The sequence below is a fragment of the Gavia stellata genome, chromosome 6 (assembly GCF_030936135.1).
Source record: "Gavia stellata isolate bGavSte3 chromosome 6, bGavSte3.hap2, whole genome shotgun sequence".
In the NCBI taxonomy this organism is placed as follows: Eukaryota; Metazoa; Chordata; class Aves; order Gaviiformes; family Gaviidae; genus Gavia; species Gavia stellata.
In genome coordinates this window covers 42619232-42691320 of record NC_082599.1, presented here as the reverse complement: position 1 = coordinate 42691320, position 72089 = coordinate 42619232, and the positions used below count along the sequence as shown (strand labels likewise).

The 72089-nt window shown below is 39.9% G+C and overlaps 1 protein-coding gene across 2 annotated transcripts; it reads left to right on the top strand.

Moving 5' to 3' along the window:
- Nucleotides 1-33085: 33085 nt before the first annotated feature.
- Nucleotides 33086-67136, top strand: THRB (thyroid hormone receptor beta). 2 transcript variants are annotated; one of them, XM_059818639.1, is made up of 7 exons: nucleotides 33086-33533; nucleotides 51170-51270; nucleotides 55025-55172; nucleotides 57049-57254; nucleotides 60483-60629; nucleotides 65169-65427; nucleotides 66895-67136. In XM_059818639.1, the coding sequence occupies exons 1-7, from the start codon at nucleotides 33086-33088 to the stop codon at nucleotides 67134-67136; spliced, it is 1551 nt and encodes a 516-aa protein (XP_059674622.1). The 2 variants fall into 2 exon arrangements, with proteins under 2 accessions (XP_059674622.1, XP_059674623.1); XM_059818640.1 differs by lacking the exon at nucleotides 33086-33533 and adding an exon at nucleotides 40440-40767.
- The last annotated feature ends 4953 nt before the right edge of the window (nucleotides 67137-72089 follow it).

Genomic DNA, 72089 nt, shown 5'->3' with positions numbered 1-72089 from the left:
TGTAGAACAGATTCAAAATATCAGAGGTAAAACAAAAAGCTAAACTTTGTCTTCAGGATGTAGTTTCATTAACTTGATTGGGCATTACTCAGAGCGGATCCATTTTTAGCATATTGCATTTGCATACTGACCTTTTCTACACTGTGAATGAAAATTGGTGCTGTGATGTGTTGATTTATCCCATAAAATAACATTTAAGACTTAAATATATTCTTAGGTGAACAATAATGACACCTAATCCATTACAATAATAAAGATGCCCATTACAATAATAAAAATAAATCTAGATTGCTTCCAGATAGCTGAAAAAGATGATCTTGCAAAGCTAAGTCTTCTTTTCAGAAATGCTGACTGACATTCTCCTTGTCTTTGGTAGCTGTCACTGAAGTGCAGAACTGTTGAAAGTTTAACTATCTTATGCAGGATAGATCTAGACATCAGGTCTGAAATGGGGGAATGCATACATTTGTGTGTGTGCACGTGCTGACAACATTGATTTGGAAAAATGTCAGCTAAAAACTTAAGACAGAGTAGCTACTCCAGGTGAGCTACGTAAATGGATGCTTTGATTCTTTCAGCGTGATGTCTGCATAGTTTAATTTAAACTGAAAGCAGATTTACTCCAGAGGAAATAATCTGGAATAGTTAATGCATAGATTGCCCTAAGTAATGACTTAAAAATATGGTCGTAACTACGTTGTCCTGCTGAGGTCCCAGGTGGAGTACCTGCTCCAGTTTTGTATTGTACGAGAGCTAATGAGCAACAGGAGGGAGTCTAGGCAAGAATGTCAAGTAATGTCAAAGGCTCGGGAAGGTTGAGTTCTAAGTAAAGAGTTAGCGAAGCACAGCTGCTTAGTTTTGCAAAAAGATGATTGGGAAGACCATGATAATAGTTCTCATGAAATGCATGAGAACTATTATCATGGTCTACTATTAAATGCATAGCTGCCAAGAAGAGGGACAGCCAGCATTGCTTGTGGGTATAGCAGGACACTGGGAGTTGAAATTGCAGTAGGAGAACTCTGTAGTGGGAAAAAAGCTCTTTAAAGGAAGAGGTGAGCAACAGAAGAGATTGCTTAGGGTAGGCGTGCTGTTTGAAGCTACCGTAAATGGCCCTGGATTTACAAGAGACATACATCAACTAACAAAGCTCCTTTAGTCCCATGTGGTGAGGTGTACACTTTGTCTCATGCAAGACATGCTACAGTAGTCCTGATAGGTAACTTTTAGTATACCAGAATTTATATAAAACCCTATAAGATGAAAACCCTTTCAAACTTTTCTGTCCTTCACTACTTCACCCTGCACTTATTGCAAATCCTGCTCATGAACTGCAGCAGTACGCACCCTGCTAGCATGCCCATATGGACAGACGAGTAAATCCACCGCTGGATTGGAGCTGATACTTGCATTGGGAAAATGAACTTCAGACTTGTTGAAATGCTAAAAACCCATTGAAAGCAGCAATTAAGTTCTTAATGCAAGGCTTAAGGATGTTTCAGTGCTATACACAAATTGGGAAAATGCATGCAGATTGTACTATTTCAGAGCGGTTATTCAGTGTTTACCTTTCTGCTATGCTTCTTGGAAAGAGGAAGCAAGCTTTCTGTCCTTCACACTCCAGCGTTCATTCTGAATGCCGTTTGCTGTACAGCCTACCATGGCACCTTATTTAATTAGGACTTGCTGCTTTTCTTCTTCTGAAGAGAATTGTGATAGTGGCAGACTTCATGTCTTTATTACCAGCGAGATGGGAAAGGCTCCTGTAACTTTTATAACTGAACAGCTGAGACAGTCTGGTTGCCCGTGGTTCCTAATGAGCAGCGCATGACACAGTGCAGAGTATTGGCAAGATTAATGAACCCAGATTTCCTTACCAGCAGACTGACTCGTAATAGCAATATAGAGGAGGAGTGAGAGCGTTAGCACATACTCAGTAATGTAGCATTATACTGAAATGAAAATCCTTTGCAATCAGCTACAGAAATATGCAAAAACCTAAGGTTTGTATTTGCAAATCAGAATTCATGCAAGTGGTTGTGGCCTGACCGTTGCTAAAAGACTGAAGCCCTAAAGGAGGAATCTGCTGTTGACCTTATTTTGGGAAAGTATTCCCATGTGGGAAAACAGATCAGAATACACTCCCCTCCAGAAATGTTCCCAGTTCTCTTGGCAACATGCAAGGATATTTTTTCTTAGTTAAAGTCCCTAACGGTACTTTTGTGACATCTTTAACAGCCTCCCTCATTTTTTAACAAGAAATTATTATCATGTAAAACCCCTGAATTAAATAATAGTAATTCCGATGTCTTCTGATCAATGGATTCCTGCTACGTTTTCCTCCGTGTTGGTGAAATTGTTTTCTACATGCTATTGTTTGGAAAGCTAATGACACTTAGTTTCTGACTAAGAATTTGCAAATACCAGATTTTCATTTGAAGTTTCTGATTTGGCAATACAAACAGCTCTAAAGAAGTGTAATCTTTTAATGGTGAGGACACAGAGAGACTCATTTGATTTGAATCACATATTATAACCATTCAAGTCATACTTTGGCAAGTAAAGTGCTTAAAAACACCCACTGATTTCTTTATATTTCCTGACTCTTAAGGAAGACCAGAAAGATGAAACTTTAGGAGTCTATATGAAAGGGGAATGAAAGAAAACTAACAAACTGAATATGGGCTTTATCCTACTTCCCTTCAAGGAGCTGAGCACCTGCACACTGGAGAGACCAGTGACTTTGTCTGGAGATCCAAATGCGAAGCGCAGTACAAGAGTCTTTTGTAGGTAAATGCATGAAGGTTTTGCTTTCTGACGCCTATTTCTCAGAGTCTGAAGGTTATTTCAGGCTTAGTTCTCTTAGTTATCTCAGGGTTCCTTGTGGCACTTATACATGAACCTGCTCTAGCTGCCCATAGTGAGAGGTGCCTTGGAGAGGAGTGGAAGCAAAGTCCACCCCTAAGCTAGTGGATTTGGGCTGACAGCACTCACTTCTGGAGCCAGGCAAGACAGATCCGTCCCTGTCTCCTGACAGCAGAAGGAAATGCCCTATGCACAATAGATCAGGTTTGCAGCACTGAGGCTTTCCTATTCCTGCCTCTCATCTTCTCTGATTTGATCTCTGGCTCTGCACCTCCTTGCTAGGTAGGTAGCATCGGCCACGGTGGGGGCCTCTCAGTATCACTGCTGAAGCTGTTTTTCTTTTTAGATAAAATATTTAAACATTCCCTGAAACCACAGAAAGAAAAATGTCAGTCTCTTCTGGGAGAGATCTGTGCAGTGTGGAACTGAAATCAGCCTGGAGTTGTTTTACATGGATTTAAAAAACAGAACGAAACAAAACAAAATGTCCATCAGCTGTGACAGAATACCGGGAGAAACAAATATTCCCCAGTATCAAGTGAGGGTTTATTTGGTGAATACATAAAAACGTGAATTTCTTCAGGAGGTGAATTACATGGTAATACAAATTTTGTAAGACAGAAGAATATCTCAGAAATCAGCTATCCAGTTCCAGAGCAGCTGAGACTTATAAGCGATGTGTACTCATAGCCTGGTGGAATTTCAGCTGAAGCCCTTGGGCTCAGTGAGTGCATTTGAGTTGTGAGACGGTGTACTAGTGAGGGCTGCGGAATTGCAAATGAGCACCACGCTCCATCTTCTCCTGGGTGGTGTAGGCAGCTTTCTGCTCTGGGCTGCTGCGTACCTTGCCTGCTGCCTTGAGCTATCTCTGCTTTTCTGTGAAAGAATACAAGCAGTGGGTAGAAGTTCTCTTGAGTTAAACGGGAAGGGGATCAGGCTATGATTCAGGATCAGACTGCTTGTTGGTTTTTTGCTTTTGCAAAGTCAAAGTATTTCAGGTAGGAATCTCATCTTTATCCAATCCATCTGAAACAGGGAACAGATGATCATTGTAAAGAGGAGCTTCACTTGTGATCATTCTTGTGTACAGCTACCAAATGTTCTATCTGGGTCCCAAATAATTTCTGAGTTTTAGGTAAAAAACCTGGAGAAGTGTGATTACTGCTGCTAAGAATTATGGAAGGGCATTCGCCCGTATATATTCATCTTGGGGTTTTTTAAATGAAATCAGTGCAAGTTCTTTCCGTCTGATTTCATTAATTTAAAAATCTGTTGGGAATTCAATATTTTCTGATAAGAAACAAAAATAATTTTACCGGCAGGTCACAAGTTTTCCCCACAGTGCAGTAACAAAACAAATTTAAAAAATATGCAGGTTACTTTATGTTATTTAGCTTGTAAATGTGATTTTTGACACTGCATGTATGTTGAGCTACTTCCAAACTATTGGCTACTTCAGTAATGCACAAATCCCAACAAATAGAGCTTTTTCTTCAGCAGCTTGAAATCTTATTCAAATTAAACAATGCACTATGTATAAAATATCCCTCTTCATGAAAAAGCGTTAAAAAAGAATGTATGGTGCTGTTAAATATTCTAGTGGGCTGCTAAACTAAACAAGAAAAATGCTGGCAACAGCTAACATCCCAAATCCCAGATTCTTCCTAGGAGTGCCTGGATTCTCCAGTGTTACGCTGGTTTGTGCAGCTATTTGCATTTGTAGCATTTAACGGTGCTTTGCTCAGCTGTAAATTTGCTATGAACACAGGAGTGCTATTCAGTGGAGGTTCAGTCACTGTCTCTGAGAAAATGGAACAGTTTTTCATTAAAAAAATCTTGTAGGGAGTAAGAGGCAATATATTTAGTGAAGTTTCTGGGTTTATATCCACTGTAGATGTCTTGGTGTGGAGCCAGTCAGATTTCTTTCTGCAAGCTGGTCTCTGGATTTTATTAAGTCTTCTCCTTAATGAACAAGCCCCTTTTTCTTCTTCTTGTCTGTCTCCAGTTGAGAGATGTAGGACTCCCCCTTTTTATTTTTGAGGATATTGACTGTCGTAGACAAATTCTTTTTCCTCTCCGGTATCTCGCTTCATATTTGAAGCAAACTTCAGAAGCCTAGCCGGCACCCGAAGGCAGCGCATCTGTCTGCTGTAAAACTAAGCCTTAGTTATTTCACCCATCAGCATCAGTAGTCTACACTCTGAGTGGGGATATCTGGATTTGTATTTCACTGAGGATAATACGCTACATACTCTTTTTAAGGATAGTTTGTGTGGTATCTAAAGACGGTAATACTTAGGAGGAAAACTCTGTCTGTGTGAAACTAACTGAAAAAAGATCTAAGAGTTATTTTAGAAAAGTGCTCGTGGAAAAAACAATTTGAAAGGAAGAGACTTCTGTTTTCACCTAGTCCCTATTGTCACAAAAAGAACACTTTCAATGTAAGAATGCAATAATTTTTGTGTAGCCTTTTTCTGGAGAAATATGTGCAATTCAGTTTCATTACCCACTCTGACGCTCATTGAATTTGAAGGCATTAACTCCTTCTTTGGGACTAGGTAAGCAGTGAAGTGACTTTGGATGATTTTGGCAGCATACATATGTTTGTAGAGATATATAAAAATAATCATCCCCTCCTAGCCAGTGAAATTATCCTGGCAAATCCCCTACTACATATGAAGCTATGCCAGTGAAAAAGTGCCACTGCCTCTGTCGGTTTAGCTGAAACCATTTGGGGAGATGATGCCGTGTTGGTGGGAGAGGGTTTCCTTCTGCTGGTGTGCACGTGAGGAGGAGGAGGTCGGGAAGAGGCTGACGCTGTCAGGCCTGGCATGGGCACCACCACGGTAACGCCGGATACTGGATCCATCTGCCTCAGATGCTCCCCTGCACCTATCCCACCCAGTCCTCCTGACCGTGCCAGCAGGTCGGCACACACGGTGTGCTCAGAACAACAGGCTTGGTTGGTTGGTCTGATTTGGGACAACAGGCTGCAGTGGTCAAGGGCATGGCGGCCTGACAGATACCCTCAAGCAGCCCCGGTTAATGTAATTTGCATCTCCTATTATGACACTTCTTTTTGCTGCCCTTGAACCTTTTTTCGACACCCCATCCTCCTCCCAAATAAACAGCCCACCCTTCGTTGCTTTTTCCTGCCTTGGTCCCATTTTTTCCACATCCATTCCAACTTTTTATTTCATACACCATCACCTAGGTAGTCCTGGCCATAGGTGACATGATAGGTCCCGGGGGCCCTGCAGGGTTGTACTCCCCAGCAGGTCCTCTGCCCTGCCCTGCCCTCGCCTGTGGCACTCCGCTCTTTCTCACCCAGCTCGCCTTCACTCGCCTAGGAAAGCTTTTGTGAGCAGCCTTGGCACCGCCGCTCTGCCTGCCTGCTGTCCCTGCTCCCAGGGGTAGGGATTCCCATCCAGACCCCACAGGTGGGTTGGGATCGACATCTCGGATCCTGCAGGAAGTTTTCAGCATCAGAAAGAAAGCAGAGCTTGGGCACTGCCGCGGGAGCGGGAGAGTGGTGGCCAGCGCACCGCCGGCATGGCAAGATCTCAACGGGGAGCTGGGCTCTGGCGCTCGGCAGGCAGACCGTTTTGACCCTAAAGGTAACGTCCCTCAGGGATGTATTCCTGTGGGCAGATATTTTGGGCCCAATTTTGAAAAAGCCATCTCATTGCCAGTGTTACTGCTTCCAAAGGGTAAATGTCCAACAAAGGATCAAGCTCTTTGAACCTGGTGAAGGAAGTACAGTAAATAAGAGGGTGAAACGAAGGAATAAACTCAGACAGGCAGAGGAAAAGCCTTTCCTTTGTAAAATACGAAGGCCTGGCCCCTCGCCCAGACAGACTGCATAAAGTAAGGTAAAAGTTGTATAAATGTTGCAGGAATGACGGTCCCAGTAGGCTTAATTGAGCCTGCTCAATAAAAATGAACGCACATGAAGAAGTAAGTACAGAATTTGGCATGAAAAGCTCTTCTTTGTGTCCTAATCCGTACTAGATGAACGTGGTGCAAAATAGCTGACGTCAATAGAAAGACTCCCTCTGCTTCAGTGGGCCTTAGAGCAGACCCTTATCTTTTCTCTTACTATCTTAACGCTGGCAGAATGACTAATGCAGACAGACATCCCAATGCTGACAATGACATCTTAAATCTGTCCTGGAGGATCGAACAGAGTATTTATTTCTACAGCTGCACAGGGTTTTCATGAATTGTAGCCCATAACTGTACAAAAAAGTGTAAGGATGAATAAAACCAAAATGAAGAAATGCATGTAAAATGTAGTAAAAGGATATATGATTTAAAAAAGAGAACTGGAAGAGAGACATGTATTTTGGCTATAGCTGTTGACCACAATAACTCAGAAATAAAGCCCAGCGTGGTTGTGAATTCCAGCAAATTGATAGATTGTGGTGATGTCAGTTTGTTCAGGAGAGAAGAGATGTCTGTGTTACTAAAGCACTTCCAATGATCCAGTGCTGTCAACTTCAAGCACTCAGGAACTGTGAGTCAGGTCATTACTGGCAACTCTGCTTTTTCATTCTGAATTTTTAAGACTTTTTTTTTTGTTTCATTTTATTGTCTCTATGTGAGCAATGACAGCACTTTAAAGTCCACTGTACCCCAGACTATAAAGCTGTAGTTTTCGTGCCTGTTCAGAAAATCCTAGTAGTATACCAGTCTCACTTTTGAGAGATCTACAAAGACGGTTTTAAGAAAACTAGCAGCTGCTCTTAAAACATACCTCATCCTATTTCACAAATCTTTTTTTCTGTAATTTGGTTAGGATACCTCAAAGAAAATTCTAATTTTAAGTCATTATAAATACCTTCTTATGTAAGATTCTTCAACAACTTCACAGATACTAAAAAATAAGCCCTCTTTAGAAGCTAGTACATTTTGTGCTTCCCTTAAAATCAAACTGCATTATCATTCAGACCAAAGTCTCTTAGTAAGTGGATGGCAGAACATGAAAATAAATCTGGGAATCCTGTTCTGATAAAGTTTTCCCATAAAAAGCACAGTTGGTTGCAAATACCTGCCATGGACAATATGAGGTGTTCTCCCATTCTGTCAATATCTTTGGGGTTTTTCTAATTAATCTGTTTATCTGCTTTTCATAGTAAAGATACTCTGTTTTGATTCCCACAAAAGAACAACTCAGAAACCTCCAAGCTGTATTTTTTTTCCACATAAATTTCACTATGAGCTTTTGCAATCTCCGCGTATTGTATCTTGGCACAAAATACTACCTCTGCTTATGGTTTGCATCATTAAATATCAGATTGGCTGCTCACTATGTTTATAGGATACAACAAGAAATAGCCTGTTAAATCTGGCTGGTTGGTAAAACGGGTGTTTGTTGAATCATTGCTACTGTGTTCCCACATCATACAGAGAACAAAATCCCATAAAACTAATAAGTTGTAAAACAGAATTAAAGTCAATGGCAAAGAATATGCCCACATGTAGTAAATAAATTGAGAGTAACTTTTCTGAAGTTTAGAAAAGTGATCCCCAAAACACTGAGAGTAGACCAGAAATACAATCTATAAAACTGTTTTGAAGTAAAAAATGCATGCCAAGCATACATAATATTAATAATAGCAATTCTAATGGCTTATCTGTACATCTTACTGGCATGCTGTCGGAACTGAGATGAGTATTATCATCTCCACCTTATGGATGAGGAAGCTGGTTTACCGTAAGAATAAATTTACAACACGGAACATGAGGTAGTGCTGACTCCAATTCCCATTGCAACTCCCAGCTTTAATTATTTTTCTGTGAACGTCGTTTGTTTCTCTTCATTATACAGAACTCGTTCTTTCAGCACAAGGTAATTTGAGTAACATTGAATGTAGATTAGATCCATATATTAATACTTACGAAACTTACTAATTCTAAAATTGCTCTGATAGATTAGCTCCTTCCCATCACTGGATGGGAAGATGGCTACATCCTTAATTTAGATTGGTGTGTCACTTTTGACACTTTTACTATCTTACTGCTCAAGACACGATGGAAAGCAACAGGAAAACGATGTCTTGGGTGCTTTTTTAGCATTGTCTCCAGTGTGGATCTCTGTCTCTGTGCTCCTACGTGCAGGCCACCCGCAAAGCTCTTCCAGTAGTTTAGTTTTCTCTATTAGTCTAAGCTTCCAGAATGCCTGCTCAGAGCCTCATCATCTCAAGACGGGTTGTATTAAGATGGGACATATAGTATTAAAGCATATCCAGAATACAGCTGTTAGGAATATCTTTCTGAGTCTTAATTCAGTTCCATTCCTGCATCTTTGCCCCCTTTCCCCTTTTCTAAGCAAATGCAAGCTTTCTGATTGCGTTTGTCCTCTCTGTACAACAGATGTATCCGTTTGTTGAGCTTTTGATTGCCTCTTTTCGACAGGCCACACTGGCCCTGAAGGCTATCCTTAGGCTCCTCATTAAAAATTTAAGTCACCACTTTGTCTCCTGTTCTCCTTCTGCAGTCCCTCGTCTTCTTCCTCCGCACCTGTAAGCCTTGTCTCGCAGTCCAAGTGCCAGCGAGCGAATGCAGAGATGGGGTGCTCTGCTGAAGTATGGGGCAAAGATGAACAAAGATGGGTGGTGGCAAGGTGAGCTCCCCCGGCACACTTCCCGTGGAGGCACGGAGTTACTGAGATCAGCAAGGAAGGTGTCAGGATGAATGCAGCGGTAGAAATCTGGCAGCAACAAAATGCCACACCAGAATCTTCTAGCCATGCACCGTGTCTTGGTAGCCCGTACCCAAAGGTACAATGCATAGATGACATAGCAAGCTGAAAAGGTTAATTACAGCTTCCTCACTGAACAGAAAGACTGTCTTTTGGAAGGGTTACGTAGGTCTTTTTAAGGTGTGCTCCATAAACCCCTCTAATTTTATACACTTACTGTTTTCTGGTAGGAGCAGGGAAGGAAATATTTAACATCTAGGCTAATCTTGGATTTTAGTATTGTTAATGAACTCTCAGAACAAAGTCTATGTGGGAAGTTCAGCTTGCTAAATCTGTCAGCTTTCGTATGTGTGGTCTTTATTTATTGTTTATTTGACCCATAGTTACGTGCAGGTAACTTAGCAAAGATGTGGACTTGGGTTCTTGCTGGAAATTTATTCTCATGTCTCATCAGTACTAGATTCTTGACTTTATTTAGTACTTATTTATACTTATTTAGTATTTATTTAGTAAAGGGAAGACTAACCTTACCAATTTATATTGCTATTCTCTAGAACATATAGCAAGCGCTTTTTAGTGCCTTTCTTCAGCGTGTAAGGGTCTAAATACAAAAAAAGTTACAATGAACTGTGTTGTCTTTAGGGTTTTTTTTTTTCCCCCAGTACAAGATTTATAATCTTTAAAGGTGTTGCAGAAACCTTCAGAAATTATTTTAACAATTAAAAGGTAATTTCAATGCACAGAGTCATAAGTACCCTAGTTTATTACAAAAGGCATAAACCTGAACTGTGTTCCTCCACGGTGCCATTTTATGAGACAGGGTGAACCTCATCTCCCTCCCCTTCCCTCCTTGCAGCTGTGGGCTCCGGCTGCTTGCTTTGTGCCAGCTGTGGTGCTCGCCAGCCACCTTGCAGGGCTGATTCAGCTCACTAACCCAGCGCAAAACTAGCCCAGCAAAAAAGTGGGTGTTTTTTGCAGGGTCAGTGAAGCGAGTCGGGTCACGCAAGGGGAAGAAGGGGGCTGTGCTACAGAGAGCAAAATCTTTTATGCCTATCCTCAAGTTTTTACGGTGTTTCATATGAAGATATTAAAGTATGTTGACTGTTAGCCCCACACTTAAAACTCTCTGTGTCCCATGTGTTAGATTTTCTCTATTATCTTTGTTTGAAGTTCAGCTGTTAATACAAAGCTGTGCTGCGTTTCACAGAGTTTTACAATACAGCAAAGTAGGCATTGTGGTCATAGGCATTTTCTAGAACTATTAGCATAATTATTCCTTTATTAAGAATTATTTCAAGAAACAAAATAATGCCCAATGTGATCAACATACAAGGAATAAAAAGTACCCTCCCATATTTGCAGTAAAGTTTTATCCATTAGAAATATGCCATTAGACATCAAAATGACATCACCTAAGGAAAGCAGCTTAACTCTTCTTTATCTTCAGCAGCTTCAGCAGTTTTGCAGAGAGCCACCTGTAACTCAGAGTGGTTCAACAGCTCCCCACTCATGACCCCGTACAACCATACCAGGAACTAAATAAACCCTACTTACTAGCAATTAAAGTGATTTAATTTAAAACACAATGACAGATGCATAATGGGTTAATTACAAAATAAGTAATTAGCAAATAGGATGGAAAAGGTTAAAAGGTTGTGGACTTTTGTTGTTTGCTTGGGAGAGATAGCGAAATCATCAGCGATTAAACTTTTTCTTTTAATTTCTGGGCCTGATTCTATAATTGTTAGCTGTAAATGAGGCAGCAAACAAGAAGAGAGGTTTAAAAAAAAAAAGAAGAAATCACTGCTTTATTGGACATACTGAAAGGCCATTGTTAACACTGAGGCTATGTGATTTGTTTCCAGTCTGCACCCAAAAGAAGGTTTGCATCTAGAATGTTTCTACTGAACATTAGGATATATGCTTTCTCTGAGAAGTAGTCGTCCTCCTCGCTCTCCACACTGGGGCCCCAATGAGGTCAGGAAAAAGGGTACAAGGAGTGGTAGAGTTTAGAGCACACCTTTTAGGAAACTGCCTGCCTTAAAGAATAAATGAGTGAATTATTTAGTTGGGAATATGCCATAATGTTTTTATTCTCAAAAAAAAAAGAGGATAAAAAGGAATAGGACATTGAACAGGGTAACTTCTGAGCTGTGAAAATCCTCAGCTGAGATCCAGTTAACTTCAGGCAGTGCTGGCCATATAGACAGAGGGTGCAAGCAATTTTCTGTTAAAATAAGCAAAATAAGAGCTTCTGCTTCATTTTCACAAATATTATTCCTTCTCTCCATGACTCCTGTCTGCCCAAAACCATAAGCAAATGGGCATTTAGATAGTTTTAATGCAGTCATCTTTTATGACCACCAGCTTATTGCGAGGTAACTTGAAACTCTTCATTTATTTATAATAATTATAAATATGTATCTATAAAACATGTGTTTTGTATTTTGAAATTTCAGAAGGGATGTTTGCAGAAAGCTTTCTCCAACTTGAGCCTAATTGTTACTGAAGTCATAGAATTTTTTCTTTTGAAAAATAAGCTTTTGGGTAGACCTCAGAAATAGCAATATGGCCTTCTCCATTTCAAAATATCAATTAAAACCAGGCAGGAATTCTCCTTTTTAAATATAGCTGCCCTATAACCTAATTACATGTCCACCAGTAACCATTAGCAAAATTAACCAAATTTCCCATAACAGTCACATTCTTCCATCATCCCTTGCTGTCTTTTGAGCATGGTTATCATGTGCTCACTTTCCCGTCACTTTGCCAAGCCATAGTTAACTCTCAACTGATATGTATCAGTCCAGGCCCTTAATCATTTAACTTTACTTGTCTGGCCCTCCTTTTCTGTTATTCATACTTTTTGTGTCTCTTCATTGTGCTTCCAGGGATGTTATCTGCCTTACTGGTTGACATAAGGCCTGAACCTACACATCCAGAAATGTGCTGTCCCCTTTTGGTGCGTATCACACTGTCAACATCTGTCTGATGCCCATTTCCCTTGAGCTGCTTCTGCAGTGGCAGGCAAACATCCCAGGACCACCAGAAAGGTAGAAAGGATCTGCGCAGATTTTTGGGTAGTCTTTATCCCCCTATCGTAGGTTTTGCTGGCTAGGGATATAGATTTCAGAAAACAACTAACTTCTTGTTCAGGTCCGTTACCTTAATTTTGTTGAAAATATGCTTCTTCAATGTTTTCCCCCAATTATAATTGAATGTAAGCCATACATTTCAGGTCTGGAATCTGTGTTGAACATTTCAGAATTCAGCGGTTTTGCAATTCCGCTATCAGTTTTTAGAACAAATAGATTCAGGTCTGGAAACTCATCAAGTCACACAATATGCAAAACCCATGAGGCTAAATCCATAGCTGTAACAGCATCTCTTGTTTTCTTTTCCAAGGGTTTCTGCAAAGTTGTATACATTTGCACACTGTAACTCAAGGCCTGCAATATAGACAATGATTTTTCAGTATTTAGAATTTATCTTTTAAACTAAGTGGTGAATCTCTGCAGCTCTGGTTAAGAAAAGCAGAAAGCCTAAAGCTGCATTAATTCCGTTGTTCATATCTGAACCCCTGAAAATAGCTTCAACAAATGCCAGTACCAATCTTTAGGGTAATACTTATCCCTATTCAGAGTGACATTTGTAGTTTAGAACATACTAATTTCTGCTTCGCTGATTTTTTAGGCACAGTGCATATAAGATGCATTGACAAAATTCATTTTTGTTAACAAGATTCATCCAGGTACTCTCCTCCTGACATTTAGAAAACATTCTTTTTCTTCATCTATTTCATCATGGGGGTGGAAAATCACCAGTTTCAATACAAGTCTTTGAAATTTAGTATCTTTGGGATTATTTCATGTTAGTCAGTTGCAGAGATTTACTGGGTAATTCAAGACAGCCTTCATCTAATACACGCTTCGCAGTGAGTAATAAGAGAAATTAGCGTCGAAGATAAACCGTCCCTTGTTGAAATTTCAGGGAGAGCTAATGTTTCCTGAGTTGACAGAACAAAACAGACAAACAAGAAAAGTTTTACGTCAAAGCTGTTGTCTGAAACTCCCACAGGCTGGAGAACGAACACATAAGCCATGAAGTGTCTCAAAGGCTCTTCAAAAAACACAGGAATAATCACTTAAATATAAGGTCTTTTATATTATCCCTTTTGCTTTTCTATCATCCTTGGCCCTCCAAGATCCTTGCTCAACTGGATATTTATGCAAGTAGGTGGGGGTCTTTCTGAATTATGGCCTAAATCTCCAACGATATAAACATCTCCTAATGCACAGTTAACAGATGAGCTACTCTTCGGTAAATCTGGCTAGCTTGCACTGTAACGCTTCATGTTAAGAAAGTCCCCCCCCAGGGAATAAAATGCTGGTTATCAAAATAGCGGCTGAACAGGGCTGCTTCCAGTTCTGTGCTCCTCTCATGCCCTCCTGTGTACACATGTAGTAGGCCAAAGCCAAGTGCTAGAGAGCTCGTATTTCTGCAAGGGGATGAAGTAAAGCCAAGAGAAGGCTACGGTCCACTATGCTGACAGAGTTTTAAGCCGAATATAAGCAGATTTCTTAGAGCCTTTACATCTTATGGACAGTCAACAGCTCCATACCGTGATAACAGGTGATTTGAGATACTCTGTAAGTGAGATAACATCATTTATTTCTGTAAGTACGAAGCGAGAGAAGCATTATGTGTTCAGTTTTCTGCTTGATGCCCAGGTGGTTTAGAGGTAATGTTTCAGTCTTCCCCTGCGTACTTTTGATGATACCTATGAAACTGCCTTTCTAGCATGTTCAGGCTACTGGGAAACAAACAGAAATACTAAAACTCCTTTCTTTTTGGTTATGATGAAATCAACTACTGTATTCTCCATTAGCTTATAAAAGGATACATTTACCCAAATACAGTAACACATTAAGTTCTGATGAAATCATAAAACCAACTTTCATCGTGCTTTTATCTTGCAATATTACATTTTGTGGTGCTGTGTCTATTTTCTGTAGATACCACATTCAACACAACAGCTTTATCTTTCAGCCTGTCCTGCAAACTGTATGCCAGAACCAAAGTCTTCCCAGTGTGGGTCTACAGGAGGAATTACTTTGTCCATCTAAATTAACATTGTTCATCCTGCAGTTCTGCTTATTGAAACACAAGTGCTTTCAAACACCTGTAGAGCAGTGAGGTTACTGTCATAATTTATCAGGCTTATTGTCTGCATATAGTAGTTTTCATGCTGTAAAATAGCTGCTGATGCCTGCACAGAGCTGAGCACATATCATATTATGGTCTGATCCTGACTGATGCAGAGCATCCATGATCTTGACTTGTTGGTGCTTGGCAATTTTTAGAGTATTTAAGAAGCAAGTTAAAATAGGAAATTGTGAGCCTAAAAGGTAAACCCGGTACCCTGTTCTGAAGAGAACATGTTGAGAGTCTCATCAGTGTGAGGAGGAAAGAACAGGATTACACAGAACTACTGGACATCCATATTAGAAAGCTCAGCAGCTCCTTGCCTTTTGATCAAGTGTTTCAGGATAGACTGCAAATCTTTATACAGATAGTGCACTGTGGTTTTGATTTTATTGTACGTTTTTATGTCCTCGTGAGTTGAACTAGACTAGCAATAAAAAGTCCAGTTCTGAGCTTGTGCCTATAAGACAGTTCTGATGGGGGCTTTTCATTAAACCTATCTAGAAAACTAGATAGATTGTCATTTCTCAAATGATGCACAGTTCAGTATGTTTTATAAGGGAGAGAATACTGCTTGCTCACTATATAGGTATCATGCACCATAAGCCACAGCCAAGTACATTTTTCACTGAATATGTATTAGTACAAAATCCTCTGTATAACTCTGCTCTAAAATACTAATTTTACTTTGCTAAATTTACAGTTTACAAATTTAAAAGTTCAGTTAGGCATCAATACAGCCTATAGGCTACTTTGTCACTTTTCCTGATGTGGAGTTGCTTCTTTGGAGTTTTCACTGAAGATAAAAATGAGAGCAGCTTTTGCGGAGGGAGTTCCCAAAACAAAATATTTAGATGACACACCCTGTAATTCATCACCCCCAAGCCAAGATAGCCCCCAAGAAAAACAAAATTGCCATAACTTGTACCAGGGCAGAGCGTGAGGGTCCAGTGTCCCAGGGTGCTCAGTCTGACTGTGCTGGAGCTTTTCCCTGCACCCCATCACAAAACCTGTGTGCTCTGCTATCCCACTCTGCACCCTCGCTTGCTCCCCACTGCATCCCAGGACCGGGGCAGGCTCCCACCCACCCCCAGGTCTGCCACTAGCCCACTAGCCCTCCCCTCCTCCCGGAGCAACGCTCCTCTCCCTGGAGGTAGCCCAGCTCCCGGCGAGCCAGAAACGGCGAGGGTTGTATAAGGGTGCCGGGGATGAGCCAGAGATATTGGGTGTTGCAGGTGGGGTTACAGGAGGGACTTGTGCGGATGAGCCAGGTCACCCTGTGGCCCTCCCTTCGGTTTTTAAAAGGGGATGTCAAGGGACAGTCTGGTGAAGGGCAAGGAGCCGGGTGGCTTGTCAGTGCTTCTGAAAGGTGCAAAATCCCTTTTCCCACCCATTCCTGTCTTGAGAAGAGGCAGGAGGCAGCAGTGCTGGTGTCCCCCCCGTGCTGCCTGGGACAGCCGCTTGCCGAGTGGGAAGGGAAGCCTGAGGCTCACCTGGAAGTGTGCAGTTCATGATGCAGACAGGGACCGGGATTCAAACCACAAAATTACCATGCCCCTGGCCTGGGGGAGAGTGACAGCCACCATCTAAACCTGGAGCAACAGAGTAAGGTCAAAAACACCCTCATCCCCTGAGCAGCGCAACCCATTGGTTAATCTGATGCATTTGTGTGAAGGAGGAGGCACTTGGTGAGAGTGGGAGAACGCTTAACCATATTGATTAATGTTAATTGGTTAATTGCCTTTCATTATGGGAAAAGAAAGTAAGTGCAGTAATTGGCAATACGGCTTGACAGTGTTTCTGGATTGGAGACCAAAGCCTGAGAATTAATTCTAAACATCACCTTTTCAGGCCAGAGGAGATGAAGATCCCAAAGGTGTCTTTTTTTATTTGGGGCGAGATAGGAATATTCTTTTCCTGGTGCAGGGCTGTAGATCTGAAACACAACACTACAGAATTGAATGAGCATTCTGCTGCTTTTATTTGAGGTATCCAGTATGAACATGAGGACTACCTTGTTTTTTAAAAAAGAAAGAAGTAGGGTTGAACTCGAGTGGTAGAGAAAGAGCACACTGCCCAGTCTGCCACCTTGGCTTTCCGGCGGGGACATCATGCGGGATGTGAGATAGCAACCTCTGAAGTTCATGCTGGTGCTCAGGGCTGGTGGCTCAGAGCCATGAGACCTTGGGTAGCTCTTTGTGGGCAAAGGAGTGCTCGACACACAAAAGATAATCTAATGAAGCCTGCTCCCTGTGATGTTAGCAAAGCTTAACCATAAAAATTGTGTCACTTTTGGCAAGAAAGAAACTTAATCTGCGGTGTCCGTGAAGACTCCCAGGCACTATTGGCCTGATGTGGTGGAGCCTCGCCTGTGACTCATCCGCATCCTTCCCATCTGTGCCGTTCACGTACTTTTATGTTGTAGCCTCTAAAAAAGAACCGATTTCCTCCAACATCTTCCATACCTGTGCCTTCAAGAAGAACTTGCTGTAACTAATGTAGACACCACTTACTCTTCTTGCTCACATAAAGTAGCAACTGTGCTGGGCCTTCAGAAGACAGTCAAGGTTTTGGGTGCCAGAATGGATAAACAGTCCTCCACTTTCACAATGTTTCCATCCATGTGCCACATTCCTTAGAAGGAAGAATAGGAAATTACTTCTGGCATATAAAGTGCAGGATAAAAGCATCCTTTTGAAAACATTTCTGATACATTTGGAAAGATTATTAAAATCACCGTCAGGTATAAAGTAGGTATTACAAACGGGCTCAATTACTCCGTTTCTTTTGGTAGTTGCTAAATCAACCTAGTGGAGATGGTAGATGGGCGAGATGCTGTACATTCACACAGCAACACCAAGACCTGCTCCGATAAGCTTATTTTCTAGGCAGATAGGAAGTGAAAAAGAGGATGCACACTCTCCATTTTAAACTGTGGGACACGGAAAGACTGTGCCAAAGCCAGATACATTAGTATAATGCTTTAAACAAAAGACTGTCTTTTCCTACAGGCATTTCATAATTAGGTTTTTTTTACACAAGTGACAGCTGCCTTCATACCAAATCCTGGTCTCATCAGGGAAAATGGCAAAGCTCCCAGGATAGCTAGAATTTTTCTCACTATACAGAATTCATTGAAGAACTTTGTTATTTCCCCTTTTTTTTTTCCTCCTTTTTAATAGATTGCCGCAAAACCAGTAATTTTAGGATTAGTAACTAATTATTTACAGGAGGGGCAGAATTTTTATTTAAAACACTCAATTGTTTACTTCAAGAGCACTTGAGTGTCACTGCGTCACCAAACCACAATCAAATTCTGGGAAACGGCTTATTGTTGAGGTTCATGGGGTCCCATGACATCGTGGGATGGGTCAGAGTCTGATTTTAATTGGAGGCCTGATCTAAATTTGTATCCTCTTTAACCTTGTGATTGACAGACTGTGAAGGATTTTGAAGTTCCACAAGATGTCAGTAGCAAAAGAACGATCTTGCATCATCGCCTCTGGTTGTGGTGTTTGTACTTGGCAGCTATCAAGCGGAGTATTTGCTTTTCCCTTAAGAGTTTAAGGAGATACTGTCTTTTCTGAGAAGAGCCCTGACAGAGTCTCAGGTGGTTTTCTTGGAAGAAAAGACAAGGAGATAAAAACACATTGTATCACATATGCTGGAGGATGTTTTACCAGCTTCAGCTATAAAACCTCCAGTAGCTTTTACTTTGCACTTGCTTTACAAATACAGTAAACATTATGGGGTGGTTTTTTTCCCTTTTTTCTTGGCTGTTTTTTTTTATTTGGGGGAGGGGGAGGGTGGAGGGTTTGTTTTGTTTTGTTTTGTCTTGTTTTGAATCATGAAGCAATTCTCAATCTTGGAGTAGCAATTCATTTAGTTTAAAGATTTACCAGATATGCCCGGTTAATGTAATGAGGCGTGAAGTGATGAAAAAGATAGGGAGTACATTACGGAGACGATAGTAGAGCTGTTAATTCAGAAGGTCGAGATTTGCATGGAGAAACCCCGCCAGTGCTGCAGTGCAGCGCGGGGAGTCCGCCGCGCCGCGTGGGGCCGAGCCGCCCCCCGCCCTTTGGGCTCTCCCGCTCCCCTCCGCGCTGCTCCCGTGCGACCGCCAGAGGGCGCCGCCGCACTGTACGGCGCGGCACGGCACTGCACTGCGCCGCTCCGCACCGCACCGCACCGCACCGCACCGCACCGCGCGGCGCGGCCGGCCCGGGGGCGGAGGCTGGGGGGTGTTTGTGAAAACAAGCGCGCAGCGGGGGAGCAGCGCGCCCGCCGGCCCTTTTGAGAGGACGCGCCGGCCACGGCTTTTCCCTGCGCCTCACGGGGGACGGCCGTCCTTTCCTGAGCGCGGGGGAAGGCGCTGGCTCCCGCCTTGGACGCGAAGGGCGCCTGGGGCGAGGGTCCGGGCCGGGGCGGAGCGGAGCCCAACCTGCGAAGCGCGGCCGGGGCGTCCCGCCGCCATCTTGTGGCGCCTTTGAAGGGCAGCTGCAAAGCTTGAAGTGTTGGAGCTCCGGAGAGGGTTTTCAGCCCTCGCCGGTGCCGCGCTCGGCGGGGGTGGGGTGTTGATGAGCTTAGGTGAAACTGCGAGGCTGCGTCCCAGATACATTAATTACACGGTACATGCGATTGCTGCAGTTCACCTGCATTCTCCTTCTGGTGTTGTAGTCTGTGCCCAAATAGAGCAGATGCGCCCGATGTCCTTTCGGCCTGCTGTTGGTGGAGGGTATTTATTTCAAGGACAAGGAAGGGAAATGCTCCCCGTGTGAAGAGACAGTGGCTGAGAGGAAATAGAGGCAGGGCTGTGGCACTGGATGGATGGAGGGAAATAAAAACCAAAAGTTCATTAACAAAGTAACCAAAGGACAGTTTCTTAACATACAATGTTGATCAGGACAATCTAAGAGAGATTCTACTTCCCCTGTAAAATGTCACTTGCATGCTAACAAGAAAAGATCGAGGTTTCCTGATGATCAAGAGAGTGTGACTGATCCCAAGCTAGTTTTCCGCTGGTATTAGTGGGGTCAGTTGTAGACCCAGGATTTCTTATTTAAAAATTCTAATGAGATCTTGTCTCTATTCTGGAGTAATGCCTTTAGGATTGTCTCTGCTCGGATTGGATTGTCGGAGCTTACGCTAGGGAGTGAGCCAGGATCATCCAACTGGGCCCCGTGCTTTGGGCTGGGATGGCTGAACAAGGGCATGCTGCCTGGCATACCTCTGTTTCAAAAGCGTTATGGCTAATATAAATACAAATAACTGCTGAAGGATGATGCCGTAACTGGTATCAGTGGCTTTCTCTCCTGACACAAAATCAGCTTGCAGGGCTTCGGTCTTTGCTACCAAACAGAAAAGGAGAATAGTTAATGTGTCAGTGTGTATGTGTGGACATAGGAATGGGGGAAGCAATCTAAATATTAAAACTATGACTTTAGGATGCCAAATACAGTTCCACACAGCTGCTGTTATCTCCTTAATAAAATAGAAGATGCCATTGTTCGAAAGTTAGGTAATAAGCAGATATAAATTAGCTTTCTACCAAACGAGTAAAATTACTATTTACATCTCAAAACTATGTTAAAGTTGATCGACTTCTGAGTTTCAAATGATTGAAGAAGAATCAGTGCAACTGTAGACAGAGAATTTCTATTCTTACTGAACCTGAGAGTAATGAGAATATATCATTAGAAACTGTGAAGTAAAAAACAATTGGCTCCTAAAGTTACATGTTATACCTAAAGAACTTCTGCAAAAAATTAAAGGAAAGTGTTCCATGAAGTAGGCAGAAGCATTTTTTTTTCTGCATCAGTAGCTGCCAGCTTTTTGACCTTGCTTCCAAATCCCTGTTACCCACAGCTCCTCCAGTCCCCCGGGTGTTGGACCTGACTTGCAGTTATTGCCTCATGCACTTCAGAAAGTTGCATTGAATTTAATGTGTTAAGCCATCAAACATGGACCATGGTATTCAAGATCTGAAATGTTCCATCCTTTTTAAATGTTAATGGTATTCTGCAGATTTGTCTTTGTGGATCTATTACATGGGGTTTTTTTCCTTTTTTTGGCAGGTGACATTAGTGACGGAAGAAGACCGAGAATGAATACATATCCATAACTCCCAGCAGTATGTCAGGTAATCAGATTTCATAGGAGCATCTACGCAATATTTCTTGCTTTGCTGGAATGATTATTATTAAATGTTTACTGCAAAATACTGCTTTAACAAGTTCTGACTGCATTGGCGCTGGGAATGGAAATCTTTCCTCTACCCAGAGCATAGAGATGTGGGGTACATAGTAATCTTCCCCAACAATTTTCTGCCGAAACTCTCATCCTCCTTGGTTTTCCTCAGAAACAATGTTGTGTTTTGTTCTAAACACACATTCCAACTTCAACATTTCTGCTGAAACTGCCAGGACAGTGACAGTTTCTGCTGAGTATGTTAGCCTAAGTTACTTTTTAATATGGATCTATCGCTTGAGGTTCAAAATGAGACCGTCAAATTCATTTTACATAGATTACCAAGTACTCTTCAGATAATAATTGACTAGGTCTGCAGGTGGGCTGAAGATCCAGAGTGGAAATGACCATTAACCATTTTAAGTCCGCTTAGCCATCTTATCCCTGCCAGTTGCAAAGCATTTGAAAGCTATACATAAATTAGCTGTGTCAAAAAAACAAATATTCTAATCCCAGAACAGGGTGTCTAAAAAGATGTACTTATTACATGGAGATCATATAGAAAGCCAGAGAATTTCAGACTTCCAGAATTTGTTTTAGTATTCACCAAATTGCATAAGAAAAGAAAATGTTCTGATACTGTTTGTCGATGCATATTTCAAGAGCCAAATACCATAAATGGGACCTTTTAAAACCCTGTTTGTAAAATGCAGCATGTGCTACATAGGGAAAATCATAAAAACAAGACTGAATTCCTGGTGTTATGCTCAAGGGACAGTTTATTTTTACTGACTGGGCAGATCAAATATCCTTTCCTTTCCCCTAGAAGGCTCCCATCCGTTTGTATTGGCCAGCAAAGGGTAACAGCTGCATTCGCCAACAAAGCTGGTCTTTTAAGTTTTAGTTCCTAGATATGAGGTAGAGAGTAAAATTCATGGGGACAAACAGAGTATTATTTAAATGCATGCTTTCATAGTAAAATGTATTATTTGATAATATGCAAAGCTGTGTAATTTGACTTCTGTTTCTATGGTTTCTTTGCTCTCCATTGAAGCGGCGGTTAAGCACAGATGAATATAAGATGGACGCAGAGGGCATTGAGGCTTTTCATGGAATAAAGTGGAATACCTGGCCCTTGCTTGGTGTGTCAGGCTCTGGATTAGCATCACCACCACATGAGGATTGGGAAGGAGTTAGTATCCTTAGGCTACTTTGGCAGGGCCCACTAGGGTGTTTTTGCATTCTTCTGCAGGCATTCTAGGCATGATAATTTCATGTAGCAAATACCTCGTTTGGAAGAATTTAAAGCATTGACATGTAACTCAGTCTCTCCAGCTCTCTGTTGTGCTTTCTTCTGTCTCATATTAAACTGTGTTTTTTGACCTTTTCCTACAGGGCTTGATTTTGCTGTGGTTTTGGAGGGAGCAATTAGTAGCTTGTGCTATGTGATGCAAGAAGTGGGGAAGGAAATGCAGTGTACCCACTTTATCCTCACCGTATCTGTTCAGGGTGTAGCTTCCAATGGAGGGGGGTTTTATGGAGAATTCCCACTAGCACTCTAAGCAGACCTGTCTCCCAGGACTTCCCCCTGGCAGGGCAGCTCTCCTAAGCTCAGTGAAACAAAAAGCCTAGTTGGAAGGACCTACATTTTTTGCATTTCTTTTGAAAGAAGTGGGCAGAAAAAATATGTGCAAAGAAAATAATCACCAAGTGAAAAAAAAAAAGGTTCATTGAAGAAGATGGCTGTTGGTGCAGCTGTAGATGTCCAGCACTTTTCATTATGAGCAGTTTATATTTTCTGTTTCTCATTATAGGAATGAAATTCCCTACATGAGTGTGAATGTGAAAAGAAGCATGGATGAAATAAAAATCTTTCAAACTCTATAAAAACTGCATAAATACAACCATCCAGAGCCAGACAGGACTCCTTTCCTAATGAATGAAAATGAAAGCTTAGATTCTGTTACTGAGTCACTGGAATATGAGAGCAGAATCTAATCCAAAACCAAACCAGTTGCCTAAAATAATAGGCTGTATTACTCTGATTTTTTGATAGATAATTTCTCTGCCCATATGTTACATTTTTACTGCAGTAAGAATTTTCCTTTTGTATGCACAGCCCAAAAGCCTCCAGTTTCTAGTGCAATCTAGAGAAGTTTTTCTTACAGAAGACTGTAAAATTTGGCCTTTGGTAGTAACACTAGGCTTTACTTCATTGTGCAGTTGCCATAGGAAAAATATTTTTAATATTTTGACATCTCAGCTTTAAAAACACATACTGGTGTGATTATTTTAGGGTACACGTCTGTAATTTTATGTGCTTATAGCTTTTAATAAAGAGAGAATTCAAGTTTTCCAAAATTATTTTGGGAACTTCAAAATTTTGGGTAACGTGGAAGGATTTCAGAAGTGTAGAAGCCCTTACTTAAAAGTGAATAAAATGAAAAATAAAAAGCAAAATTAATGCACCAGGTACAATCCTTGCATGCAAAAAGATAAACTGAAAGGCAGATATTGAGTTAATGAAACTACTCTTCCATTTTCTTAGAATGCAGTCAAAATAGAGTTCACACAGCAGTACAGATGGAGTTAATGAACACCTAATATTGGGTACTTGATGACATTAGAAGCTGACAAGTGAAAGGCTGGACCTACAGGTTTTGTAAACACTGTGCTTGTCAGTATACTTTTGCAACTATGCCAATTCTAAGTGTCAAAACTTGCCTAACCAGTTTTATGTACACATAACTCAGATGATGATCAAACATTGAGATAAAGGGATGCTTCTGGAGAGGGAGAGCTGGACATAGTATGTCTTGCAGTTGAGTACTACATCTGAGACAGACACATTCTGTTCTCATAAACTGAAGCTTGGTACATCCCTAAAATAACTACTTTTCAGATGCACGATCACACACATAAATCTAACAAAGCAAATCTGAAAGTTCAGCTTTCCAGTTTTTTTTGATTTTAAAGAACAACACGAAAAATGCTTTTAGGGAATGTAAGTAAAATATGTTTGGGGATTTTTTTAAATAGAAATAAGTGGAAAATGACTGATTGGCTGCTCCTCCCATAGTTCAGCAGCAGCTTTACCGTTGCAACCAGCAATTACTGTCCACAGAGTAATACCAGGAAAAAAAAATATAAGTATTTTAAAAATTAGTACTACCTTAGCAATAACTACAAGTCTTTCTGCCATACATTTGCACAATAGAATAGAAAAATTAACAAGTTGGAAAGTAATATTTTTCTCATTGAGAAGATAGTACTTTCAAATAAATAAGCATGTAACATAGTTCATAAAAAAATTCTTGCTGTTTAAATACTCTAGTGAAGTTTCTGACTTTAGCATCACTGTTCACTAGCAGTAATCTATCACTGAAGGCTTCCTTCTGTGCATTTTCTCCCAAAACGTAGGACAAACCCTGAGACAGATCTTCGTCTTACCTCATTTTCTGGAGTGAGAACTGAAGAAGGAATTCAAGAATGGGTTCTAAAAACCAGAAAACTGTATTTGTAGAATACAGTAAATCTCATTAATTTCACCTTCATGGCAGATGAAGATAGAATATAAAGAGTGTAATAGTGGTGTCAGTGAAGTCTGCAGCAGCTCTTTCGCTGACTTCAGTAAGGCCAGGATTTTGCTCTGCTTTTGCTTGGAGTTTCATAATCAACTCAGACATTGTGCTTCTAGTCTCAAATATTCACACGCTTCTATTTGGTAATGACTGTAAAGTTAGATCAAGATAGGAATTATAATAAAATTAAGTGCTTACATTAGGGAATATAATTTAAATGTCATAAATGCATATTCTCAGTAAGCAGAATTTAATATGCAGCATTTCTTGTAACAGGTCACTCACTTGGAGAAGAAAATTAATCAGCTTTTGTGCAACAAATCCTTTTGAAAACCAGTGTTTCCAAGGGTGTTGCATGTAGTTTCCAAGAACTGGGAAAAGTAATAGGATAGGAAAGGTACTGCCTTTTCTTCACGAGTCTTTTCACTGTAATGCTCATTAACCTGTAAACTTGCCATTAATTCAGATGGAGAATAGTTTATTGTGTAACATCAGCTGAGAAATTATTTCTCCTGAATTTCTATAATGATTTTCCTAGGATAATTTAATTTGACATAACATCACTGTCTGACACTTCTTGTCTGCCTGACCATGATAAAATCCAACTAACTCAAGTGTATTATTTCTTTTAAGTAACGGACTTTTTAGAAGGACAGTAAATACTTTAATACAAGGTTTTGTTGCGCCAGGATTCAGCAGCTTTGTAATGAGCTTTTGGGGATTTTCAAAAGGTTAACAAGATTTATGTTGTGGGATGTTTTTGCATGAAGCTATGAATCACTCCATGATGGCTCTTATTACTTAGAAGCATATTTTTGAATATGCAGTTAAAAATATCACACTTGGTAAGTTCTAGGTTACAGACATTCAGGTTTAATTTTAACTTTTCTGCTTTAAACTTTAATGTTTTTAAAAGTGCTTTCAAAAAGTGCTATATAAATACAAAAGTTTCAAAAGGCAAGTAGTCTGTATAACATTTTGTAATGTTTCAATTTTTTATGCGATTCTTTAATAATGTGTTGGGGTTTTCTTTCCCATCATGGGGGGAAAAAAAAGGCTCTCTAGAGTGTTTTTTCTTCAGGAGAAACATGAAGATCTTATGTCTATGTGTTTCTAAAGGTGTTTAAGTTTGGTCTTTACAACTCATGGATACTTGCTATATTTTCCACATAAGATACACACATTTTTCAAAAAATTTGGATCTTGTTAGATTTCACAAAGAACAGAGAAAACAAAAACATATTTTTTTAGCATTGCAACATCTGCTAGCCATTTTCTTAAGTATGTTTCATTATGTTAGTGCTGAGATTTTTTTCCTTTTATATTTTTTTTCAATAATCCATCAGTATACTTAGTCCCTTTCTATAGTAATTTTATTTAAACCAGAGGTGCTTGTTTTTGTTTACTCATCTTTCTGAAATTTATTTCTGATGGGAGCAGTCTGTTGTGTTTGAAATGCTGAGTATCATTCTTAGACTGTGTAACACTGTGTTTCACTACTGCCATCAGTTAGAAGGAGTGCATAGTATTGTCAATATAAAACATACTTGTTAATTTCGTAGGCAAAAACCTTTTAAAATAGTTAATTAAAAAACCAGAATGTCCTTGTGTTTTTTCTAAGTCTTCTCCACTATCCTAGAAAATAAAACACTTCCCTTTGATGTGCTTGCCACAGGAGTTGCAGCCTGCCGTTTTATGGTCTTCGTAAGTCTGACCACAGGCTGCTGTTCAGTTCTTCTGATGACTGTATGTCACAGCAATGAACTTACACTACTTGTCCTTGATACACAGTTCCATACATAGCGAGGACTGTAATTTTTTTGTGTGAAATGTAAAGCTGATGATGAACTATAGGAAAGCTACTATCCTATCAGGCATTTTACAGTTATTTCCATATAAACAAAATACTTTTTACATTCCCTGAATGCATTTCTGTTTATATTCTTTAAAAGCATCAGATTTGCTACAGCGATTATCATAAAAGAAGACACATGTTTAAGGAAATGTTTAAAGGTTGCAAAACATGAAGGCCAGACTTTCAGATCTGCTTTGTTATGTATGTGATCACATGTCTGAAAACTATTTAGACCTGTGCCGAGCTTCAGTTTATTTCAAGTTTTAGGGAATTCTCACCTCACATCCCAGTTTGTCTGTCTTTCTGATGAAGCCTTTGACTACATAATTTGGGCAAACTTTATTTATTTGTTGGTTTTTGTCTTTCACAAATTATATATTTGTCAAGACTGCTAGTTTTAGTACCACTTTTTTTACCTGCCCATTGCTCAAACCTCAGTCCTTGAACAGGAGGTGTTATTTCAAGATACAGGGTCTCTCTGTAAGAAATTCTAGAACTGAAATAGCTTGAACTGTTTCATCACCTTGAAAAAACAAAGAGCTTCAATTATGTGCACATATCCCCAGGATTTGCTGTTAGTAAACACTGGCCAAATATGCTGTCTATTCCTCAGTGGGGAGGGGTGGAAGGTCCAATGTGTGATTGAGGAAAGACCATGTGGACTGATTTGAAAGCTCATGGCGAAAGCAGTACTCAGAGTCAAGATTTTACAAAATGGTTCTAATGATTTGAAGTGATTTGTGGAAGTGATTTGAGTGATTTCCCAAATGGCTTTGCTGTAACTTACACATTTTTAAAGATCTATTTTATAGTATTTTGATCTATAATGTGGAAATGGTGTTTTGGCTTCTCACTTTTATTTTAGTAGGTGCCCAGGCATTAAAAGAATTACCTAATATAGCATGAAGAGAGTAAAAATCCATTAACGTTCCCATATTCACACAAGCAGTGATCTTCAAAATGAGTCCTGGAGGGGTGGATCACTGTCTGTTTGGCATCTTGGTTTAAAACAAACAGAGGGAGGTGATTCTGCATGTTAAGGTGAGGCAGACACTGGAACTCCTTGCCAAAGGGTGTTGTGAATGCAAGAAGTGTACAAAAGAGGAGACTGGGCTGCACTTGGAAGAGAGATCCCTTGGGTATTACTACAGTTTAGATAGGCTACAGGGGCTCAGGCAATCCCTTGGGCTGACAGTGCTTGGGCATTGGGAGACTACTGGTGGGAACTCTCATATATACTTGCTTTGTTCTTACTCTTCCCCGGGTATCCGCGTATGGCTCCTGTTGGAGGACAGTAACCTGTGGTTTGAACAGAGCTGCCGTGCTCAGGTATACTCCCTCCTATGTGTTGTACAGAACTATGAGAGGGTCCAATGCATTTAGCATCTATGTGACTATATTGGTTAACGTCACCTTTCTAGTTCCATTGTGTGTCCTGGTATCTTACTGCTTTTTCCCATATAGCTTTGGTCATTCCTTTCTTTCAGTATTTTTATTGTATCTCTAGGTGTCACAAGATTCCATATTCGGGTACACAACTCCAATTCATTTTTTTAAGGAGAGGGTTTCAGATAGCTCTTTACATAACCTAAAGCCTAAACTATTTGCTTCTCTGTGCTCAGAACCTGCCTCTGGTTAAACTACATATGAGCTGTCATGTTCTTCTGGATATTCTTTTCCTCTGATTAATTTTTCTTACGTTTAGAAATTTGAGCATAATGTCAAGCCCAGATTCTTGATAAGTATATGTCTAGTATTACTTTAATAATTAATAGAAACTCACTGTGTTTTTAAAAAGCAATTACACTGGTTCACACTGAGGAGCTCATTAAGATATCTGTCAGCAAGAACAAGGATGAAGATATTACACTGTATATTGCAAGTTTCTTAATGTTACCTTTTCTTACACGTTAAAAGCTCTTTACAAAGCTTATTGTAACATCTGCACAATCTTCTTTCCTGATGATGTGATCTCTGTCCAAAAGATTGTTTAAAATATTGAAATTTAATTTATATTGAAAGCCATGTTCTAAAATGTAATATTTAAATATTTTATAATATTGCCACTGTTAAAGTGGGTAACAGTGCAACAGTCCTGGATTAAATAATCCTGGCACTGTTTGCTTGCATAAGGATACGCATACACACATTTCTGAAATACTGGAAACCACCTCGTGGTTTCAGTAGACATCACTAGTTCCACCTGCTAATTACAGTTCCTTTCTCTCATTGTACACTTTTTTCTTATAGTCACTGTCATTTTTACATTTTAAAATTTAGGAAAGAAATCACATGTTCTCAAAGGTTTTAGTTAGCACATTATATGAAGTCAGGGTTTGCATATTTATAAAGAAGAATGTGGCTAGTCTGTATTAGCTGTGCTCCATCATTCTGCTTATTCAAGGATCACATGAACCTAGTTTAAAAGTTGGGAAACTCCATTGTGAAGTGTTTCCATGTTTGATAAGGAAGAATAAGAAGAAAATGCTATGGTGTTTTTTGGGAGAAAAGGGAAGGAAGGGAAAGGAGAAAGGAGAGGAGAAGAGAAGAGGAGAAGCGAAATAAAGAAAATAAAATGCTGTGAACTGACTGCAATGTTAATGAGAAGAAATGAAATCTTAGCCTTGTCTGGCACAGATAGTTTGATCATTCCAAGCACAAACACACATGAAAACTTTACCTGCTTTTACTTGTAGTTACTTTGCGTGCTTTAAAATGCTTGTACAAAATGTGAATTGGGTTTTAATTTTGCTGGGGAGATGTCCTTTAATTGTAGCTTGCCTTCTTTTGTTTCTTAAGTCATTAGGTAAAAATCATGTAGTGTTATTGGACTGGGTCCATACAAAGCTAGGCTGCTTGATCAGCCTGCTATGCACCCCTCAGTCCTAATCCTGATTACATTTGCCTTAGTTGATCTCTCTGAAGCTAACCCACTGCAATGTCCTTAGATGCTTGCATACTTCAATGTTTAAAAAAAACAGTAAAGCGCTGTTGCTCTTGCTGCTCTGTTTTCAGTAAACTTCAAATATGAGAAGAGGCAAAATTTTTTCTAAGAATCGCTTTTGTCAATCTTTTGTTTTGCAATCAAGTAAGTTAATGACAATTCAGAGACTGCTAATATATTCACCTACTGCTACTATTTTGATCAGCTACAAGTTGAAATTCTTACTGGCTGTGAGCAGGTTTGGAATGTAAAATAACTTTTTGTTTTAAGAGGAAGTGTCTTTCTAACTGTAAAAATAGCAATCCTCTGACATCCCATAACTGTTGATTTACCTTTTGCCTCGAAACTAAGTGATAGCATGTTGCTGAGGGTGAAAAAGAAATGTTTGTACTCCCAAAAAAATTATGAGCAATGTAGACTCTGAGGAGCAGGGACTGATTGCCTGTGTGGTCACACAGTGGCTTTCATCACCAATGAATCTAGCTGTCAGCTGAAGCTACTGCGGCATAAAACAGTAATAGTAATAATGGTAATACAAATGCCAGCCTTGGGTGTAACAGGGCAGATCCTGAGCTAGCAAAAATGGGTGTAGCTCTCACAGCAGGGGGGATTTAATGCGGTGCCTCAAGGGTCGTTGTGGTGAGCACAAGGTACAGGCAGTCTTTTCAGTGTGCTTTTTGGTCCTATACTGTGCACCCTGAGTTTTTTCAGGGTCAAAGTTCAGGATAGGTACACAGCTCATTCCAGCAAGGAATGCTGTCCTCCTGGCTGGCTGGCTACCACCTCCCATCTTTCTGGAAGAAACAAGCTATGACTCCCTTCTCTTGAGATGTACTAAAGAAGGGAAAGGCTTTTTGTATCTCTTCCTTCACCACTGTTGGCAGATACTAGTAGAGAAGCAGGAAAAAAATCATATAACAGATGAAAACATATTAATTGTTCCGTTGTTTTTATAGTCCTTTATATACTGACATTCAGATAACACTGCGTATCTGAGAACAGGCCAACTTTTACCGTCACCCATTAGGAGCCTTTGTTCTGGCCTGTAATAAACAATTTCTGAGGGATTCTCCTCCTCTGTCCTTTCAGTTTAGCTCAATGGGCCCTTCATCTGCTAAAACTTTTCTGCTTCTGTAAAACAAGCTTACCTTTAAAGACACTCTGACGGGAACTTGAGAAAGTCTTTTGAACGGTTGACTGCTCCAATGCCAGTTATTGCTACGATGTGCTGCTTTTATATCTCTGAAATTGCTTGATGATTCCTTTACTTATGTTGGCAAGAAGAGCTCTAGGCCCTTCTTTTTAGTCCCTCTTTACGCTGGAATAGAGCCTGTGGTTTTAGTCATGATTCATCCCAGTAGGCTGTACTGCTTTCTGCCTTGATTATAGCCATTTTAACAGTAGCTAGAGGGAGAGAGAGATGCTTCTCTTAGAATTAGGGAGCTCAGGCAAAATTACATTATCATCCTTTAGCAAGGGTTTTGGTTTGACAAAACCAAGAGCAGATGTAGGAGATTTAAACTGCATTTTCTGTTGCAATAAAAAAAAGAAAAAAGCTTTTGAGAAATTCAGGCAAGATATGTTAAAACAAAAGGAGTAGAATGAATAATGTTCTCCTGTAGTGAAACTGTGTGTTTTTAAATTAAAATCAAAGGTAAAGCAAACATGCATAATATAGGCTAAAAGACAGCAAAGATGGCCTTTAATATCAAAGATAAATTTCACAAAAAAGATACAGAACTTTTTGCCTAACAAGATTGAACAGCCTGGATTATGAATCACTGATCTCATTTCCAGGACTAATAGCAAGAACTGAGTAACTGACGATATAACTTACTTTTTTAAACAAGGTCAAGAATTGTGTGGGGTCAGTGGTCTGCTCAAGAAATCAACAAAGCATAGAAGTATCTATTTATGAGTGAATTATAGAAATGTCTGTATATTTTATATATATATGGCACATGCCTGACTCTCGCATTTATGTAAAGATGCAATCTTAGCCATGCAGGAAGATAACTAGAACATGAAGAAGACAAGGAAGAGGAGAGTAGCCTTGTATTGAAGGGTACGTTACCTGAGGTTACACAAAGCCTGGTGGAACGGTGGGATATAGACCTCAGTTCCTCTCCACGCCAAGAGTGAAGTGGCCAAGTTTGGTTCAGACCTTACAAAAAAGCTCGGTGCAGGTCCCAGAGGGACTTACCAGAACAATCCAGTCTCTCCCTCTGAGCTTAAATTTATTATGAAGTATAGAAGATATAAAAGTGTTCAGATTAGGAAAAAAAGTTTTATATTCTGTTCTTTTAATTTTTTAAAATTGCCTAGTATTTTCTGGGTTACTTTCACTATTCTATTTTAAATCTGGTTATCCTCCTACAAGTTATCTTCTCTTGCCATATTACCTGCATTTAGAGTTAGTACTAAGAAAATCAAGTCTGAACTAAGAGCAGATCTATAGAGCCAGAAGTGGATAAGTGCAAATTCTGTAGGTAACTTACCTGCCCTGTGCATTGAGGTCTGTGATGCCAGATAGTTTCGCATACAAATTCATGTTATTGGTGTCCAGCTGAGATACAGTGAATAGAAGGAATGGACATTTCACTTCAAATATCAGGTGAGCTTGCACTCCCAGAAGAAAAAAAAGGTATGCATTTACATTAAAAATAAAATAAGAAATTGAGGAAATCTGTACGTACTGTTGGTGTTTAACACAGGATAACAGTATTTAATACTAACCATAATTAAGTCTTCTGAGTATGTCCTATATTAGCCACGTTCCACTTAAGAGAAGTCTTAAGACAAAACTTTCAGAAATAGCAATAGTATGGTAGATCTGGTAACTGAAATCCAAAGTTACTTTTAATAATTTTTATCAGGAAATTACTGACTTAGCATGCACTTATTTACTAATATGTATATGAATTGCTTTACTGAGTGAAATGTATGTAAAAATAACTCTTAGGTCCATTAATATAGCAGACTCTTACTATGATTAAAACCACAGTGGGTATCAGTCATCAGATGTCTGGAATTTGCTATTTTCTATATGCAAGTTAGAAAGCTATTTTGTATTTTAATTTTGATACATATAAAATAAAATAATTTCTTTAAATGTGGAATATCATCTCTGATGCATCATTTCTATAGCATTGAGTTTTGCTACCCAAAAATAGAAAATGGGCTATATTTAGTTTTCCAGATTTATCAACTAGTGGTATCTCAGTTTGTTCTATATCAAAGAATAAATAGATTTGCTTAATCATTATGACTAATTAGATCAAATCATGCAGCTTTAGTATTGTTTATTATCTGCACTGGACCCAAATGTCCATACTCCTGTGATAAAATTACTGTGTCTGATACTCCACTGTGACCACAACTAGAGAAAGGCAGTAGGTAGCAAAAGCGGAACTGCTAAGCATGCCCACGTAAGAGTGTCACACTTAGGTAACAGAGTGTCCCTCAGGTCAGCCTACGATAAGAGCAAAGTCAAACAAGGCTGAATCCTTGATGTTTTGTGTTTTAAGTATCTGAAAATTGTTCACGACCAGCCTCGACCTACAAGACCTCAAATGATCATATGAGCAAGGCAATAAATTGGTGGTAACTTGCCCTGAGGCCCATGTTGTAGTTGTGGTGTTGTGAAAGTTACATCTAGTGTTAGCCTGTCCACACAGCTCTGCCTGCTTGTTCAGGGTTCACAGACAGGAAAATTTTATATTTACTTGTACTGAAGGGGAACTATGGTGGCTGAATGGGCATGGCTGAAAGGCTCTGCATCATATCAGTGCGGTCAAGTGGAGATGCACGGGAATACCACGGCATCAGGAGAGCTGGGGAACCACTTGCTTTCCAAAACTCCACACCTGAGCAAGATTTTGGCAATGCCAACAGTTTGTAGCCCTGCAGCATTTGCCAAACATCCAGGACATGGCCTCCTGTCATGGGACAGACTGATTCACCTTCCTGACAGAAATCAGAAATGGAATATAGTGGGCATAGCAGAAAACTGTTTGCATAGGAAAAGACACTCCAAAAACTATGATATCCAGAGGAATGGACAGCAGCTTTCGCAATGTCGACATGCTTCAACTTGGACTAGCACAATTTTACAGCCAGGCCATACAAAAGCAAACTTTCAAGTCATGTCAAGTGCCCAGGAATACCAAAAAGAAGAAAAAAAGTGTAAAGGTAACTGGTATTATTATGCAGAGCACAGCAAATGCTGTATTTAAAAAAAAAAAAAAAAAGCCAGGTTGTTATATCTTTGTTTATGTTCAGGGGTTTTGCCTTTAGTAAAAGCATTTTTATGTGGGGGCTGTTTTCTTGTTACCAGTTTTTTTAATTTTAATTATTTTTTTCAGCGGGGATAATTGTGATTTTTAGCATTCCTTCTTATTCAATTTAATAGCTTTGTGAAGAGCCCTGATGACAATGTGATGAGTACTTACTGGCGTTTTCTGTGTGATACTTAATATAAAATAGTATCTGTTACTTTAGCCTTTCAAAAATGTATTTGTCTCTCTATGGTGTTGATAAGCTGATAAAAAATATTTTCTGAACCTGGCCTTTTTAAATATAGCATATCCTTGATATATTAAAAATGCAAAGGCAAACAAAAGCATTCTTTAACTGCTTTCAGGGTGTTCATCTCTCACCTGTGACTATGTTGTTTGCCTTTTCTTCTTTCTTATTATTAACCATCCCCAAAGCCTCAGTAAGTGCACATACAGAACTCAAATAATTGGAACTTCTTGTTATGAATATTCTTTGCCTCAGTAGTCAGGAGAATTAACCATTTTCTTTCCGGTAGCTTTTTTGTTCACATCAGCGCAGCATTGAAGGAATTCCTTTTAAGAATCACAATTGCTTAGGTATTAGCACAAATTGAGTGCTTAAGTTATTTTTATTCCTTTTTAAACTGGGATAAATAGTTCTTCATTGTTCTTTACCTAAAAAATAATTACTGCATGTTGGGAGGGAGGGACTTCAAATTGTTTTCTTTTATCTAAGTCTTGCGTCACTCCAGGAAGAAAGATTACAGTGTTAGGCAGGATATCACCTCATGAAAAAGTTAAACTGGTCTAAGTACCTGATTTCTTTAGATTTAGTTGCTCTTTACCTCAGAATGCCTCTTTGCTAACAGATGTCAGGTGTTGATCGCTTTAACGTCTTACTAAGGGCTGTCAGAAGGCTGCCAAACCCAGACAGTCCCACCCGAGAGTCTATTAATTATGTTGTATCAAGCTACATTAGGTAGCTTTGTGCTCGGTTTTATTTTTGAACAAATGGAACTTTTTACCTTGAAGTTTTTGTGTGGAGTTGGGGTAGGGAATGATTCAGAAAACGTACATGTTTTAAGCATTGGCGGTTACTTTCTCAAGAGATAAGCTGTGTAATTAACTGATGTCTGGTAACAGGGTCTTCCAATTATGAGATATGGGGAGACTTAACAAATTGGGTTGTCTGGGTCACAGGTCTATAATTACTCTTAGCAATATTTGCTCAGAGACTATCTTAAAAGTTGTCAAACACTATTCAAGAATTTTGTTAGCCAGTTTGTTGGCAAACCTCCCAAGGAGCAAATGCTTTCGTCAGGCCATGTGCAACCTGCATGTGTCACGAATAGTGCAAGGAACTAGTGCAAGAAAAAGCAAGCACGAACCCTGGAAGAGTCTTGATCATGAAAGACCAAGCTCCATTCTCTTTTAACCAAATTTATTCAAGGTGTCAAATATTTTCAGGGAGAACTGGCTTTGTAGTGAATCTGAACGTTTAAATATAAACTATGACATTCTCTGTTATCCAAACAGACTAATGAGTCTGAAGTGTTTCAATAAAAGGCACATCACACTGGCATTTTGTGAGTCACATAGAAATTTAGTGGCATGTCATAACCGAGGTACAGCAGGTTTTGTGAGAGAAGCAGTTTCAGAGAAAGAACTAAATTAATACATGTTGAGAAAAGAAGTGTCCCTTTGTGTAAGTAAGATTTTCTTCAGGTTTAAACCAGGGGCAGCTAGTTTGAAGCTTGCTGCATCTGTTGCAAACCCAAAGAAATTATTTTATGCCAGAAAGCTTTAGCTCTTTTTTCCTCAGCTGTATCACTTGCTATAATAAATATAGTGTAGACAAAATGACCATTTTTTATGTCTTTGATTCCACTGAGACATACTCCAGGAACTGTCAAATGCTATTGTAACTTTACAGCACTAGAATTCCATAATTCTACATACTTTATGGTTTAGTCACAAGTAGAGTTTTCAAAATAAGATAAATACTATATATAGAGTTAATTTTCTGTTAAGTGCTAGGTATTATTTTGGATTCTGATGTTTGAGGTTTTCTTAGTTTCATCTGTAACACTAAGACCCATGAGGGTCAGAACTGATGTGGTAAGCTGATACCTACATTCCTCAGACAAGAAGTTTGCATAGTCATTATTTTTGAGTGACCATTTTGAGTCTCTGATCGTAGTACGTAAAGTGAATTAATAAAGTAGTGCAAATATATACATTAAAAAGAGGTGGTAACTCATCACGTGGGCACAGAGATAGCTGTATTTGACAAATGATGTGTGTTGCAAAAGCGACGTTAGTACTTCTGCTTAAAAGCCATTACAGTTTTCAGTATATTTTCTTTATGACACGAAAAGATAAAGGGACTGTTTGGGATGTGTCCCATGTTTTGTGGTGTGAGTCCTGAAAGTGCAGATCTGCCTTCTTGCAGAGGAGTGATCTAATACTTGTTTCCCCATAAACTTCATCAGAGCTGGCTGAGAGAATGCAGGCAACAAGAAAATCTATAAATAGGAAGTACAACGGTTATTTTGTAACATGTAAAATTATGTCTTATAAAACTAGGCACTGATAATACAAGTGTACATAACTGTTAAGGGTTTAGAAAGGTATGTTTAATCCTTGCAACTGCATGTTCAAATGTGCAAAACTTTTTGACCAAATACTGGATTTTTATTCATCTGTCTGCATAAAGTGTGAACACAACCACCACAAGATCCTTCCATTTGGTCCTTCAGAAGCGACAGTCTGCCCTGACTGATGATACTCTGATGATACTCTGCAATGCCTGCCACGTACTGACACTTGCCAAATCTTTTAGAAGCGGTGCGTAGGGCCTGAACTGCAGCATTGAGATAGCCAGGACTCAAGGCCAGGGGTGCACAGTTTGGAAACAGTAAGGAGAATGTGACTCTTGCAGGTAATATGCCACCTGCACATTCACACAGATAGCAGAGGTACAGAAAAGAGTGGATTGCGCTGAATGACACTTCTGTTTTGTGTGTCGGGGATCTCGGTTGGTTGGGTGTACTGTCGGGAGGATCGTCCACAGGAATACTGTCTTGCCTTAACATTTCTGTGGGTTCATTTTGGTGGTTTTTGTAACTGAGTTAAGTCACAAGAGAAATGCAGCATAGCGGGGCATTTGATTGTTCATAATTAAAAGTTTTAGTCAGAATTTTTAGAACAGGAGTCCATGAAGAGCTGCATGGTCTAGTGTGAGGCAGTCTCTCCTGCAGACACCTCCTTTCAGGCATTCTCAGCCCGACTTCTGCCCACCCAGTGTAACATCACTGACTGCACTACACTTACTTCTGATTTACACCAGGGTGAGTATTTCAAAACCTTTGGGGCATTCAAGACTCATGTTCAGCAAGTAATTTCTGCCTTTTTTAGTAAAAGGAACTGACACCTCAGACTGTGAAGGGTTGAAACTTTGGATCCTCTTCTGCCACAGCATCAAAGTTTCTGTTTTATCACTGGGCTGTTTGCTCACACCAGAGGTTTTATTCTGCTAGTGATTCCATGTGATCACATAATCAGACATTTGTGAACTAATAAAATTCCAAGTGCGATACTACATTGCTGAAGGCAATGAAAGCTCAACATAACATGATAACATAACAATACAAGACAAAGAAAAGTTGTTAATACTATTTTCTACTCCACCTTCAGACTTTTGATAAAGCCCTCGTCTGACTGTCCTTTATCAGATGATTTAATTCAGAGAGGTACATGAAAGGGAACTGCAGGATCGGATCCTAAGAGATTAAAATGAAAATATTTTAGGAATATTTCAGTTTTAACAGGGATGCTAAATCTTTGCGGTGTTTTTTGAACTGATTTGTTTCCAAGGGAACAACAATCTGCAGTGCTATAAACCTCTTTAACGTTAGCACATTACAGGTAAGGAACACCCATTCCCTGGCAGTGTTTATCATTCTTTTTTTTTTTTGTCAGAAAAAACTGCCATCCAGTTTTCTTTTTCTCATTCTTCACAGTTTCATGTAATTTAATTTCATATAATTTAATTTCCTTGCAGTATTACAGTAATTCTGACAAAAGTAGTACATATGACACATTTCTAAGCATTATTGACATAGCAATAGAAAATAAAAAATGTTTGAGGGATTTATTTTGGAACAGAAAGGAAGTCACAGGCAGTGCCACATCGAGATACCGTATCCTCCGGTGCCATCCTGGCTGGGACGGCTCTGTCTGCAGATGGTCTCAGTTCTGTTAAGTTTTTCAGTAACAAACCTAAATCAAATCGGAGGGGAAAGACCGAGAGAAGGGAAAATTTGTAGGAATTTTGACTCATCCGGCAAAACAAATCCACATGGGGAAAAATTCCCACTAAGAATTTAAAGCCTAGTTCTCCAATGCTTTTCTGCGTGGTGTAAAAATATCTAGGCATTCTGCTCTGCTAACCTGTAAAATACAGCCTCACCTTGGTGCAAGCTCTCACATAAACTCCTGTTAGCTGTACAGGAAATTGTTTCGTGGTAAATGAACAACCCACGTTTTGTACTTGTGGAATGTTTTCTTTCTGGGGAGTGTGGAGAAGTAAGCTTGGCAGGTTGTATGTATTCCATTTGTATGTACTACACTATTACCAACTGATCACATAAATGGGTATGGTTTGGGGGTTTCTGTGTAAACAACTATTGCAGAGTTTCTTAGGGAACATGGGCATGTTTTTATGAAGTGCCGAACATCCATTTTTGAAAAATTGGATCTTGCCTAAGACATGCTTTTCATCACAGACAAAATAATTGTTTTTAACATCTAGATCATGGGCCTGAGCTAAAATGAAAATTAATTTTTATTGTGTGCTTTTTCACATTGTATTTCACAATGCTATTTGTTGAGCTAGATCTTTGGTAAAACAACATGGAGAATGAGGGTTCATTTGTGTTTCACTTCTGGGATTTCAGTAACTATTAATGTTCTTAATGAAGTAAGATACTATTTTAAATTATCAGAGTTTTAGCAGAATAAGTTCATTTTGGAAGCAACTTCATTGACTTTAGTAGAATTGATCTTGATAGGGTTCACTTTGACTTACCAAATGTATTATTATTTTCTGAGCAAGTTAATAAGAAATGTGTGTTAAAAATGCTTCTTTTATAGTTAGTGGAGAAAAAATAAAAAATCCGAGCATGAATTTGGACTTCTCTGATCCTTAGAAGCACTTACCCTGAATTCTGTTAGCCTGCACATTAGATACTAATTGGCAATGCTTCTTATTTAGATAGGTTAGTTACAGTTGTATGTTGGAAGGGAGAACATTTCTCCGTCGGCTCTTTGCATTAGACTGAAACATTAAACAATATCAGATAAGGAGGAATATGTACATGTCATGCCCAGTTCTTACCTATTTCACTGAACTTTTGAGGACCATTTAGGTGTATGTTCATCAAGTTTGTTAGATGTATATTTAAGATTGTAGATGAAAAAAGGCCAACCTTCTTGGTAATTTTGGCAATCCTGTAGATTGTTTAAAATGAGTGAAGTAGGAAAACCAAGACCTCATTATCAAATCAGTAATAATTCTGCTTCCTAATACTAAGAACAGACATTAAAGAGGGATACCTGTTACTGACTTCACAAGTTTTACCATATTTTAGCTGTGCTGTAAAGAAAAAACATTTTTTGCCTAGTAAAAAATGAAATAGCAGCTAATATAAGTAAAAAATAAAATAATTTCTTTTAGATCAAAAAGAATGGCTAATGAAACAAGGTGTAATAACCTTACTGAGGTTTGAGGTGCATTAAGCAATTACAAGATCATATAGTTTTTGTTGTAGTGGCATTGACATGATCGTAGCTCATAGGTGAGCCAAAACGAGCAAAAAACCCTCCTTACTCTACTCAGTCTGTTGTCAAAAAAGATACACTTCTAAAAGTACTTTGTTACTGAAACATAAAAGATAACAAAGCAGAATAGCAAAGCAATTAGCTTATTGATAGTATTTAATCAGTGTTCTTTTTGCTGATTATATTATTTTGAAGTTTCGCACCTGTTGAACTCAACAGAAATTACCTCCCCAAATCACCGAAGTTTAGAAAAGCTGCTTTCCCATAAATGCATTACCAGGCAGAGGGGAGGATTGTGTATGTGTGGAAGGCTGGGGAGATTCATGCATGTAATTCTGTAAAACAAAATCAATAAAGCTGATGACAGATTAAGTTGCTAAATTTTGTAAAACTAGACTACAGTTTGGGTCATCAGCACAGCACTATTGGATTTTCTGTGGTTTAATGCTGAAAAACAGGATTATTGATTTTAGGATTTTCAGCATATCCCCTCTGGGAGTTCTTAAGCAGTCTTTATAATGCTTCACACTTAAGTTGACAAGTACAGTGACATAACTGTGTCCTCGCCTTAGTAATCATTTTCTAATCATATTGGAAAAGGCTGGAAATGGTTTATAAAATGATTACTCCAGACAAATGGGGGAACAGGAGGGTTGTCGGGACATTGCTTCTTTGTCTGGTGGTCATTGCTACCTGCCTGCCATCTTCCCTTGGAATTAACTTACAGTCACAGATTAAGACCTTTGACTGTCATAAATCTGCTTCCCAATATGTTTGACTGGCAGGGGAGTTCACAAGCCGTCCCAATATAAATAGGATTTTAGCACGTCAGGTGCCGCTCCAAAGTAAAACGGGCTGTTTTGCCGTCGACTTTGTTGGTGTATATTCATTGCTCCTCTCCTGTTCCATGTGTATGCATGCCTGCGTGTCTATGCATGTGTGTGTGTACGTAAAGTAGAAGCTGAGATAGGGTAACAAAATGAACTACTGTATGCAAGAAATATATGAAGTGCACCCAGCTGCTGGTAGCAATTGCTACATGCAGTCCACTGATTATTGCACATATATCGAAGATAATCAGGGTTACAGCAGTTGTGATGCTCAGGTCCTGCACAGTAACAACATATATATGGAACAGGCCTGGGCGGTGAATCAGCCTTATACCTGTAGTTACCCTGGAAACGTGTTTAAAAGCGAGTACTCTGACATGGACATGGCCCTGAATCAGTACAACCAACCTGAATATTTCACCGAAGAAAAACCTACTTTTTCTCAAGTGCAGTCACCATCGTACTCTCAGAAGAAAGGTAGGGGCAATTTATTTAAATAACAAAAAAAAATAACCTCTGTTTTTGTTTTTGTTTTGCTTTAAACTTACAGTTGCATCAGTTGGCTCAGATACATCTTTGAATGTGAAGGCTGCCTGTTCAAAATTGAAAGCAGCAGTAACATAGGTTGCTAGGTGATTGTAAGGTTTTCTGTGAGCGATGAGGATTTCCAAGCACTTTTTCTTAATCTGTAAAAGACATTTGCAAATACATTGCTTGTTTTCTGCGTTCTGGGGCTATTAAGTTCATTTGTTATTCACCAGTGAGCTAGATAAGAAAGTTTCTCATCCGAAATGTCATCATTATAGATTCTGCATCTTAAAGCTGTGTTTCTGGTTATATACAAACGATTTGTGTGAGTCCTCGGTATAAGTAAATGTGAACTCTGTTTACTCAGCAAGTCGGGCAAAATATTTTGAAAATAGAACTGTAAATATGTATGGGATAATTACATTCAATAGAGTTACTGTATTATAAGTGAAAACCATGTAGTTTCTGATTATGCAAAGCAAAAAAGACTGAAAATTCAAGAATATGTATCTATGCAAGAAGGACTATCCTGCATCCAAAAAGTTGATCTAATCAATATGTTTGTGAGAGATAATCAGAGTGTAATATCTGCTCCCTCAGGGTTAAATCATTGCCTGTTTTTAGAATTTATTCTTTTGCTTTCAAGTAAGCAAAGCAGATATCACTTCTCAAAAAGAGCCCGAAATACCAACAAACACTGGGAAATGTTTTCGGTGTTATTTGTTCTGAACTCAGACAAGCAAACTCATGCATACAGAGTATACGTTCTCTGTGTTTCTTTAAAGTCACATTATTAAATAATAAAAATACACAGTTTGTTGTACCAACATAATGTCCTTTTTCTATTAAAACCAGATTTCCTATGTGCAGTTATCCAAAACCGAAATGAATCTGATATAACTAGGTAGATAAACACCATTTACTACTTTTAAAGTGGCTTTGTAGTAAAAAGTAGACTGTTTAATATTATTAACTACATGGAAAACTGAAATATATTCCTTTGTGCAGGCAATATTCATTAGCACTTGGTGCAATAAATCTATATATTTTGTATGTCTTAATGTTATACTTTGAACAGCGTTGTATTTCATAATAAAGGAAATATTTTTTTAAATCCCGTTCTAGGAAGCTGTAAGAACATGATCAAATTCTAGATTAAATGTAGTGGTGGATAATGCATGTTTTTGTATTGTGCAACATTTTAAATGTTTTTTAAGGCTATTTATCTGCTATTGGGTTTTAACTAATTAATTCATAACTCTTCGTAGACTTTTCCCATGTCTTATTTTTGGTTAAAGAAAAATAGTACTCAGGATTAACTTAGAGAAAATAGAGACTTGCTATTGCAAAGTCAGTGAAGGAATACATTTTTCATAATGTTAAAGGTTACAAATAGTAATTGATATGTCTAGATCAGAGCTTAAAGTAAGTTATTTCAGCACTCAGACATCTGACATCTGCTCTGTATAAAGTTTTTCTACTTATTTGGTTGAAAGAATACAGAGTTGTTTTTAAAAACTGCTTGTCTGCCCTTGTTTTCTACTACCTCAGTTTCACTAAGAAATGGCAGCAAATTTTGGTGGAAGCCAGCTCTCAGGCAGGCTTTTAATTGATCATTCACAGAGGCTGAGCAACATGCTTTGGGATTCTTCAGAGCCTTATTACTGTGATAATCAATAAAAAGTTGCCTCCCTTCTGTCAAACCTTTGCAAATGCTGAGTTTATTAAGCAGAAGAGATCTAAACTGTGTGGGACATGTGCATCTTCTCTTTTTTTTTTTCATTTCCATCTTTTAACCAAGCTATCATAAAACTAACGAATCTTTTAATCCTGTCCTAAGAACAGAAGGCTCTACACAGAGCATGTGTGTCTGTATTGATCCAGAATTGATTTGGGGGGGGGACGAGGGAGTTTGTTAGAGAAGCCTTGATAATAGCCCATTAAAACAAAATTAAGTCCCTAAGCAGGTGTTCATGAGGAGTCTTGATTGTTGCAGTTGGTATTTCTGTTAGTCCTCTGAAATTTGTAGTAATCTCAATAATATGCTGTTCAAATCAGATTGTACTTTACAGTAGCACATGGAGTCTTTTCCTATCAAAACTTTTGCTAGTTATTGAATGGTTAAAGTCTTCTACCTCTGGGAAGAAAAAAAATCAACATTTTATATGCTGAAAAAATTATCATTTATGATCTTTATGTCACTTTAAAAGAATTCAGAAAATAACTTTAAAAAATAAGAACCGAAGACCCCCAACAATGTGTCACTAAAGGAAAAAATAAGCATTTTAGAAAGTATAGCCAGTTATTCTAAAATATAAGAAAGCACTTAAGCTGCTCCAGTTATTACAGTACATTAAAAACCTATTATTTCCTGATTATCTGTCACAAATTCTGATGAAAGACTTGAATTTTAAAGGAAAAAATGGTACTCCGGAAAATCAAGAGGTGGAGGTGTGGTTTTAGCTTTGCATCTGCTTGTTGCTCCGTTACCTCTTGTGCTGTAGTGTACGTTGTTAAAAGGCAGCAGCACAATATTTCTGCAAGAGTTTACAGTTTTATTAAGGAAGCCCCTTTGGACCTGATCCTACCATAGGAGGCAGGCAACCGGATACACTTTTGTTTTCTACATGAGGCTGTGAAATCTGATGAGCAGAACAGGGCTCATCATCGTGAGAACGAGATGCTATTCCCAGTTCTGTCCCAGAGAGCTTAAACTGGAATATTTTTCGCTTTTATGGTGCCGCCGGCCGTGGTGAGCTTTCAGCACTGCACGCTGGACGGGTGATGCTCCGGGGAGCCCGTGCCACCCTAGCCTTGCGCAGAGGCAGACCAGACGATAGGCAGAAGCGTCCGTGGAACTCCTCACACCACCCGTACAGTCAGGAGGAGTACCCAGTGACAGGGTAGAGGTAGTGCAGTCAGGAAGGTGCAAAAGAAATATGTACAGAGGTCCGGAAACCTCAGTATCCCGATGTTTGGTGTGTGCGCAGTGTTTTGGCCATTTGGACGATGTGGGAAATAGGTCTGCAAAGTTAAAACCGGGATGATAGTTGGCTTTCACTTCCCTTTGCACAGTCGTTTCCCAGACAAAGTTAACGAAAGATGCCTGCAGATGTCTATGAAGTTAGTCTTTAACTTCAGGCTCTGTGGGGGCAGACCAGAAGTAACCAGAGGCTGCCCTCCAAACCAAGGGTTTGCAGGCAAGAATTCTTGATTCGGGCTGTAGCAGCGCCGGCTCCTTAGCCCTGCGTCTCGCCTTGCTTCCCGGGTACAAGGCGAGGTTAATACCGCCTTTTTAAGGGCTCTTGGTATCGTGGGAGAATGGGGCTTTGAAAGTTATTGTTGTTGCTATTATTATAATTGTAATTGTCATTATTATCTCCCTTTATATTTTCTCAGGCAATTTACCTTCAGCTGAGAATACGTACTGTGTGACTGCTAGAGTGTGTGACTGAATTAGTCCAAACTGAGTTCTCAGCGGTGTGAAAACATTAGGGCACTTTCTGAATAGCTAAGAAAATGCAACATGGAGGTTATGTCAAAATGTCTTCTCATCAGTGCAGGGAGTATGTGTGCATATAATCAATTTGCAAAAACACTGAGCATTTGTCATCTTGGCCTTTGCAACAGAGCAGCTCCCAGTATGTTAACAATTATTTTGGGCTTAAAAATGATTAATTTTGCTCTTGATTACCCATCTAAGGAGATAGCACTGATCAGAAAAATTGCATCTTATTCAGCCAATCATTATGCATTTGGAATTATATGTTTCTTTTTTAATAAAAATGTCAGTGGAAAAAGTGCTTTCAGCTCCTTTACTGTAACCTTTCTACAACCAAATGAAGGATGGGAAAGTGAACTAAGTCATACTTTGCTTTTGCATCAGTACTAAAACTGATGTTCAGTGAGGCTTAGATTTAGTTACTTAGTTATTTAGATAAGTTACTTGCAGTACCAAGCTATGGTTTCTAAAAACATTTAAACAATTGTGGGGAAAAAAATTTGCATGGTCTGACTCTTACAGTAGTGCATTTCGTACCTGTAGTTGGTAATGGATGCAAGTACAGAACCAATCACAGCAGTTGAAGTGATAACACAGTTTGGGCTAAAATGTTTTCAGCACATCTGTGCAAAATGCACTACTGTTGATAAGGTTTCTGACTCAGCCGAAAGAACAAGGTTAATACATAGCAAAGTCATGGAGGGAAAATAGACTATAAAAAATGTTCCAAATTCTATCTTTGCAGAATCTCTTGCCAAATTTTAGTAATTCCGTAAATCAAAGAATGTTAACAAAGATCAAAATTGCAGACAAGCAAGCCAGTTAGCTAACAAGAAATGTGTGAATCTGTTTTACAACATTCTTGGTGCTTCCAAGCTTGATGGAGAAATAAGCAATTTTTCTCAGTGGGAGCAATTTAAAGAAGGTGGGAAACAAGGATCAGTGTATCAGCCCAGCCTTTCAGGTCAATATTGATAACAGCACAAACAAGAATGCAGTATGCTTTTTCTCACTCAGCTCTATGCTTTCTCCGATAAACACTCTATTTAAGCTTTTTATACACAAGTGTATCAAGGATGACATCTGGATGGTTCTTGCAATTTTTTATAATTTACAAAGAGTTACAATGTGGCTATGGAATCAGTAGAACAGCAGTATGAATTTTCTTTTCAGTTCTAATACAATTAGGGATTCTCAAGGTAGTAATTAATTTCATCTTTTTCATTTTCATACTGCAGTGTCTAGTAAGTGAATACGAGCTTACTGGTGAGTCCTGAACTCTGAAGTCACACAAGCCATACCAGGTGGGGGAAAGAAAGGTTTCAGGGAGTATATTTAATACATGACTCTGCCAGTGTACAGTGAAAATCAAAATACTGAATAATGGTCTTAAAACACGTGTCCTTGTGCAACAGCAGAAAATGGCTTTTTCTGCTTGCAAGGTATAAGCCTATGGTAGACCAGGAACAAGCTAATAAGGAACATCTGGTATACAGACATAATTTGTTTGCGTTGATGTCACTCATATCCCTGTTTGGTAGTCAAATACGGTTTGGGTCCTAGAATTTTTTTAAGGTGTGGTTTAATCCCTAAGCCAGTATTACATTATCTGTACAGACAGAGACCTGGAGATGTAAAGTCTGTGCAACAGTACTTTAACAAAACTGAAATTGGTTCTTTACTTTTCTCAAAACATGCTTTTATTTTAACAAGTGCCAGGTACAGAGGAAAAAAACAGTATAATTTTTCAGGGGTTGTTTTCATTTAAATAGCTTTTCTTTGCCTTGTTGCGGGGGGGGGGGGGGGCAAGAATAGCCACCGAGTGTCTCGTGTCTCTCCAATCTGTTACGCTGTGCAGGGTCACATATACTGCTTTAAGGTATCATTCCTGCAAATAGTAATTTGAGAGTGTAGGCATACAGTATTAATGAAACAGAGTACCTCAGATGACTGCATAGGTTAGTAGTCATGCTAACCTATGTCCTTACGGCTGCTTCTGTCCTTACGGGTGCTGGGGCAAAGTCATTGCGCATTTTCCTATCGAAGGGCATTGCTTCTTGCCATACCTCTACAAAGCTACAGTTACGATTTAAAAGATACTGTAAATCGCCATCAAGATTGGTTATAATGGATTATACAACATATTCTTCTGGATAGGGGCAACCGGTCCTGCTGAGTACTTACCTTGCCAAGACAGTAAGATTAGGCGGACTGGCAGGTGGGAGTCTGGGGGGCAAAGGAGTTACTTTAGGCTGCAGGGGAAACACCAGATGTGCAGGTCAAGGTCATTCATTGGTGTTCTCCACTTAAAGCAAAGATCCAAGGTGGGCATTGGGATGAACAATGTCAAGTCATACTTGACAGATAGCTAACTTTGAGGATCATACGGGATGCACCAAATGATGGTCCATGAGGATGCTAGAATACAGCAGGCAGAGGCTTGAAAGACCAAGGAACGATACTGGTTATTATTATACAGTTCAGTGAGATTGGTGTTGCTTTTGAACGGTTCCTCTTAGCTATTTACTTAGCAGGTTTTGACCAAGAAATAAAGGATGAAATAGGAACACCAGAAATAGGAACCTACCCAATGTTCCCATGAGGTTTGTCATCAGACATTCTTCTTCCATAAGAGGGCACCTGGGTTACTCTGTCCAAACAGCATTTGCTTCTTCCACATAGGAGTTTTTATTTTTGGTTCGGAGTTATTAAATACATAAGATGCCAAAGTGCTTGCTGATGTGAGAGACAAGTCACTATTAGTCTTCCCCTCCTCTTTTTTCCCCAAGTGCTGCAGGGAGTGAGAAGTCTGTTGCTCCTCTTCTTCCTCAAACCATCCAACAGACAACTCTGCTGCCATCCACGGCTTCCCTGAGAATCTCCACTGCACTATTCATAGCTTCCATGCTGGTACCAAGTTTAGAAAAACACTGTTGAATTTCCTCCTGCTGATACTGTTTCTAACTCTTGAGTAGCAGCAAAAATGCACTGTGGCTGCTTGCCTTCATGTCTTACAAATGAAATTGCATTGAGTTTATACAGAGGTCAGACTGGATATTTGCAACTAATAGAAATTATTTACAGTGGATGTTATTGTTTGTAAGAACTGAATGTAAGTCCCCCTGTTCCTCTTGGCATGATGTCTGTTTGAATTATATCTTTCTGAAATACTGCTGAAGTTCCAATTTTCCTACTTTCTAGCAGTTTCTGACCCCATTAGCTGTTGGAAGGAGGGTTAAAAGTACACAAAAGTGTGGATATCACTCTCAGATTTGTAATAGGAAGAAAAAAAGATGTTTATTGCACACTTTTATTGCCAGTGATTTCTTGGGATAAGATTTTTCTATCCAGTTTCCTGTTGAATCAGTGGAAGAGTTCAAAGTGTGTGCTTACCTTGTGACATGGGCACAATCCTGCAAAAGTGATGAACATAATATTTAACATTTAAGTAGCTTAAATAGCTGGCACTTAACACTTCCAATGCAGCAAAATTGGAAATGTGGTTGCATGTAAGGATGCCTTTTTTGATTTCTGACTAGGAGTGCCTGTAGGAGATTGGTCTTTTCTGCCAGATTGGAAACTGTTTCCTGGGTTGGATAAAGTCATGAAACTCCACAAAGGAGATGGACAGCAGTGGTCACATGCGCAACCTACTGTATATATTTAAGGAAGCGGTTTAGGCAAGTGGTCTCCTGCTCCTCCAATAGAATAAAGCAGCCATTACATGAGCAGTGCTAACCAGATTATATACTTAATGAAATATCAAGGCATTTAATTCAGAAGTAATTCTTGAGGAAGCAAACCAGGGATAGTGAATTTTAGAGGACGTAGTATATGCTATGCTAAGTCTGTGTTTCATGAACAGCAGTAACCAGCAATAACAAGAAGTCATTAATCTTCACAAGAAATTTAGTGGAAAACTCTGCATCCCTTTGCTGACTCTGCTGCCTCCTGTATCAGCTCCATGTTGTGTATGTGTTGCACGAGGAGAGGCAGGTGTGAGCAAAAGGGGGGCAGGATGGAGATAATAGCCTCTGCTAATCCCCCACTGGCATAATGTCCGTTAGGAGTCAGTGATGTAAATTAGAGTCGAAACCCTGCTGTCTCTGTTCCCTCAAGGTCACAGAACCAGCTCCACATGTTCACCAGTCTTTATCCAAGCACAACTTGTTCATCATGGAGAAATGTAACCTGAATGTAAATCTGATTTTTTGCTGTATTATAGACTGGTATGATACATCAGTAAGATCTCAGCTCATTCCCCCACTCCCCTTTCAGGTGCCAGTAGGAGTATTGGCAATCCTGAGATGCAGGTACCCGGGCATGGCTTCAGAGTGCTCCTGCTTGCCAGCATGACAGAAGAGGAATATATGCTCCTCTGTAATTTGAGGTTCTCATAATTATGCTCAAACTAGACATATGAAGTAGACTGTACAAATACTTCCTGCCTTCTTCCTTCTTTACTTTCTTCTAATCCACTCACCAGCCCCCAGAAAGTTCAAGCATTTTAAACTCAGTTAATTTCAAGTATTTTCTCTCTGATTTAGGCTTTTCTTTCTGGAGAACTTCTTGCAAGTGTAGCCTTAGGAAGGCACTTCCATTTAAGCTGTCTGTTCCTGAGCTGACGCTCTGGCATGTTAGTCCCAGGAAGATGACGGCCACCCCTCTTGCAGCATCCGCCAGCAGCCTTCTGCTGCCCTGAGTCTTGTTGCTGGTTGCTGTCCATGTGACGGTGGTGTGCCGAGTCCCCAGGCTGGACCAAGCTGGTGTGAGGGCTGCGTGAAGACTGCAAGCTTGGAGTCTAGTCTAACGTGTGGTGCTACAGATGGGTTCAGCAAGCCAGTGGGAAGGATTATGTTACAGGCAGCCACATCCAAAGGACTCTCCCTCATTGCACTCATAAATTGCACTCAGCCAGTTGGTAGATGATGCAAAACTGGGAGGAGTGGCTGGTACACCAGGTGGGTATGCTGCCATTCAGAGCGACCTAGGCAGGCTGGAGAAATGGGATGAGAGGAATCTCTTGAAGTTCATCAAATGGAAATGCCAAATCCTGCACTGGGGGAGGAATAATAAATGCAGCAGTACAGGCTGGGTCCCGACCGGCTGCAAAGCACTCTGCATTGAAGTACTTGGGGGTTCCTGGTGGGCAGCAAGTCGAACATGAGCCAGCAGTGTGTCCTTGAGGCAAGGAAGGTCAATGGCATCCTGGTCTGCATTAGGAAGATCATAACCAGCAGGTTGAGGGAGGTGATTCTTCCCCTCTGCTCAGCTCTGGTGAAACACATCTGCAGTGTTGGGTCCAGTTCCGGGTTCCCCAATACAAGAAAGACTTGGACATACTGGAGTGAGTCCAGCAAAGGGCCACAAAGATGATGAAGGGACTGGAGCATCTGTTCTTTGAGGAGAGACTGAGAGAGCTGGAACTGGTCAGCTTGGAGCAGAGAAGGCTCAAGGGAGGGGCCTTATCAATGTGTATAAATATCTGATCCCCCATCAGGGAGAAGACAGAGCCAGACTCTTCTCAGTGGTGCCCAGTGACAGGACAAGAGGCAATGAGAAGAAATAGAAATACAGGAAATTCTTTCTGAAGACAATAAAATAATATTTTCTTTTCATTTGCACAGATTGCCCAGAAAGGTTGTGGAGTCTCCATCCTTGGAGATACTTAAAAGCCGCCTGGACGTGGTCCTGGGCAGCCTGCTGTAGGTGGCCCTGCTTGAGCAGGGGGGTTGGACCAGATGACCTCCAGAGGTGCCTCCAACCTCAGCCGTTCTGGGATTCTGTGAAATATTTACTACACTTTAATAATCTTAAGCGGTTACACAAATAGCTGTACTTTCCTCTCTCCCCTCAAAGTGAATCTGAGGTCTCTGCGTTACATCTTTACAGAGAGATTTTTCAGAAGGAAAAGTTAGGTACCATAACTCCATTAATTATGAGTCATGGGAACACTTATTTTTAAAAGTTTGTATTTTACCCTGTTTAAAAGTTCTCTTTAGTTTAGAATTACTTTTTGGTTGCCATCAGAACTGTTTTGGTTTTTTGCTCAAATTGAAAATATGTTTATGTTATCGAAACAAATGTCATTGTGGGAAAAGAAGCAAGCATTGCCAATGTTTTTCATAGCAGTAATATTTGATTTCACTTGTTGGGTGTCTGGTAAACCACTTCAGAAGAGAAAATGTCATTCTAACACATGCATGTACACATACACACATATTTGAATGCCCACACATTTTGCCCTAAACTCAGGCTATATTAAGTGTTCCTGCGGAACACGCCCAGGTCAGATATGATCAATTCAGCTTGGGCTGTCTGTTGCTGGTACTTCTCTAACCACACCTGTGGAGCTGTTTTGAAACAAATGATCTCTCAGTAAGTATTTCTTACTACCAGGTCCCTGGGTCACCCTGCAACCTGGGATCTCATCTTCAGTATACAAGCGTATCGGGTTTTTTGTGAAACAGTAAAGAGAAATATATTGTATGTCTTGCTGTTATTTTATTTTTTCACATCAAAGCCTTTGAGGTAAAAATATATTTATTTTTCTGAGGTAGTGTTTCACTCAGGAGAGAGCAATCATGTTCCAACTTCTCCTTCTTGACCAGTAGATGCTGAAACAGTCTGAAAAGTAGAAGATATTATAGACTGTGTTTAAAGAAGTCTGTAACATGGTATGTTACATTTTTATGTAACACAACATTTTTATTCAGGAAATTCAGTGAGTTCAGAAATATGGGGCTGGTAGGCAAGATCTGCAGTGGATTTTAATATAATATTTTTATATCAAATGTATCATATAATTTTATATAGAGTTTACATGCCACATCCTCTTTTTCTTTACAGGGTATATACCCAGTTACTTAGACAAGGATGAGCTATGCGTAGTATGTGGGGACAAAGCCACCGGATATCATTATCGCTGCATCACTTGCGAAGGTTGCAAGGTAAATGGCACAGTGGGAAAGTGGGAATCAGAAATAGCTCCCCAGCTCCTCCATTATACAGACTTCCTGGACTGTGCTGTCAAATAAAACAAAGACAGATTAGAAGCGAATAAGAACATCCAGTACTGATGATAAGCCGTATCTGGCTATGCCGCTGCTCTTCATATGCATAAGGAATACAGTTGATTTTTGCAGTGTTTGCTTCTGAAAAGAAAATGAGAAATTTAGATTTTTGTTGTTGCTGTTTAACTGTTAGCTTTTACACTTCCATTTTTTAATGTTTCTTTGGCCGTCTTCTCAGCCAGTGTACATCAGCGTACTCCCAGCAACTCCAGTGAAGCTGTTTATGCAATAGCTGAGATTCTGCCTATGGCCATGAAGAGTATGTAGCAATTAACAGTGTTCCGGTGCCTCCCATCATCACTGTGAAGAAGCAAAAATCAAAATCCCTTCACATGCTCATATAACAGCAACATCCATCACTTTGGGAAGCAATAACACCCAGTTAAAACAATTTCAAAAAAAATTTTACTTCTTTAACTTAAGCATATTGAAATGTGCTTTCAGCCCTAAATTGCGTCTCCAAAGCTACATGCAAAAATAAAAAAGAGATTGCTTTGGGCAAGTAAATAAAAAAAAAAATTGAGTAACATAATCAGGCACATCTTACATGATTTCCCTGCCATAAATTTGCCTGAATAGCTTGAGATCCTGTAAGAAAGCTATTCTTCCCTGCAGAAAATAAAAAACAATTGTTTTTCTAAACACATGTCATGGACTAGTCTCTTGGGACTAAGCCACAAAAGTTGTATTCTGTTCATCCCCAAAGTCTGGAATATTTGGATCTGAGATTTTGGGTTTGGATTGGCTTTAGAGCCCCACATCACAGTAACTCTTCTGCTGAAGTAATTCCTTCAGTTGTACAGCATTGCCCTAAGTCACATTTATGAAATGCACGAAGACCTAAATATCCTATGTATAGCAGATTTATGGTAATATTCATAATGGTTTTATACACATACATACATAACATATATGAAAAAATATTTATATCTGAAAAAACCTGTGGAACTGAACAAGTGATTCTTACACGTTTGCATCCCATATACCAGATGATAACAATACATAAGATGTATGAATATGATGTAATTCAGATATAATGAGAAGTAAGCGACATTGTGGCATTGTGAACTATATTTTGCTCCCAGCTAAACAGCTGTATCTCTCACCAGCTTTCCTACTAAGGTTTTTGTTACTCCAGCTGAAGTATTTCTTTTTATGCCTACCAGCTATTTTAAAGATATAGCATACGAAATATACTTTCATCTTCAGATACAGTTATTCTGTCTGATATACAATTTTAAATAATGCTTATGTGCACAAGGAACTGAGCTAACAATTTGCAAAAATTAAGTCATTTCTTTCTCCTACTTATAGTTGGCTTACAAACAGACCGTTTTGTTCTGATTTGTTGTTTGTCTTGCAAATGTATTCATTATACAAGATGGGGGGTTTTTGTGTGGCCAGTTTCAACCCATGCTTTGGAGAATCTGCATACACACTTCAAGTTGTGTGATTTATCAGCAAAGTTATATGTAATCAATTCTCAATGAATTTGACATTTACTAGTTGCTTCCACTCAAAATCACTTTAATTTTGTAACAACATTAATCAGGGCTGACAGCCAAAAATTTGCTTTGGCAAGTGCTTTCATGAGCAAAGCATCCTCACACATGATTTCTGAAGCGTAAATTGTAAGGAATTTAAACACAAATAAACCAACAGTGAGTTCTGACATCACTGAAATGTTTCTCCAGACTGTATCCATTGCATCTATTGCTGTATAAGTGCATAGTAAAGGGATTTAGGAAAAGAGTAGTTGCCTTACAATAAAATGTGCTTTTTTTTACTGATGAAAACAACACTTCTGTGATGAAGTCTTTGGACAAATATAGAGAGCAGCTTCCTTATCACATTTTATCTAGAGATGATCAAAGAGGTTTTTTGCAAAAAGTTCCTGAGAAATGCAAAGAAATCGGAAGATTCAACACAGGTGGTGAAGAGCCTTGCCATTGTAAAGCTAGAGCTACATTAAGTCCCATGCAAGGTTTGGAAAACAGAAGGTCAGTACCACTTCCTGTGATTTCCTGGATTTTGGCTCAACCCAACAGGTCCCAGTCTTGCAAAGGCTCACACACATGCTTTATTCAACTCAGTTTAATTGAGATTGCAGATCTTACTGTTATCAAGGAAGAAAGAGTTGTACTCTTAGCTTGAGCTGGATCTTGTAAGATGAAACTCTAATGAGGACAAGGCTCTTTATTGTCTTCACTGGAGTTAGGAGCTCAAACTGAAATACAGACTTATCCATACGTCTTAATTCAACGTTCTGTGTTAAAAGAAATTACACACTGCTGTAAGATTTTACTGGGTGTTATTTAACATGATTAAAAACAGACCTTTCACCTAGTGAAGTGAAGAGACTATTCATTAGACAAAATCCCAGCTGAAGAGGCTATTCATTAGGTAAAATCTCTTGAATTTTGCCATTGTTTTCACTGAAACCAAAGCCATTCTCAGTGGCCTCAGTGAAACAGGACCAGGGTCCCAGTGTGTTCTCTATGTCAAGGTGGTCCCAAGCTGCATTGCTGGATCTAGGTGGTCTCAAACAATGGTGAAACTTGAAATTAAATCTAAATTTCTTGCTTTACAGCCTACCTTGCCCATATCTTGTGGTCTTGGGAAGTTTATCCAGCTCTTGCGGAAGTCAATGAGAAAAGTCATGTTGAAATTAGTACCAGGATAGGTCCGTAATGTTCAGCGATAAGTTGTATCTGATTTCTTTTCCTAAGGCCAGGGTCTGTGGAGTATATAAAACAGTGAATTCAGTGGAGCTACATTAGTTCTCATGAGCTTAGGATCTGACCTCATATTCATGATGCAATTGGCAATATAGATCTATATTATGATTGATAAATAGATGGATAGATAGATAGATGATAGATAGATAGATACATAGATAGATAGAATTTCTATATAGAGGGTTCTTTATTGGTAGAGGGTTCTTTATTGGTGATGTTTGTTTTGAATACAGAGGTCTGTGGTAAATACAAATTCAATCGTCTTATCAGAAATACAGATAATTTTAAAATTAGAGATTCATTATTTAGAATCAAACTCAAAGATTGTGTAAATTGTGTTTGCAAAATCCTTAGTCTTGCACAGATTTGGTTGGTTGGTTGGTTATTTGGCTTTGTTGTAAAGAAAGGAGTAGAAATGTTTGTTCTTAATCCTTTAGTAGCACATACACACCACCATTCTCACTATTTGCAGAAGCTGCTCTTTAATTAAAAGTATGTATATGCCTCTTAATATCTTTCAAAATTATTAGGTAATTTACAAAGGGGCTCAAAATAAACTCTCTATTTCAAATACAGAATAATTCAACACAGAAACATAAGACTCAAGAAGACATGTAGACAGTATTTGTCCCTCAAGACAGCATTAATTATGTCTTGACTTACCTAAGATGTCTATATGTTTTTAATTTTTAGGGAGGAAATGTTTTGTGAAACTCAGAAAAGAAATGCCGTACACTATAAAACTGGCTTGTTCTTTTCGTCTTTGAGAGTTTCATGGAATGAAGTATGCATCTTGTATACTTAGGTGCATTCCTACCAAACCAAAGTGGCTCCCAATTTGAAAACATTGCACAATGCTAATGCTTTCCAATGTATTTATTTATTGCACTTAGGGTTTTTTTAGAAGAACCATTCAGAAAAACCTTCATCCAACCTATTCCTGTAAATATGAAGGAAAATGTGTGATAGACAAAGTAACAAGAAATCAGTGCCAGGAATGTCGCTTCAAAAAATGTATCTTTGTTGGCATGGCAACAGATTGTAAGTATATTTTTCAGTTTTTCTTTCTCTTCTCTTCTTTATTTTTAATGTTTGTGTTTGCTTAAATTACGTTGATTGGTGAAGATTGTTAAAGTAGAGCAGAACTGCCAGCGCTTTTTTGGTTTTAATAATTTGTGCTGGGAAATTGTGCTCATTGCATCAAACCACTTTCATAGGGCTGTAATTTTTTGTTTATCCTTCACCAGGCTGCACCTTCTCCTGGCCTTACCAGGCTGAGTAACGGTAGGAATGTTCACTCTTTGGAGGAGAGGAGGGAGAAATGCATCTGGATGGACACTTTGCTTGAGAAAAAAACATCTTGTTTAGAAAATTCTGGAGGATGCGAAATTGAATGTCGTTGTATGAGTCATCCTGCAGTTGTTTGTTTTATTTTTAGCCCTGAAGAAGTTATCTACTGCAAAGAATTTGAGTCTCATTCTAAAGAACTAGAAAATATGGCTGTAAGATTAACCCTTAGGGTTCTTCTTTTCCTGCCGTTGTACAGGGATTTACACTGATAACTGCAATTAGTGCAAATGGGAGGAAGTCACATAAATCCCCCTGTGCATTAATGTTAATTGTTGCCGGCGTAATCCTCTGCAGAAGAACTGACAGGAAAAGAGGCCCAGTAAACAACAGAAAAATATTCTAACTTAGTTTTTTTCATTGTTAATGTAATGTATAATAGTGCCTTCTGTCTAGAGGGAAACAGAAGAGATGACACAATTTCATTTTAGCCAGGTAGACCTTCAGGAGAGGGGCTGGATGACCCTGGGTCACCAGCCACCCTCCAGCCCAGTCTGACGCAGCAGGCAGTGGTGAGCATCAGCCAGGCAGCAGCCTTACGGGGTGAGACGTCTCCCTGAGTCTGGTTCTGAGCAGCAGGTGCCATTACCATAAAACTGCTATGGCCTTTGTGGGCTGCACCTACATACGCGCCAAAGGAGCCATCACTGAGCACAGCAGACAGGCCAGCTATCCCCCAACTCAAGAAAGATAAAATGTGTGAACAGAAGCGTGTAAGCAGAGCTATCGTTGCTCCTGCCTCCCTGCCACCAGTTGTGGATCAGAATGGTCCTCCTCCTCTAAAGCAGGACAGTCTGTTTAAATGGCCTATTCGCGTTTGCGTGGAAGATGGGATAAAACCTTCAGTGGTGTTCAGAGATGTGCAGCCCTGGGGCCTGTGTGTCTGGCATCACTGGAAGTAGTGGGGCTCCAGGGGAATGCTGCAGAATGGCACCATTTGTAGGGCTTAAAGAAAGAGCTGAAGGCAGATTGTTTCTGATCGTGTCATGCAACAGGTAGCTGAGCCTCCTGTGAATAAGTACTCCCACTTTCTTAAATCCGCGTTACCTTCAGCTGGCTTACACAATTCAGAGCAATGAGCATGCTGATACTACTTTAAAGAAAACAAAAGTCCATCTTGCCCAGCATGGATTACTCCAGTCCATTATAGGAGCACTTTGTCTAAGGCCTCACAAAGCTTTTACATACTAGTTTTATTGATGGAATAAGCCACTGAAGGCAATGGCAGTATACAAAATGTTACCAGAAGGGTAAGTCATTCTTTGCAATCCAGGCTTCTAAGAAACCATGTGGGACATGGTTTAATGGGCGTGGTGGTGTTTTTTTGGTTGATGGTTGGACTTGATGATCTTACAGGTCTTTTCCAACCTTAGTGATTCTGTGATTCTGTGAAAATGAAGTTTGGAGGGAGAAATAGGAGAACTGTGTCAACTGTGGGTCTTACCAAAGTACTTCTTTACTGATTAGTTAAGGTGTTTGTAATCAGTTAGTACCTCAGGCATAGAACAGAGCAAAGTTCAGACAGCCTTAAGAGCTTCCTGCCATTTCTGTATGCTTTTCCCCGTGCTAGTGGTGCTGGATGACAGCAAGCGGTTGGCAAAGAGGAAGCTGATAGAAGAAAATCGAGAGAAGAGACGTCGGGAAGAGCTGCAGAAAACCATTGGGCACAAACCAGAGCCAACGGATGAGGAATGGGAGCTCATCAAAATTGTTACTGAAGCACATGTGGCCACTAATGCACAAGGAAGCCACTGGAAGCAGAAGAGGAAATTTCTGGTAAGGACTGTAGCCTTTTACACTGCTCTTGGAGCCAGGTTCCTTTCTTTCTTGTGAAGTCTCAACCCAACATTGCAACCCCAAAGAGGGTATATCTGCCAGTGTATTGACATTTATGAAAAACAGATGATTCTTATAGTTACTACTTGCTTATTCTTGCCTGAAGCTCAGTGTTTGATCAGACCATGTATTTCAAAAGATAAACAGCATGTTGCTAAGTTAAGGCTTACCCAGCTGGATACTTTTAATGTGCTATGATAAGAAAAAGTAGAAAAATTTGTTTCACTCCTGATTAACAACAGTAGCAGTCCATAATGCATACCTTATCTTTTTTTATATATTATATCTAGGCATAGTTGTCTTTATTAGGGACTAGCATACAACATACTGTAAGTGTTAAAACAATGTAAAGTTTTAGTTGAAAGCTGGTATTTTTATTAATAACTTGTGGGTTTTGCTTCCTTGTTCCAAAGTGAACACATTAATTAAAATAAATTTGGCAAAGAAAAATTAATTTCAGTGAAAGCAGGATGATACATACACTATAGCATTGGGATTGCAGACTACAAGACGACTTAAGTTTTCAGCCTATAACTAAGTATCAGAAAATAAGTGGTGATTTGTGATTCTCAGCCTTAGAAAATGATTTATTTGATTTTTCTAAATCGACTTTTAAAGGAAATAAGTGCAGAATGCAAAATACTTATACAGCAGAAAAGAGGGATTATAGACTGCGTTTCAAGACTATACAGGGGTCTTTAACAGTCTGTGTATACCAAATCAGATAGAGAATACTCACTTTTTGCAAGCTTAGGCTCCTGCTGCCTAATTCACCATGGGAATCTCAACCCACTGTTAAATTGCTAAGAGAAATTATATATTCAAACCAGCTGATCCCTTTTATAATGTTTTGTTGATTTCAGTGGCACTGTCTAAATTTCTATATGAATGGCTGCATGTTCGTAGTAGCGTGCAGTCGGGAAACCACAGCCAGTGATTGCTGGCAAGAAGCAGCAGAGCACTTTCCAGTGGTGCTGCACAGGAAGGTTTGCGGTGCTGGTTTTAACAGACTGAGAAGCAGCTGTAATAGTGTGTTTGGTTACTTAGACAGGAGTGCTGTTCTTTCAGTATCTCCTGGTTTGGGATAAAGCATGGGGAGCCTGAGGTTCAGGCTGGGAATGAGGACATGGGCAGAAAGCTGGTAGGGACTGGGCCACGTAAAATGTGGTTGTTGAGGGACTTCAGGCTCTGGAGACAAGTCGCAGCGGAGGGGGAGCCTCCAGCAAAGGGTGCCCAGAGGCAGAGCGTGAGGTGATACAACAACAGGGCTACGGGGAGAGGGGACGGATGGGGCAGAGACAGGGGTGGCAGCTGTAGTGGACAGTTCAGAAACCAGCTGTGATTTCCACAGCTGGTTCCTAGGCCAGACCAAACCACTCTCAGTGCAGCCCTTGGTGCAAGGCCTCCTGGTTCTTTGCAGTGCTCACATGCTGAAGCCCAGTGGTTTCAAGGCAGGTGTAGGGAGCTTAGAGACACCTTGCAGTGAGCACAAAAGGGACAGTCCAGGATGGCCTGCCAACCCCAGGTGGAGGGCTTTGAAAGCCCCTGCCAGAAGCTGTTGAAGAGCAAGAGGAGCTGACTGCATGCCCAGGAGCTGCGGGTCAGTCCGTAGGCAGCTGAGGCTGGTTCTTCAACAGCAGGAGCTCCTTTGAGGTCTGGACCTCTTTTCCTATTGAAATGAGTTAGGTGACAAGGGCTCTCCAGTTGCATGCCCTTCTGGAGTGTGTTAGCTTTAGCTAGCGATCCTGACTTCTTTTGGTTTTCCCAAGAAAATGCTGTGTTCTCTCTTTTTCTTCCTAACAATGTTATGTGTGGTTTTAAGCATTTGGTCTTCTTGCTTGGAAGTGATGAAGGTTGTTTATCATGAGCACACAGACAATGTGGTTTAGTTTCCCAAGATTCAGGCAGGGAGGGAGCCTAGAACTGGGATTATTTGAGTTTTTTGGTAGGAACCATCAGATAATTAAGCCCAGTCCTCTTCATTGTTCCTTTACAATTGGTGCTTGCTTTGTTAACACGTTGCTGATTTTTTTCTTGAAAGAAGTTAAGATTTGGATTCAGATTGGTGACAGAGCTGTGGAAGGATCTTTTATGATGTGTTGCTTTAAAAAATCTGCCGAGCACAAGTTTTTATTATAGACAGTACTTTCAGCACCTTCCCTGTTTAAGTGCCCTTATATAAATGTCATTAAGTCCATCAGTCTTAAAGGCCTTCTTTGGGTCTTATCCAGTTTTTGACTCTCCAATATGAATGAAATGAAACCTCTGCATGGTGGTTGGCAGGTCTTTTACAACCACACTTAGCAAATAGAACAGCTTTGATATGTCTGTTTTTAAAATACATGGTAACGTTGATGAGCTGTCATAAAATCAGGCGAACAAGTTGAAATTCAATTGAAATTGGAATAAAAAACACTCATCACAGATTCTGCTTGAAACTATTTCATTGTATATCCCTACTGAAGGGGAGAGGTTTTTTTTCTCTTTTGGAGGAGCCTTGGCCTGAAGTCATGCAGAAGGTGATTTTCAACCAAAATTTTACCCAGACGAGTTCAAATTCTAGTCACTTTATCCAGACTAGCTTTGTGTTAGCCCGTTCTTAGTCATCAGTTGTTCTAGCCTGGTTTTGGAAACAGGCCTTGGCAGTTGCCTGGAGCTCTGTGATACCAGGCAATCTGTTCTGGGGATGATTTCAGAACTTCGAGTAGGTGAAAGAGCCCAATTCTGCAAAGCTCGGAGTATCTTCTTGGGGGCAACAAGTCACCTCAGTTCCCTTCACTTTTAGAGAAACTTCAGAGTTCTCAGCACCTGTAAGAAACAAGAACATGCCTATATTTTTAAGGAAAAAATGCATAAGCTACACCCACAAAATATTCAGATACAAGCACAAGGAAGAAACTGCATGTGCACAAAAATGCAGCTGCCCACACAGGATGGGTAGCAAAAGGCCAAAGTGACCAAAGTCACCCATTTCTCTGTGCGTTCACCTCTTTCGCAAATGCCTTACGATCAAATTCACATTTTGTGGCATAATGGGCATTACTTATAAAATAAATAGTGTTATTTTTTATTTTAGCATATCTTCCATCCCAAGCAGGATTTTTTAGAGTATAAAATACTTGCTCTAAGAGAGATTTTTCCTTTAAATATCTTTCTTTATATTCTTAGCCAGAAGACATTGGACAAGCACCAATAGTTAATGCCCCAGAAGGTGGGAAAGTGGATTTAGAAGCCTTCAGCCAGTTTACAAAAATTATCACACCAGCGATTACAAGAGTGGTGGATTTTGCCAAAAAGTTGCCTATGTTTTGTGAGGTAAGAAAACTTCCTTGCTACTCCTGGCATGGAACTAAAAAATTCACTATGTTTAAAATCAGAAAAACTAAAGAGACTGAAAATAGGTGGGACTAGAATCATCTGGATTTTTATGAGTTTTATTTTTCCTGTGATCACTGAAATCCTGATTTTGTTCATCTAGAAGTCATCATGGTTCATTAGGGACTCGAAAGTGTCTTTAGAGGTGACCTTGAACAAAGCAAATGAGCAAAAAGACACTGTCTAGAAGCATCTTTGATACCTTTAATCAGATCTTCCAGCACACAGTTCCCTCTGGGCTTTCTGGCTCCTTGGCAGGTACAGTATTGTGGAGTTGGGTCTACACAGTAAAAAATTCTTCAAATTCAGAAAAGCATCCCTATCCAGGAATGGCACTTGCCTCATTGTGTTCTCTAGGAATGCTTTTCCTGAACGGGGAGGTTGTGCATAAAAGAATCTGTAAAAGTAATGGATTTTCATTCCAGGGAGATACTCACATGTCAAATATACAGTAAATAGACTCAAGCAGACTTGGTTATACATAAGAAATACAGAGGCCCTAGGCTGATCTCGTTTACACTGAGGTATCATTTTTATTGAAGGACCAGGTACAATGATGATATTTTTTTCCTAACTTAAAAAAAGTAATCAGAACTGCAGCCTGAAATAATATTTCAGTCATAATAATCTTAATAATTTTAAGTCTTGGGAGTCCCTTAGGATCCACAGCCATGGGATTTTTGGTATGGAAATATCCCCAATCCAGCCATAGAAGGATGCCTGCCAGCTTGCCCATGCTGCAGAGCAACAGTTGGCTCTGCTGGTGAAATGCCAAGTGAATGACATTCAAAATGGGAGTGACTATGGTCAATGAGTTCATCGAGCTCCCTAACTTGGGAACAGTGTTCCCTCCTAATAAGTAAACATCAGTCAGGAAGGAAGTTTAAGGCAGCCATAGCATTTTACTCTTCTGTGGCTGGCAGCTTTTCTTTAAGGTCAGTCAAGGAGAGCTATTTATGTCCTTTGGCACCTACAGAACAAAAAGAGGTAAATACCAATAGTTGGCATAGTGTAAATAGCTCTCCCTGGCTAACCTCAGCATTGGCTCCATCAGCCAAGAAAGCATGAAACAGTGGCCAAGCATGAAGATTTTAAAATACAAGGAATGTGTCCATAGATCAAGAGGCCCCCGCAGCATTCAGTGTCTGAGGGAATCTGTCTCCTCTGATTTGGCATTTGTTGGTGGGAAGTTGCAGTGACATACCAAGGTAGTCTTTTTAACTGAGAAAGCTTTGCCAGTCACACACAGACTGCAGTGCCCATCTGACGTCTCCTACCCCTCCTGGCTACCGTGGGCCCACTTGTGTCAGAGCTGGGCAGGAAGCATGGATGAAGAAGTCAAGGCGTCGTTGGGCGTGACCTCTGTAGGGTATGCAGCTCAGCTAGGACAGGCTTTGTTTACAGCTGAGCCACTGTGCAAACCTGACACCAGTGTACAGCAAGGTCTGATGGCAGAGTGAGGGACAGCTCCTTGTGAACGCAAAGGAGTAGGACAGCTGTCCTCCGAGCTGTCATATAGCTCCTGCTGTAGCATAAAGAAAATGACAAATGTTTCCTCCTTTTTGAAGGGCCACCGTCCTGTTGACTTTATTTCATTTATGTTTTTTAACCCATATCTTTTTCTTAGAAGCAACACTGTGTGGGCCGTGGGTTTGTTTATGGGAAAAACCCCTCCTTTCTGCCATAGGACCTGCAGAGCATTTAAACATTATCCCGGTTCTTAATTTCCACAGAGGCTCAGGCTGAGTGTGTAGTAAATCTCTATGAAGGCAGCGCAGGGCCTCTTACATATCCACAGATTTCCTTTGGACACATGCACAAGCCAGCAAAGCAGTGCGAGTGCCCAGCTTAGTGCATGTGCATCCGTTGGCCTGTCCCTTAAAGCAAGAATCTAATCCCAGCATGATTGAAGTATCAGAAAAACTCATTTACTTCTCAGCATTTCTGCTGTTGTTTCCTTCTTGCATTTCCTTCTGCTTAGAAAATGAAGATTGAGGAGCACTTAATCAGTCTGATGTGAGTTTAGGTGTCACAGGCATCAGTGGTTCCATGTTGGGTAAGGCTGTGTAAATACCCTTCTAGGTAGCTCAGCTCAACTCAGCTCAGCTCAGCTCAGCTGCATGGTGCTGTGTTACACGTGTGGTGGCTGCCAGTATGTCCTGCCGAGGTGAGCACCTCAGGTTCCTGCCTTTTGCTTTTTCTCCCTGCAGAGAGAGAAGGAAAGGACAACATGTGGCAGATGATCAGTCACATTTTTTGACCCCACTCCTGGAAGGTGCTCTGGTAGCAACACTCAAGTGATGAGCATAGGTAGCACTGAAACCTGTGTAGTTGGGAGCAGAACTGATGTTCAAGCTCCCTGTCTTTGATAACTGCTGCTACTGGCAGATAAGACCTGAGGCTTGGCATCTGTGAAACATGTGTCCTGTGTGTCCTTCAGAATTAGGAAAGCAGGTGAAGGATAGGCATACTCAGATCACCACTACCATAATGAAGTTTTAAGGAGGTTCAAGTAGGAAGAGAAATTCTCATTGGTTTGATGGCTCACTAATAAAACAGCTGAAGCATCACGAAATAGCTTCTCTACTGTTATCTGTCTGTTTCTTTTCCACCATTCTTCCTTCTCCTTAGCCTTTTTTTCTTCATTTGTCTTTTCTTTTCCCTTCTCTCTTCCTTTCTTTCACGTCCCTTTTTTCTCTGCAGTTACCTCTTCCAATACCTCTGTGTGGTTGCTCTCAGACATCTTTTCTTTCTTTTTTTTTTTAATTTTATTTTTATTTCTTACTCTGTTTCTTTCCCTACTTCAGTCTTAGCAGCCAAATAGTGGTATTGTCATTGGGTAGCGAGACTGCCACTGTGCCTGTGCAGCCTTCCCCACGCTGCTGCTGAGCTGAGTGTGATCTGCAGAGAAAGTGATTTGCCCTGAACAGGATGAGTCATTTTTCTTGTGCATCAAACACTTTACACCTGAAGTGGGCATTGCTGGGAAAATAGCTGCGTGACACAACTCCTTTTTCTGACTGTGGCTAGCTTTGTGCTTAAAACTCTTCTCTAACAGGGAACTGCTTTCCACTTGCATTTGGTAACTGTCTGGTATCCACTCTACATCATTTTACACCAAATCAATGTACTTGCTTTGCGAGTACACAGTTGCCACATAAACTTATAGTTGGTGAGGTTTTCTTCATTTTGAATTGCAAATCAGGTAAACATAATAACTTTATTTGAATCAGAAATGGATGGATTTTTGCCTCCTTTCAAGCCAAGTAGAAATGAGTTGCTTTTTTATATACATGACCTTTGCTGTTCATTTAGTGGCAGTCTCAAAATAGTCTTGGTGGTTTTTGCTATCATTGAATTACCTGTGAAAACATAAAGACATGCTTTACAAAACACGTTCTCCTAATGTGTAAGCATCTTGGTTATACTTTATAAATACAGAACCTACCTCCACCAATTTGGACAGCTTACCTTTTGTAATGTCGTGGAAAAGACGTGTCTAGCCACATGCTCTGAAGATCACAGCTTATGCACTAGCATAAAAGTTGGAGCTATACCATAGATTTTCTGTCTGTCCAGCAATAATGTAGGGAGTCTAGGGAGATCAGCCTTACTAGGCTAAATATAGCTTAATAAGTTCTCTGTTGTTTAAATGGGCAGTGAGAATGAAGAGTACATGCCCCACCGATTGAGGTATCTCTTCTAGATACAAAAATTTATTTCATTCCTTTTATTTTAAAAGGAATCCACTCTTACAGACCCTCCCAAATGTCTTTCTTTTCCTCTGGTCAGGTAAGAAATAAGCATGGCTGGCAGTGAGTTTAACTGGGATGGCTGAGGTCTGTACCAGCCCCAATTATAGTTTATTCTGTTATGCTAAGTAGTAAGCTGAGGGAGCTCAGGAGTAGACAAGAGAAGGGTAAACAGCTGAGAACAGTGACCACTTCAGCCGTCTCAGTTAGATCCACCCCTGATGTGAGACAAAACCAATAGTATATGTTACCGCCAACTGACACCTGACAGGTCTGCTTCATCCTTCACACTTTGTGAAATGTTCTGCAAAATGGAAAGCTACATTCTTAAGGCTTATTGGACTTAATTTTATAATGCTCCCACAAACTGAGCAGTCCCACGAGAGCAGCAATTCTGCAAGTTGGGTCACTTCATCTCAGCATCTGAACCAACTTGGTTTGCTTGAGTATCTTGCCCAGGACCACTTGCCTACAGCTGTGTCATCACTAGATTTCCTAAGGGTGTGTGGGAATGTTAATCTGCTGGCAGTTTCTGCAAGCAGGAATGCGAGTCTTGGAGGTTTGTGCGGTGCAGTCGGTGAGCAGCGTGTTTAGAGGGTAGCTGCACTATGCGAGGTAGTGTCCTGGGGTGTGAACTGCAACTTCATACTCGTGGTTTTATTGTAGTTGTAAAACCAACTCAGTTTGAAAAATGTATCTTTTTCTTTACCATTTATAATTTCTGCAGCTGCCATGTGAAGACCAGATCATCCTTCTGAAAGGCTGCTGTATGGAGATAATGTCCCTCCGAGCAGCAGTTCGCTATGACCCTGAGAGTGAGACTTTAACACTAAATGGGGAGATGGCGGTGACAAGGGGCCAGTTGAAAAATGGGGGTCTTGGCGTAGTGTCTGATGCCATTTTTGACCTGGGCATGTCTCTTTCTTCATTTAACCTGGATGACACCGAGGTTGCCCTTCTTCAGGCTGTTCTGCTTATGTCATCAGGTGAGAACAGAAATATATTGGGACCCCTACCATTTTGAAACTCTCTGTCACAAGCCTCTTTTTAAAAGAAATAGGGTGTGTTAGATCTTGTAGTGCTGACTAGTGTAATGTGGGAGAAATTTTCTCTCAAAATCCCAATGCAGCTTAGAATTAGTTTGGTGAGCGCTAGGAAAAAAATTCAGGGTATTCAGAGAGATGGGCATAAAAGTGGCTTTGGTAACACACCTTGCTCAGTTTAGTACTTAAGGAGTAGGAAGGGATGATCATCAGAAAAAAATTGGATCTGGTTCTGAGCCAATTTGCCTTGAATGAAAAACTGGTAATTTAGCAAGAGTTGTCCTTACAGTAAGTTCCCTCTTCTCCTAGGTACTGTCATGCACTGGGCAGGAAGTACAGTTCATAGACGTTTCCGTCAGTCTCGTAGTTAGACCTGCCATCTTGTTTTCCTGCTTAGCAGCACCACTGCTTGCTAACAGGCATTTGAGAGCTGTGCTGTTGCCCCACACTGGGACCATTTGCAACCAGTCTCTTGGTGGCATGATACAGAAGCAGCACCAGCCATTTTCATATGATTTCCAGAAAGTTTCTAACCTTCTCGAATTGAGTATGTTTTCAAATATGCTTCCACTTACTGTGCCAGCCTGAAGAGGAAATTCCACTCATGGGCAGTGGCAGATTTGGCAAGATTTTGTTTTAAGACCACTTTGAAGATTGGGCACTGAATAACAATACACAGACAGCAATTTACAAGCATTAACTGCGTCTGAGACAGAAAGGTTTCCACATTAATCACAACACAGCACTTGACCTTCCCAATCAAAACATTTTGATTTCTTTTTAGTTCCCTACACAGTAATACATGAATAGGAGTTTCAGAAGGCCGTTCAGAGGACCTGCTTTCCCAGAAGTGTCTCCTGAAAAGAGATGTGTGAAAGGAGCTTTCCCAGCACCCATCGGGGTGTCGGTTGAGGCAATTGGCCAGACTTTTGGCCTTTATTATTCCTTGGTGCTCTATAACAGTTTCCTTTGCAGGTCACCTGTGGATTAAAGCTTGATCAAAGCATTGGTCAGACTGTAGAGAAACAGATTGGAAAGACCTGTAATTTAGATATCTGACAAGGAAATCTTTTTGGTTCTTTATTAGTTGTTTTACAGAAAGGTATAGATAGAAGCCTTAGCTGAGATCAGGAATCTGTTGCTCTAGTCACTGTAAGGAAACTTCCCAAACAGCTATACTCTGAATGGACAAAGCAGGCAAAGGATGAAGAAAGGAGGGATTGTCTCCTTAACAGGATAGTACTGATAAGTGAGGTGTCCAGGATCAAAGAAGTTGTTTGTGGTAGAGCCAGATGTCCTTGGTCTCCTTCCTTTCTTTCCTAACAATGGAATCGTCCTACTTTTCCTGATTTATGATCAGGAATTTGTTAAATAAGTAATAACGGTAGCTCTGCTTCTTTCTATCTACAGATCGCCCAGGCCTTGTTTGCGTTGAGAGGATAGAGAAGTGTCAAGAGGGTTTCCTCCTGGCATTCGAACACTACATTAATTACAGAAAACACCATGTTGCACACTTTTGGCCAAAACTGCTGATGAAAGTGACAGACCTGCGAATGATTGGAGCCTGCCATGCCAGCCGCTTCCTGCACATGAAGGTGGAGTGCCCCACAGAACTCTTCCCTCCGTTGTTCCTGGAAGTATTTGAGGATTAGAGAGACTGGAGCCGTTCTCCGCCCCCCCCCCCCCCCCCAATCGCACTACTGGCTGTCATTTCACCCCATTGCCCGGCTCTTCTCACCTCTGTTTGTTCTTCTTCTTTTGTTCCCTTCTGTTTCTCGAGGTGGGGTTGGGTTTTTGTTTGGGTTTTTGTTTGGGATTGCTGGGGGCAGTTGCATACACATGGATGAAAACATCCCTTTAATGCGGGTACTTGTGACTATTGCAATTTGTTCTTCAGTCCTTTGATGTGAATGCTTTGACAGCTTAACAGTGAAAATACAAACAGACCAATCTCATTCACCAGCACTTGCGTGGTCACCAGCTCACACACATCATTGCTTGGAAAATGTGGGAGAGAAATTGAAGTGGCAGAAAATAAATTGGCGTCCAAGTTAAAAATGCTGTTGTTAATTTGACCCTGGCAATTCTGTCTAGTACTAACTCATTTTGCAGGGCACAAGTGACCAATTCATGACGTGAATTTTCTAGTCTTCATGGTTGTTTCTATTGTAACAATCACCATTATGATCTAGGATCTTCATCATCATCATGATCCCATCATTACCTGAGGATTGTTCCAGCAGATACAGTTTAACTGTGCCCCATAAATCAAGTGCTTAAAATAATGCAGAGTGTTAGAAGGGACTGACTCATTTTTTTTCCATGTGCTTAAGAAAGTAAGATCCTTCAGTTCTTACTACATTTGAACTGCAAATAACTTCACTGGAAGGTATGTTGGAGTAAGGAGGGGAATTTGATCCTCTGAGGTGCTTTTCCTGAGAGTGGAGAGGTCTGCTTTTTCTGAGGTGTGTGTTGAAAATTCAGCACTCTGAAGGAGAAGGCTCTCTTGTCAGGATAGCAGGCTTTCCTCGGAGTTATTCAGGGATGTGAACGCTCACAGAATGAGGACAAGGAGAAAAAAACATACGGGGTGACCTTCAGATGGGACAGACATCAACTGTGTTATTAATGACACTCAAGACTGTACAGCTTTATCCCAGTAATACAAATAGTGTTGCTTGGCAGTAATCTTTTGGTTTTTATATATATATATATATATAAAGTTTATATGCACATATATATATAATTTTATATATATATAATTACAAATCTTCAGCAGGTGTCTTAAACATATTTCCATATTTTTATCTTCTCTCCCTCTCCTTCTCTCACCCTCTCCTGTGCGTGTGTGTGTTTATGGGTGTTGATCAGCTAGGTTCTCCCCCCTTGGTGTCTGTATGTGTGTCATTTGGCTAGATTCTCTCTTGATTCCTTTCATTTATTTCCACTAACTGCACTAGCAGGAACCGAACTGAGCAATGACAGGATGTCCTCCTGCCAAAATCTGCAGGCCAGTACTCACAGTCCTGGAATGTTTGTAAGCCGGTGATGAGGGCATTATAAGTAGAGGTTCCTCTTTGTTATCCATCTCCATTCAAGGGTGTTGTCCCTGGGTTTTATAAACTTGATATTAAACCATTCTCTGAATTTGTGTGATACATAAAAGCATCCTTCTGTTCTTCCTGGGAACCAGAGACTTAGTTCACATATTTCGCACTTCCTCATACCCCACATTCCTTTGTGTTGTGCATTTATTTGTACCAGCTTCTTTCTCTGCGATTTATTGATATATTTGCCTGGCAAGTCAGTGGGCATCATTAGGGTGGATGTGTTGATTTTCAAAGCTCATGGCCCGTATCTAAACCCATATGTTATGTGTTTATCCCCTCATGAAAAAATGATCTCAGGACAACTTACCTTGTAGGTGGAACACAGTATGTGTGTGTCAGGGGTTAAATTCTTTCCACCCCTCTTTCCCTACATCATTGAAAAAGCATTTGGAGTGCTATTGGCTATGTTTTCAGGGATGTGGACTCTTTTTCTCCCTATTCTTTGATACCATATGCAGCTGTGATGACTTGTGAGCACTGATGTTATCACTTAGGGGTTTGTACCCATAATTTTGTGAGAACATAAAACACAATGGGGTGTTTAGGGGTCTTTTGCAGGTAGCAATGAAGACAGACCATTAGAAATTTGTTCTTAAATGTTTGCTGAAGTTGAAGAACCTCTGTTGTGGGCTGTGTTTGCTCCATCTCAAAGCATATGTGTTAACAGCATCACTCTCTATCCAAATTCCTTGTAGAGCACTAGGTCTTGGGAACAAGAAGTTAGAAACTTTCTAGCTTTTTGGAACAAGAAGCCAGACAAATGTGACGAAGTCACATATACCCGTGCAGAATATCAGATGAGCAGCATCCATAGTCAGTAGAGAGTGCTAGATATCTGATTTGGGGGTGGCTTGATAGGGAACTGATGTCATATAGGGAAAGCAAAAAACCAGCTGATCCATTACTTGCATCTATACCCACAATGGCTTGCAAAGAAAAGGGAAATGTGCATGTCTTTTGGAGTTCCGTTCTGCCACAGATCTGAGCGTGGAGTTCCTCCTGAAGCCAGTGCAAGTATCTCGCCTGTTTGCTAATTGTGAGCTTGAGTTAGCCTACAAGCTTTTGTCTGTGCTGTGGATGAGATCCAGGAGAAAAAACATCATGTTTCTCCTAGTAGTACTGACAATGATCTCACTACAAGGTCCATGATGTTTCACGTATTTTTCAGAGCTTCAGTTCCTGGAGTTGTGCTGCTGCTGCTTGAGAGGTTCAGTCTGTCATTAAGGTCAACAATTCTTATCCTTTGGGCTATAAAGAAAATCCGTAGCCTAGGTGTTAATCATTTAGGTAGGAAGTCACTACCCAACAGTGACTTAGCTCATAACTACTGGGGCCCTTGTAACTGGCTTTTGAACACTTGGGATTGTCAGGACTGCATTAATCAAAAAATAAATGAAGATCAGAGGTTAGAAAAAAATGTGAGAGTTACTGGATTGACTAGGGGAAGCAACAAGAGATGAAAGAACTTGAAATGCCCTGGGCAGAACTGTAGTTTGAGACAGTGCTGACAATTAACACTTTGCACACTGGCTGCTGTAAAAATCATTGCTCATACAGGACCTTGTCCCCCAGGGTCTACCATGGCAAGTTACAAAGATTTAAAACAGCCTGCATAAATGGGTGTCTGAATACAGGCACGTAAGCTGCATTTAGGCATCTGAGCTAATAGCCTGACTTCCCAAGATGCTGATGCAGTTTGGAGTTGTGCTTAATCAGGATTCAGAAAATCAGGCCTCCTTCCTTAGGTGATTGCAGATCGACTGGAATGCCTAAAATCACGCAACCAACTTTGGCAGTTCAGCCATGCTCTAAGCAGAAAGGACATATGTCAACATACTTTTCTGGCTTTTTAGATTAAGTTGGAGCCTGGCACTGATTAACAGAGGGTGATTAGTAGTATTCCTCAACTGAAAACTAAGATCAAGCTCTTAGTCTGACAGATTTGATGTACTGACGTCTAATGGCCTCTGATCTCCTACCAGTCTTACTTTGTGTGACTTCATTGACTCCCTCAGTATGACTCCTGATTCATGTGATCGTGAGAGCAAAACTAGGTCACATGAGGATGCCTTTGTAGACTCTTACCAGTGGATGGATACTCACCTTAGTTCTGCAAAGACATACTTGCTTTATATTTAAAAGACCACTAATATTTATAGTGGTCTCAAGCCATTGTAGGATTGAGCCACTAGATTGACCATCTGAGTGGCAGACATGAGTACTGCAGTCAGCACCCTTTGTAGTAACTGGCCTTCTGAGTGAAATAACAAACGTGCACTTTCCAGTGCAGCCCAGAGTCTTGTTTCTGATGGTGCCACGTAACTCTCATGTTTGCTTTGCGGTCTATGTGTGGGTCTTGCAAAGAAGATTGTTCCTGTCAAACCTGATTGTCACCATTCATGGTTTTGCCCTGAGTAACACGTGCATTTAGATATTAACTTCATGTGTAATCTCAGTTAAGTTATGATATTTATAATGACATATATAGTGCGTGATAATGATTTTTGTTTACATTCTGCCAAAATGTAGACATCAGAGTTAGACCTTCAAGGTCCAAAATCATCCTTAAGCAGACTACTTGCTTCTTCAGAGGCAGGCATCAGAACGAGGAAAAAACTGTCCAGAAAGACCATTTGTATCAGAAATCTGCCAAGACAGGGCTGTTGATCACAAGCAGAGCATGTCATTGCTAGTGATGTATTTTTATGCTATGGAACTCTAACCTGTATGTGTCATATTGACTTCTTGCTGCATGAATCATAAATTATAAAAATCAGTCTTAAGGTTTTGAGATGTAGCCAGTATTCCTAAGGCTAAACCTTTTTCATTGACAGAATCAAAATCCACAACCAAGGAACATATTCCTCTCACTGTGAGAGCAATTGAAAGTGTTCAACATTTATCTTTTCACAAAGGAAGAGGCAACAGGACCTCTTAATGTGTCTTGTTATTGTGATCATCTGGAAATGATTGCCAGACGTTTCCTTTTGATACAGCAATGAAGTGATCCGTATTTAAATTTTATAGAGAGAATTTTATTCTAGTGTGATAGAGATTTATTTTCCACTTAAAGACTCAAAACGGTGTGAGCACATTTTTTTACTATGGTATATTTTTGCTTTAAAATTAAAAACAAAAAAAAAAGGTTTGGCCTTATCACAAAGTTTTAGTGTGTCGTATAGATGTTAGCAAATGCAAAGAGTATGCATTATTTGTGTGTATCCACATTGACTGATGTCGCCTTCAAAAAGCAATATTGTGCAGGTACTAAGTTGTTTGTGACTGTCCATTGCACAGTTTACCTTCTTTAAAAGCTAACCTTGTTTATGCACAAGACAATCAAATGTAAATCTACATCAGCACCCAGGTGTAGATTAAATTTATGTAAATTACTGAGCACAATGTAAAACATTAAAAGACACTTTATTTAATTACACATTTAATATTGGTAAAGATAGTATCAGGGCATGAACTAGCTGACATACTGTAATTTCT

Excerpts from the sequence above, each read along its gene's own strand:
- THRB (XM_059818639.1), top strand. The coding sequence starts at position 33,086 with ATGGTGGCTGAATGGGCATGGCTGAAAGGCTCTGCATCATATCAGTGC. Across the intron at positions 33,534-51,169 it reads AGAAGAAAAAAAGTGTAAAG|GGTATATACCCAGTTACTTA; the intron begins GTAACTGGTATT and ends TTTTCTTTACAG. Across the intron at positions 55,173-57,048 it reads TGTTGGCATGGCAACAGATT|TGGTGCTGGATGACAGCAAG; the intron begins GTAAGTATATTT and ends TCCCCGTGCTAG.